General features: G+C 39.4%; 2 protein-coding genes across 2 annotated transcripts; both read right to left on the bottom strand.

Moving 5' to 3' along the window:
* Nucleotides 1-19,582: 19,582 nt before the first annotated feature.
* LOC148025108 (calcium-dependent protein kinase 2-like) lies at nucleotides 19,583-36,865 on the bottom strand. The gene is made up of 8 exons (XM_087694817.1): nucleotides 35,668-36,865; nucleotides 35,409-35,552; nucleotides 35,170-35,322; nucleotides 34,939-35,054; nucleotides 34,700-34,867; nucleotides 20,277-20,404; nucleotides 20,091-20,190; nucleotides 19,583-20,002 (listed from the first exon to the last, which is right to left on the bottom strand). The coding sequence occupies exons 1-8, from the start codon at nucleotides 36,365-36,367 to the stop codon at nucleotides 19,907-19,909; spliced, it is 1,605 nt and encodes a 534-aa protein (XP_087550943.1). The 5' UTR covers nucleotides 36,368-36,865; the 3' UTR covers nucleotides 19,583-19,906.
* On the bottom strand, nucleotides 36,454-71,082 carry LOC148025107 (uncharacterized). Its single transcript, XM_087693651.1, has 4 exons — nucleotides 70,803-71,082; nucleotides 70,619-70,710; nucleotides 36,639-36,726; nucleotides 36,454-36,480 (listed from the first exon to the last, which is right to left on the bottom strand). The coding sequence occupies exons 1-4, from the start codon at nucleotides 71,007-71,009 to the stop codon at nucleotides 36,454-36,456; spliced, it is 414 nt and encodes a 137-aa protein (XP_087549777.1). The 5' UTR covers nucleotides 71,010-71,082.
* Between the last annotated feature and the right edge of the window lie 1,007 nt (nucleotides 71,083-72,089).

The following is a 72,089-nucleotide window of genomic DNA, read 5'->3' as shown; positions in this document are numbered from 1 at the left end:
CGAGCTCCACTCGTGATACGCCAGGGTGACCGTTGTGTATTTATGTCACCGACTTGTCAGTTGCAGACGTGGTTGGTACACCGCCCATGAATAATAGCTACATGATAGCTATCCTTATCTACTCTAGTTCGTGGCTCAGTTAGTATGCCACCTTAGTTAGTTGAGTTTGGTTTGGGACCCATATATAGGGTTCTTCTATTTCTTTGTATGTGAGTTCTTTTTGGCTTACACAACTAAGAAGAGAAAAATTGTTTTCAGCCTCCACCCTTGTGTGTATTCCCCCATTATGCAAGCAAGAAAGCTACAAGTGAGACTCCTTCCTTCTCTCCCACAATCTTGACAATAGGCAATACATTTCTCCCTCTCAATTAATTCTTCCCTTTCTCTCTCTACTTTTCTCTCTCTCTCTCTATCCCCCTCCCCTCTCTACCTATCTCTCTCTCTCTATTTCTCTTTAGTTCTCTCTCTACATCTCCACCTCCCTCTCTCTCTCTCTCTCTCTCTCTCTCTCTCTCTCTCTCTCTCTCTCTCTCTCTCTCTCTCTCTCTCTCTCTCTCTCTCTCTCTCTCTCTCTCTCTCTCTCTCTCTCTCTCTCTCTCTCTCTCTATCTCTATCTCTATCCCTTTTTCTATTTTTATCTCAAATCTCTATCTCTCTATTTTTAATGCTTCCTCCCTCTCTCTATTTCTCTTTCCCTCCCTCTCTCTCTCTCTCTCTCTCTCTCTCTCTATTCCCCTCCTATCCTCTCTCTCTATCTCTATCCCTTTCCCTCTCCCTCTCTCTATTTCTCTTTCTTTATCTTTGTCTCTATCTCTATCTCTATCTCTATCTCTATCTCTATCTCTACCTCCCACTCTTTCTTTTCCCTCCCTCTCTCTATTTTATTTCTCTTTATTTTCCCTCGTTTTCTTTATTTTCCTCTCTCTCCCTCTCTATCTCTATCCCTTTCCCTCTCCCTCTCCCTCTCTCTATTTCTCTCTCCCTATCTCTCTATACCTCTCCCTTTCCCTCTTCCTCTATCTCTCTCCCTCTCTCTATTTCTATCTCCCTATCTCCATTTATCTCTCTCTCCCTCCCTCCTTCTCTATCTCTATTTCCTCTCTATCTCTTTTTTTATCTCCCTCTCCAATTATATTTATATTTATATATATATATATTTATATATATGTGTGTGTGTGTGTGTGTGTGTGTGTGTATTCCCCCTTTTCTTTATTTCTCTCTTTCTCTCTCCCTCTCTCTATATCTCTTTCTCTCTCTCTCTATTCTCCCCTCTTTTCTTTATATATCTCTCCCCCTTTCTCTCTCCCTATTTCTTCCTCTCTATCTCTTGTTCTCTCCCTCTCTCTACTTTTCTCTCCCTCTCTCTACTTTTCTCTCCCTCTTTCCATCTCTCTCTCTCTCTCTCTCTCTCTCTCTCTCTCTCTCTCTCTCTCTCTCTCTCTCTCTCTCTCTCTCTCTCTCTCTCTCTCTCTCTCTCTCTCTCCATTTGTATCTATCCCTTCCTAGCCTCTCTCTATTTCTCTCTACCTCCCTCTCTTTATTTCTCTCTCTCCCTTGCCCTCCCTCTCTAGATACTTGCATCCCAATGGTAGATTCCTCAAAGGTATCAATTGCAACCATTAGGGGAAAAATGGCACCCTTAGTCTCTTAAGCTTAGGGAATGAGGCATGAGCTGGTAACATTGATATGGTATCTTAAGGAAACTCCCATGATGTTGCCAGCATGAGAGTGCCTCATCCTCTTGTACACTAAATCTCCACCTCATGGAGGAAGATAAACTCTATTGGGTTGACAAAGGTCTCATCCAAGTTGGACATTTTTGCATCTACATCCTCACTCTCATCCACCTTGTCTTGAGCTATGGTGTAAACTTGGGCCATTCTTTGAAGGGAGGATCCCTCAAAGAATCCCTCCCATCACCACTATCAGTGGCCTCTACAAACGAACCCTCAGGGGGAGAAGGAGTATGGCAAGCCCTTTTACTATGTGAGAGGAATTAGTGACCAAATGTGTTAATCCCAAGTGCCTTGGCCTCTTAGATGGTAAGTTTCTTGTAGAAGGTAGGAGTTTCGTTCTTCATAAACCTAGAGAGATTCTTTTCAAAGGTTTCATATTATTTGATATACCTCTAGAGGTTAGTAGGAATACAATAATATTGGGATTCCTTGAAAGATACCATATACTCTTGAAAGTAGATGTTCATCTATTCAATAGGCCCTTTGAGACTAGCCCCATACTAAACTATTTTATCATAGAAAGAGATGCAAGGGTAAATTATTTGTAAGATGTCTTTATTTATGATCTTTGAACTTTTTCCTCTCTAAAAAATCCATGAAATGGCTCAGTTGTGGGAGTCCATACTTTCATGCTATGTAAGAGAAGGGGTTTAGGGCAAGGGGTCATGAGGTGAGAGAGAGGCAAAAAGCAAGCTATGAAAATTTAGAATGAGAGAATCATGGACTTATATGTATAGGATCTAAGATAAAAACATTAAAATTTTTAAAAATTAAACAATTGGCATGCGTCCATTAAAAAACTAAAATTTAAAAAAGAGGAATATTTACAAACAAAACAAAAAGTAGTATAATAGAGAAACATAATATATCATTCTTTAGTTTTAATTCCATCTTCAAATTGTACATGGATCTCAACTCCATGTAAAGTGTTAAATGCCACGAGGGTCTTCTCTATTCTTTTTCCACCTCGAAAAAATAAAAACTCTCATGCAAGCATTAAAACATAGTAGATCATAGAAAAACTCAAACAAATATACCTTTCTACTTCCAACTTGAAAGCTAAAACAATATGTATCCACACTTCCCATCAGTGTTGGAAGTTCACACACATTTAAAAAGTTTTGAAACTTTTTCATCGAGACTTTCTCCACCAACCCATTTGATATACAAATTTCAATGTCCAAAGTGGGTCCCCATCTTTATTTTACTCTAAGGGGATCCAATTCCTCACTTTTTTAATCCATAATTGATCAGGGAAGCACATATACAATGAAGTATGTCCAATCAAGTACCAAAATGTATTGCTATTGCTAGGCAACCTACATGAGTACACAACATCACCTCCATGCATACCATCCACCTTATTCCAACCTTCTCCAAAAATAGTTGTAAGGAATGTTTTACATATACCTTTGCAAATGAACATAGAAAGACAATGATGTGGATTAGTAGCTTGAAAATATCATGAAAACGTGATTTAGTAAAAACCAAGAAAGGCCTAGAGATCTTGAAGATTTGGAGAAATTCATAGAGCTATGAATATCTTTTAACAATCCTACATTGGCAAACCAAGTAAGGCCTAGAGATCTTGAAGATTTGGATAACTTCACAAAGCTATGAATATCTTTTAACAATCCTTCATTGACCCACAGACTAAGGATCGGCCACTCAATGGAGTCAAATAGCATGCAAGGAAGAAATTCAAGAATGCCATATGGATTTAGTGATATATGCACCAAATATTTATACTCATTAAGATAAAACCTTCAAAGTTGAGAAGGCTTTGTAAATACTTTCCAACCATCAAGTTTTTGCTTCCATCAACATGCAAAGATTCATACATTCTAGCTAGGCTCCTCAAGAATTATTCCTCTATTATATTTAATGGAAAAACATATATAATGAGAGAATATATATATACAAGTAGATGAAATGCATGACTTAAAGAAACTAAATCGAAAAAACAAAGAATACCATAGAGACTTACAATTAGAGGGAATATATGACACATATCATGGGGGCAAGCTTTAAATACTTTGTAGTCTAAACATGTTCTACTATGGCAACTAGACTTGCATCTCAAACCTCCTTAAGCCTAAGTAATCTACCTTTCCAATGATTCTTCAATAAATCATGATGTCTACTTGATGACACCCTTTTTTTCTTGGTTGCATGTACATCTATAAATATTTCTTGAACATTGCTTTTATCCATATACATGCTTGTCCTTTGTATTATGAATACAGGTAGCCTTGACAAAATCTTGAGGAGATCAATGGTGGCTTGTAGATGCCATTAGAATGATTTAGCAAGAAGAAACTTATAGTTCTTTTGGAAGAAGACAGGGAGCTAACCCCAAGAACGGGAGGAATGGTGCCTATTGAGTACCAATTAATAGTGATGCCTTTATGGCTATGGCTATGCTATGGAATGGAGGAGTCAATAGATTTGATGGATGGATTTGTGGAATGGAGAGGGGAAGTTCCAAATAAATAAGTGATTCTCATAGAAATAGGAAAATTTTCTTTTCTTTTTTACTATAGCCAACACTAAATGAGGTTTTTGAGGAAAAAGGGGCCTTTTAGAAGAGGAGATAAAGAAATCAATTATTTCCCCCTTTTGGACGTTGTGTGAGATCCACCTAGTATGAAAGCCATCTTATTAGAGGTAAAATTTGGTGGGAAGGGGGGGAGTTGATGTAGGGGGAGAAGCCTATATGCAGTGGACCCAAGAGGAAAAGGGTAGAGAATAAAATGTGTGCACCAACCTCTCTCCCATTGGTCCACCTCAATTCTCTTGTCATTAGGAGAGCCATTAGCTACTAAGCTAAAGGACCCCTTTTAGTCCATATTTTTCCTAATGCTTCAATCCATGGTACAAATTCTAGAGTATGGTGTGGTTGCATGGGCAATATTTTTTAGTAGACTTCATCTATAAATTATGGTTGACAACAGATTGTAGCATCATGGCAAAGTTTGAGCAAGAAACTCAACAGCAAGCCACAAATATGAACATTGTAGTACAAGACATAGAGTACTTTGGCACCTTGAAGAGTGTGATTTAAATGGACTATCATAGCTTTTCCATGATCACATTTAATATGTGCAATGATTTAAAGTTGAACTGGAAGGAGTGGGGGCCACTATTCAATGAGGACCATCTAGATCCTTAGAGACAATGATTTAATATGTGCAATGATTTAAAGTTGAATTGGAAGGAGTGGGGACCACTATTCAATGAGGACCATCTAGATCCTTAGAGACATATTCTGAGAAAAAGTGGAATGATTTGTCAGACACATCTATCTTGTTGAGACACTATGGGCATATGTGAGTCCCTTTTTTAAAAGTGATTTTGAAGGTTTAAAATGACTTTTTAGTGATGATCAATTCTTGACTATTCCATAAACATGATCTTCTACCCTAACTTATAGCAACTTTGTTGGTTGTATATTGTCCTTATAACACCTCTGATAGCTTGAGTGTATGATGAGAGCAATATCCCTAACATGGGGGAGAAGTGCATACATGGGGGAGAAGTGTATACAACAAGTAGAGGAGGAAGGGTTACAAAGTAGGGGGAGTAAGTGCATGTAACAAGTAAAGAAGAAAGGGTTACAAAGATTGGAGGACAAGAAGGGCTTACAATAAGTGATGGAGACAAGCTCACAAAGTTTGGCACAACAAGTGGAAGAGATGGTGTGCAAAAATTCTTTGAGAATGAAGTAGACTCCCCTTGTTGTGGAGACCTTTACATAGGTCTTCTAGTATACTCGAAGTTATGCTAGGATGAACTTATGGAGCCATGTATGATCTTGTATTTACAAGAGCTTATTGTTATAGTTGTTGATATCTCACTTATGTTAGTACTTCAAACATGTTTTTATATTTTGTGCAAGCCTATAAACTTGATTTTTATTTTATTTCTCTTTCACTGCACATTGGATTAATTGATAATTCTTTTTATTTTTGTAAGTCATCACACTTGACTTTGAGGGCATCATGAACCAGTGGTATACAGATGAGGATCTCAATGAGATTTTTACATATATGTCTCCCAACTAGATGGCCCATTTCAGAGATAGAGTAGATGTTGAGTTGTCCTATTCAAGTTCTTCATGTTCTATCTCAATAAACTTAGGAATGTTGATCTTCAGCAAGCATAGCTAATGCTCTAGGCTAGCTATAAACAATGCCTGAAGCACACCTCACTCTACTAGTACAGCTGGTGACTCTGGTGGGTACTATGGAGACACAGATACTGTGACTCCTCGTCCTACCAGTACTCCTCAATCTTCTATATGTGGCTCTTGAGGGGTGCTATGGAGATATGGATGCTATTATTCCATGGCCTCTTGGTACTCCTCACTCTCATCGGGGTGTCAAGTATGGTAGCTCTAATGGATGTTGTTGAGACACAAATGCTATGAACCACTATCATCTTCACAATCAAGTGGAGTAGCAACGCCCACATTGACCACACCCAAAGATACTACCTCTCTTAAAATGCTTGGATTTTGTCAACTATCTACAAGTGTCATTCTTGTGAATACAACTCCTACACATGGTTCCCTTAACGTACTTCACAAGGTACTCTTAGTGGGAGAGAACCCATGCTAGAGTTTGCCCGCTACACTACTTCTACTTGGTAGACATGGTTACCAATATTGTCTTGATAAACGATAAGTGGGAAAGGCTCATATCACATATATATGACTCTTGCCAACTAGCACCTCTACACAATTCCTTAGATAAATGGAATCATGTACTAGAGAATAGAAAGAATTATGTAATAAGAGCCTTGCAAAATGAGTTCTTATACCATCTTCTACTTATCTATTCTCCACTAGACTGATGATTGAGCAGATGTGATTATTTAGTCCCCTAAATGGTCTAATGGATACAAGGTAGTAAAGAATAATAAGGGGAAGCCTAAGTGGTTGGACAAGAAGGAGTAGAGGAGGATTAGGGAGCAGCTCACTTCCTCTCCACAGAGAAGGTCATAGTAGAGAGAAACAATGAGGGTACGATTGGAGGCAAGAGCCTTAAGTCACTTTGATAGCTGTAACTACATATCCTACTTGGAGAATTTGTAAGTTCTCTAGCTTTATTTTTAAATAATTACTCTTTTTTGTGTTCTGTATAGTACTAACATATGATTATAACAATTCTAGTTCATGTTATTTGGTACAACATTCCATCACAAGTCAAGATCCCACTAGGTGGGCTAGAAAAATATATGGAGAAAAGCATGGCCTAAATGCCCTCATTGATAAGCTCTATGAATGTGGTTGTCCAATATGACATCAATATAAGATCTCTCCTCATAGTAGGCATAAAACCAATTATAATGTGGGGTCACATGAAAGGAAGCCCTTGAATCAAGTAACCATGACACTGAGAGAATGAGGATTGACCACATCAGTCAATTGTGTGGCACCATGTGAAGAACTAGCCAACATGTAATTATCATAATAATAGTACTCCAATTCATTAATATCCTTAAACTTGATATAGTGGATTTAGTTATGCACTGATCATATAATGATTTAGCATTATCATTCTTTTTCCATTTGCCTTTATTATACCTATCCTAGCACATCTTATGGCACTGTGACTATATATATCCCTGCAACCCACAATAATGGCATGTAAGTGAGGGTTTAGGACTATGGTATTTACTACATGATAATTATAGTTGCCTCTAGCATCATTTCTTCCTCAAACTATGAGAACATAAGAGACATATGCTACATCAATGTTCTTATTGTTAACCTCTTGGGTGAGTAAAGCTCTCTCTAAATCTAAGCATTTAAATCCATCCTCAAGAGTATTACTATTGATGGCAGTACAAAATGGATCCCATGACTTAAAAAGAGTGACGAGCAATAATACAGACTTAATATTATCATCAAAGATAATCTTCTATGACAATGTAAGCTAGTTGCAATAGATTGAAACACATTCAAATGAGTAAACATAGGAGTGCCTTCATCAAAGGTCCACAAGCTTCTTAAGCCAATACAATTGTGAAGCCAAGCTTCAAATAAATATCACATATCTTTTTGCATAACTATAATGCACCACCAATAGTCTCAATGACATTAAGATAAACTTGATAAGACAAAGAGAAAATGATCGTGGACTTGCATACCTCATCAAGCTCCTCCCAAATATCAACATCAAAGCTTTCTCGCTTTATGTATTTTCATTTCAACGGCCTATTCTACTTATTTTGGACCCAAGACTAGCCAAATCTATGTCTTTGAGTAGTTAAGGTTTTTGCCATTCAACTTGTCAATGTTAAAGATAGCTCTATCCCCAAAATCATTAAAAGCACTGACCATAATGGCTGCAAAATAAACAGTGCATGGAACGATGTAATTTCAAATAGCCCCAAAATCGAGCCAAAAGTGTATGCAAAAGGAAAACTACAAGGCAGCGTACTATTGTCCACAAAATAGAAGCTCTAAACTACCCAAAACAAGTATCTACCCTCAAGAAAAGAGTTGAAAGACAAATTATAGCAATGATGTCCCCATCAAATTGCAATAAATGAGAAGTCAACTATAGGTAAATATCCAAGATAAAATGCTTCCACTGCCAAGGAAGTCCAGATAGTAGTAAGGCTTACAATGTAGGTAAAGTGACTAATAAAGAGCATACAACTCCAAGTACCAAATACTATCATAGAACCAAAAGGTTCAGATATATAGATGCATCAAAAACCAAGGGGTAACCAAGTACATAAGCTAAGTATGCATAAGAGATATCCAAGCAACAATGAGATCTACCAAGTTGCAATGAACTCACTGCTCCATGAAGAATGAAACTCAGTATATAACAAAGCATGTATATATGACTGGCAATCTATCTAATAGTAGCAAGTACCAAGTAACCAAAAATCAAATGAAGATTAGCCCATAGTGATTAATAACTACAAAGACAATGTCTACAATAAATGCAAAGACAAGATTAGTCCATAATAATCAATCATTGCAACTACAATGTTTACATAAACTAGTGAACATATATAAGAGATCCCATGGTCTCTAAAGGCCAAGATCTACAATGAAATCTAAAACTACTCCCACTGAAAGCAAATCGGAATATCCAAGAGTAAAGAAAGCTCAATACATATATTTCATAATATCTAAAATTTCAAAGATGCCATGTATTACATCCAGGAGCATATAAATTACATAAGCATCCAGGCCCATAAATAATAGATCAATGACCATGCAACATTTGCTACATATGAATTTAAAAGTCCTAAAAATGAAATCTCAAAGCTCAAAGAGGAGCATATCCAACATGACTAGCAGTGGCAAGCACTCTAAAACTATCAGCAAATTGACCCATGAAGCCAAAAGTCGTCAATTATTAATTTGACTATCAATTGTTGATTGGAAAACTATTGATTAATAACTCATTGATCATCAATCTCACCAACTCTTCAACCGATTAATAGTCAACTCATAAATTTGCCAATTGTCTACTCCTCAATCAGTAGCTTGTTTATTGACAACTTCTAAAGAACTCATTGATTATCAATTTGTTAAGCATCAACTCATTCATTTTCAATCAATCAATTGTCAACTCAATAATCTACAATCATCAACAACTTATCAACTCCTCAACATCTATCCTAAAAGCTTGAACTATCAATTCTAACTCATCAATTACAACTCATCAAACTAAACTTGTCAAATCAAAGCTATCAATCACAATATGTCAAACCAAACTTATCAGATGAAGCTCATCAATCCTAACTCTCCAAACCCAACTTTTCAATCACAATTCATCCAAGCCAACTAGTCAATCAACAACTCTTGATGTGAACCTATCAGTCCAAAACTTGTCACTTGGGGAAAACCTGTCAAACCATTAATCATGAACTCAGCAACTCGTTGCCCATGGGGAAAAATTGATCAATTGATGGATGCACATCAATTCATCAACCGAGAGATGCAAAATCATTGGCATGTCAAAACTTGTTTGTTTATTAACTTTTCAATGCATAGGTGGGGAAAATCCACTTGGGTTTGGAAATTGCAATGTTATGAGGTTTTGCAAAAGGTTATTGAAAGGTTTGGTGTGTGCAATTTGAAAAAGAACTTGAAATTGGCTATTGCCAATAAAATCATAAATTGTTTTCGAAAAAAGTATATAACCTATTTAAGCACAAGCACACTATTGAGAAAACTAGAATGGCATCATTTAGATTGCTTGGAAAAGTATAAAAAGCCTATTTGAGCACAAGACATGGTTAGGAACAAAATTTTTATTAAAGTAAATGCAAATCCTACAGCAACTGGGCTACAAACTAGGAATAAACCTCAACAAAACCAAAGCTTCAAAGCAAAACTTAGAAACTTCAATATCAGCATGGTGATCAGTTCAACCTAGGCTTAAGAACACACTACCCATAATGGTCTCTTAGGAAACAAAATGATGGAGAAGGAAGCATTTTTTAGAGATGTGCCCAAGGAATTGACAACAGTGCTAGAAAAATTTTGAGGTACTACTAATAAGGATGTTAGTAAAGTATCATCTATAGGTTTAGAAGACTAATATAGCACCTTTGCCAAATAAGACAGAGCAGAGACACATCGGATAGATTGTTAGATCTCTGACCTTGCCTACTCAATGTGAGAACAAGAGCATGCAGAGATGGACAATGTAAGAAGGCTATTGCAAAACATGAACTTTTTGGATCATCTACCGATCAACTTAGTACAATGGGGGTTGCTGGAGATAATTCGTATGCCCTCCACATTGAGACACAAATGGCCAACTTGTTGTTGGCAAGACGTGGTGCTATTCCAAGATTGAAGGACCAATAAAAAATCCCATTAGTCACCAATTAGATAGAAAAATATAGAGTAGAAAATGAACCTTGTAGATTTTGTCACACTCCTATATACTTATGTGAATCATTTCAATATTACTACGAGAATATCCATGTGAATACATAAAAGCTTCAAAATTGTGGTACCATTCTCTAGGTACTTGCTTAAGGCGCCATAAAGGCAGTTTCTCAATCTGCACACTAGGTGGTCCCTACCAAGTTCTACAAAGCCCTTAGGCTTCTCCATGTAGATCTCATCATGCAAGTCCCCATGAAGAAAAGTCATCTTGACATCCATTTGATAAAGATCCAAGTCAAGGTAAGCAACTAAAGCTAGTACCAATCATCTTTGCAACAAGAGAAAAGACTTCATTAAAGTCCACACCATGGTCTTTCTTGAAACCCTTAGTGACAAATCTAGCCTTGTATGCTACCTTGGGATGTCCATGGGTACTTTTCAACTTATACACCCACTTGCATGGCAAATCACCCTTTCCACTAGAGGCAAAGGAACCAAATCCTACCTATGATTTTTATGTTTTTGTTGTAGGGAGTCATACTCTGATTGCATGGCCCTCTCCAAAGAGAGACTATCACCTTTGTGCATGGCCTCATAGGCTCAACAGCATTTGTCACCACCATAACATAATCCATAGAGGAAAATACTCAAGCTTTTGTTTATCTCATACGTGATAGCCCACCTCACCCGATGCTATCTAGATTATTGAAATTGTATTGCATCAGGTGGGTTAGATCCCATACATGATAGCCCACCTCACCTGCATCATTCTCATAACCAAGAAAGATGCATTTCTTAGACTTAGAATCCAGATTATTGAAATTTTCCTTAGGAACATAGTAGAAATCCTCACAACCAAAGACATGCAAATGAGCATATGAGGGAGGTTTTCTAAACCATATCTCCTCCGCAACCTAATAGTCAAGAGTAGTACATGGGGACTAATTTATCAAGAGTACAATAGTAGTAACTACCTTAGCCCAAAAATATTGTGGTAAGCCTACCTGGTTAAGCATACTGCAAACTTGCTCCTAAATTGTCCTATTCATGCACTCAGCCATACCATTCTAGGGTGGGGTGTTTAGGGTGGTCAACTTATGCTTAATACCCCTCTCGTCACAAAACTGCTCAAAGGCTTTGGAGACATACTCACCTCCATTATCTAATCTTAGGCATTTCAGCCTACACATAGGCTGGTTCTCAACCAAAGCAAGTCAACGTTGAAATGTAGCCAAGACTTCTGATTTTTGCTTAATAAGATATGCCCAAACCTTATGCATATAATCATCAATGAATGTAACAAAATATTTCACACCACCTAATGACTTACAGGGCATGGAACCACATATATTTGAATGGACAAGAGCCAAAGGTGCACCCATACATGTCATACCAGACTTTTTATGCGTATTACATATTTTCCTACCATATAAGCAATCATCACAAGACTTAAAGCACTTATAGTCAAGGGATGGAAGATACTACAAATGGGTAAGCATTTTCATTCCTTTCAAGGACATGTGCCAAAGGCAAGGATTCCAAAGAGATACATGTGGAACTGCCTGCACTGCTAAAACATAGTCTACTAGCCTAGATACAAGCAAGGGGTAGAGAATATTCGGCTTAGCACCACATCTAATGACAATATTTTCATCAATAATCTTCCATAAAAAATCACCAAAGGAAACAACATAACTTGCATCATCCAAAGTGCCACCAGAGATAAGGCTCTTTGGAGACAATATTATAGAAAACCTGCTTAGGGAGGGACAATATGATGGTAGACTTACATAGCTCATCCAATTTAGCCCAATCCTCTAGGTCAATACGTTTGGGCTTGACATCCTCATGTTTCAAGGGCTTAACTCGCATTTCCTGCAAGTAAACTTGCCAAATTTGGGCCTTCCAATAGGTGTATTTTGTGCCATCCAACTTGTCAATAGTAAATATAGCATTATCATTGGAACCACCAGCCACATTGAGACCAAGAAAATGCACGAAAGGGAAAAAAACAAGCTGCTATAATAACCTGCAATTCAACCCCAAAACCTCTACCAAATCAAGCTAAAAACAAGGGATATTGACCAAGTAATGCGATATCCACAAACTCAATGCAAAGAACTGTCAAATGGAGGTGACTGCTTGCATAAATAGTGCAATAAATTGCAATGACAACATACTGAAAATGAAGTGCACCAATAAGAAATCAATGCCAAAGAGGGGCAATCATTATACAAGACAAACTGCAACTTCCAAGGAATAGCTGCAAACTGGCAATGAGCAAATATGTGAATGGCATCAAGAACTATCAAAGGATTAATATGTCAAACTGAGATACATCTTATAGGCATAATCATCATGCATAGAGTAGGTCTCATGGGTAACAGAAGAGACCAAACAAAGGCACAATAGTCTAAGCAATGTCAAGAAAGCTCAATGCATAGCCAACCAAGATGCATACATTAGTGACAACAGTGTGATACAGATAGGTACCGACCCAAAAGCAATGTCTGATCAGTCCACTAAGCATAAATTGCATACATAAAGCATGATGAGAGCATGTACATGTCACCAAGTCCCATGATCTCACTATAAGACCCTCAAGCTCAACTACATAACCAAATGCTCAATGAACATCCAATTGTCAAGTACCAACTCCGATTAGAACAAAAGTGGAATGTTGAATGAGAAAACAAAGCTTAAAACATCAAGTTGAAGGCACCCATACACCCAAGATCAAAGTAGCATATAGTTGACAGCATAAAACCCAATATGTACTCTTCAAGTATGCAGTAATAACAAGGACGGAAGCAATGGAAGCATGAAACTAAGGTGCCAAAGCATCCAATGTGGCTCAAAACGGAGCCTCAAATGTCACCATAGACATGTCCAAGCCCACACATCAGTGCCAAGTATGTACATGACCTGAGAAGCATATAAGTATTCAATGCATAAAGCTTTCAAGTGAAGTACTTACTATCCACTATATATACAGCAATGAACCTTGCTTTAAATTGAGCAAAGAAATCTCAAGCCTATCCAACAGGCATCTTAAGTAATGTACCAAGCATCCTAGCATCAATGCATAGATGTATGAGCATCAATGAAGCTCAAACAATGAAGTAATGGCTACTTCTATTTGTAGTATAGAAAACTGTCCTGAATATATAGATAATGAATGAGGTATACACTTGCAAAGGAGGCTCCAATGGATCTGAAACAATGCCAAGAGAGGTATTAAACTTTTTTTAGAAGCTATAGGAGCTACAAGAGGTGCCAAGGTCTGTTGGAGTGGCAAGGACAGGAGCTAGAAATCAAGTGCAATTCACGCTAATGATGCTATTGTCCTACTAATCATGATGATTGATATTGAGCACTTATTGAGGATCAGGCAGCAAGGGTCTGGGAGCTTTGGAACAAGCCTCAAGTGGAGGGAGCAACTGGGGAAGAAACAAGAGAGATTCATACCTCGGGAAGAAGAGGGTTGAACTGCCATGGAACCTTCAAACTCAAGCTTTTCTCAAGCTGAAGTAAACTGAAGGGGAAGAACTCCTCAATGCTGGTGCAATGGCTCTCATATTAGTTGAAGGAAGTGAGCCCTGAAGTTGAAGCACAAAGTGGAAGCAAGAGCTATGGTGGAAGGAGCAAGAGCAAGAGAGAGAGAGAGAGAGAGAGAGAGATAAGATGTGGAAACTCCAACGGTCACAATGTGTGACCAAACTTCCATTTATTCAAATGTTACTGAAAGAATAAAGAATGAAGTGACAGTGATGGGCGCCTACCACCTGCAATGTACAGTTTTGTGGGTAACAAATACACGGGCGGCTAGGCACATGCGCCTTTATCCCCAACATAAATAGTGGTGGTTCAATGGTGAATGTGAGAAAACGGAAGTGAGAGAAACTAGTAGATTCAAGAGGAAGTTAGAATCTACACCCCTACAAAATCATTTGCTAATGATTTCGAGCCAAAGGCATCCTCCATTTGCTATCAAGTTGTTGGTCTTTCTTACATACCCTAGCTTCATAAACTACTCTAATTACAGTTTCTATTCCAACTCCTTTAGATCTCATTTGCTTTGTGCATTGCTAAATAGTAATTGACTTTATATCGGATAGCTTTCTTTTAAATAATAAACCTTTCAAATAGTGTATGGAAAAGATAGATTCAATTTGCATGTGTTAACTTTGCTTGAGATACTTTAAACATTACAAAGATTAGTTTGTCAACTATGCTTTAGAACTTGTGCAATTGTAGTGAACTTCCTTCTAAGTTATTTGGCATTTTGTGTCGTGTTCCATTAAAATGCCAATGTGTGTAACTCAAAGGATTGAAGGAGAGGCCTCTTCACACAAAATAAAGACATATAGTGATTTGATATCCCTATAAGCTTTTTCATCCACAATCTTTGAGTCAAGTTACTATAATGCAAACAGGGACACCAAATGTGATCCAAACTCTTTTTGTGTTGCTTCTTTTTTTTTTACTTTGCCACTTTTGGTATCATTTTCTAGAATTTACCATTTTTACAACTCTAATTTGTAAAGATAATGGACATATGAGTGCAGTGGAGCATTGCTCTAATGTGGTTTTTCCTTTTCCAAGTTGTTTTAAGTTTTGTTCATCAAGACGTTTACCATCACCACCAGAAAAAAAGGAAGATAACACAAAATTCAAAAGAAAATCCAAAAGCTCAAAAAAATCATGAAAATTTTTAATGGCTATGTTTTTTCCAAGGCTTGGTTAACACAACATAATTTAACCGAGTCATTGGGGCTTTCAATCATTAGAATAGCGTGCACTTGTGGGCGAAAATAACAAATCTTTGAGCTCGATTTAGCACAATGCAAACAAGGAGATCAAATTTGATCCAATGTATCTCTTTGCATGTCATGATCGTTGAACATTCACATTTGCAATTCCTTTTCTTCAATTTTGTTTGACACATCCTATCATTTTCACTATTGTAGTATGTTAAATGAATCTTAGAGTATGAGTATACTACGACACATGCTAGGACACCAAATGCGATCCAATGTCTCTCTTCAAATAATGTTGGATTTGTGCACTTGCAATTCCTTGCTTAATTTATATGGTTCAAAACTTTCTCTAGACAAAAATAGAACCTTTAGATATGGGTTGGCACACCATCATGTACAATCAAAGTGAAGAATATTTTCTTCTTAAGCATTTGATTTATTGTCATAGTTAATGTGAAATGAAGAAGTCAATCAAAGCACAAGAGAGAGTTCTAATGTGAAATGAAAAAGTCAATCAAAGCACAAGAGAGAGTTCTAATGTGAAAGGAAGAGGGAAATTAAGACAATAGAGAAAGTTCTATTCTTAACACCTTGACTAGCAAGAGATAAAGAGCTAAGGAGCACATCACAAGAACGTGTGAGCAAAAATCCTACTGGAAAGTCCAAAAAAGGGACTAAGGTTCAAACATCAATGTATATTTTGGTTGTGTAAATCTTATCAAATTTTATAAGACCAAAATAAGAAACCTAGAAGGTGACAAAACCTTCTAGACATGGAAGGACTTACAAACTGCTACCAAAAGCAAATTAGATTGTTCACCCACCACAATGTGAAGTAGGGTAAAGGGACCAATCAAGTGACATCTAAAAATATCCCTTCCCCCCACCTACCCCCCAAGTGAGTTACAAAGTTTTGTAAATAGTCAAACTACATAAATTGTATGGCACTCAAATAAAAATGTTTGGAAATTTTGGTATTTTTATCACGTAAACCTAGTTCTAAATGAAGGGCTCACAAAAGAATGATAACAAGGGGCTAATAGAATGACACTAAAAATATACATTGTTTTAAAGTTTTACAAAATCTAAAACATAAAAAGATTACATGGCTCAATTGTTTGAGTCGCGTTAATCTTATAAGGATCTGTGCCATAATTATAAATGGATGAAAAAGCTACATCTTTTGAGAAAAATTGTCACTAAATGAGATGGGGTGGTGTGCTTGTTGCTTTTGGGGCCATCATCTTATTGTCCCCTTTACTTTATATTGAACAACATTCAATGTTCCACTTGTATTATAGACAGGCTCACCATTTAATCTTTTCTATATAATATTTAGAGCTTTGCCTTGGGGATTGTGAACCAACTAGAAGGCTCCCAAACCTATGTGGCATAATGAGAAGTTTGGTATTCAAGAAATAAAGATGCCTTTTCCTTGAAGGGTGTGGGGATTATAATTATTTCATATCCTCTCTCTCTCTCTCTCTCTCTCTCTCTCTCTCTCTCTCTCTCTCTCTCTCTCTCTCTCTCTCTCTCTCTCTCTCTCTCTCTCTCTCTCTCTTAGAGAGAGGAATAAATTTCATTTTTAGTAAGACATTAAATTATATGATATTATAATGTTTAAATATATGCATACAAAATGTATATACTCTAAAAACATCCGCAAATACACATACACTATAAGAACACATGACCAATGCATGCACATATATACATGTATGTGTGCATAGATGTGCAAACAAGCACACATGTATGCATATATACATACATAAACATATATAGTGAGAAAATTTGAGAGAGAGAGAGAAAGAGAACAAAGGAAGAGAATGGATACACGCTTAAAAAACACACATTTACAAACACATACATGCGCACACAAATATATACGTGTGTGCGCGCGCGCACGTGCAAAACATACATATTACATATACATGCAATACATACACACAAATGCACCCACATATAAACATACCTACACATACACGCACGCACATATGCACACAAACATATGCATGTATATATACATGCAATGCACACACACATAAATGTGTACACATATATACATACATAATATACACACACATATAAACGTGTGTGCACATGCACACATATGAGGTGAAGAAAGATGAGAGGAAAAAGAAACGAGAGAAAATAAAAATAATGAGGACACGTTTATGAGACCATTTAAATAGACACACATGTATTTGACACATAGATATATGTGTGCACACATGCACACACATGCACACACAAATACATTGAGCATAGAAAAAACAAAAAAGGAAAGGAAAAAATGTAATATATATGTGTGTATCGCTCACACACATGTATGTGTGAGGAGAAGAGATATAGGAGAGAGGAGAGAGAAAAAAAGATGAGAAAAATAATTAGAGAAGAGTATACATACTTATGAGAGACCACCTAAATGGACACATGTATATAAAACACATACAAACTCACAAATACCTAAACATATATATAAATGAGAGAAATGTGGAGAGAGAAAAATAGTAGAGAGAATGGATACATACTTTTTTAAAAAGGCTTGAAATTTAAAAGATATCTCTAAAGTATCATACCCAAGGTTTAAACTCACACATCCATGTACACACCCACACACTTAGACCACTTGAGCTACAACCCAATGATACGCTTATAAAATGTACACCTACAAACATAAATAAACCCACATATGTAAACACACATCCATATACAAATATACACATTCTAATATGTAGTATAATAATTAATAATGATGATATATATGATAAAATTGCATGTTAATTTAATATATATATCAATTATAGTTATTTATACATTAATGTAATTGATTATGCATTAATAATAAAATGGTACTCTAATTAATTATTAATAAAAATATAACATAAGTAGATTTATATATATACACATTATGTTATACATACATATGCTAATAAATATAGCTATAATCAATAAGTTCATAATATTAATTAATATATTATCATCTTACATTATTATTATTATTATATTTAATTATTCATATATTATTTATTTTAACAATAATTATATTATTATATTATAATTATTAGTGTCTTAATATACTTGATTACATGTATTTTATATATACACACACACACACAACAATATAGCTAATTATGTATTAATCATTAATTATTAACACATCAATAATTATTAATAGATATACAATTGTATTTTAATTAACATATTATTGATACATAATTATGCATATATGTTATTGTTTATTCATTATGAGAGAGAGAGAGAGAGAGAGAAGTGATTCTCAATAGTCTTCGTGTTGTCAAATTTATGTAACATTGCAAACTTAGTATATGAGGATAATAGCATGCCATGATGAGCTTAAGGTAAATAAAAATGACCATTCAATGTGATTGTCTTTGAGAAATGGTCATAACAATGTGAAGCACCGAAGAGAACACAAACGCAAAGCATTGAGAGAATTTAGGTCCGCAGGACCTAGTTTTCTAGATTCCATAGATAGCCAAGTTCATAGTGTGACACATACATACATGAAGTTGCAAATGAGTTTTCTAGCAAATCCAATGTGTTTAAAGACAATCTTATGATGTCCCAACTGGTATCACTTTCTATAATTAAGTCCATCCAACACATGATTTGAAGGTGCTAAATTTATGCTCGATATTAACAAAGGGAATGTTATAATTCAAATCTATATCGAATGGATCTTACAAATACAAATGGATCTAATGGATGTACATGCCTTGACAGTCGATGAACATGAGAAAGGCAACTTTCTACCTTGGATTACAAGAGTCTCCATACCAATAAATAACAAGATCCTGGAAACTAACTCCAAAAGCCAAACACCTCTAGCACCAACAAATGAAAGACTTGATTAACTAGATTGCCCTTAAATATTGCAAAAGCTTAGTAACCCTAAGTAGTATGCCTTAAGCAATTATATGAATGTATGCTTTTAGCTTAAATCATTTAATATTGCATTTGATGTGGTTTAGAGTGTTCCGACTTTCATCTTACTTTGATACTGAGATCTCATAGTGGAGAATGAAGATTCTTACCAAGAAAGTTCAAGGTGTGGACTTTCTCATCTTTACTTTCATATTGAGTTCTCATGGTGGAGAATTAAACTTCTTACCAACAAATAAAAAGACCCCCCCTGCATGCATATCACATTTCTGACACTGCAATGGAAGACACTCCATAAGACTTTGGATACAGAACGCTACACATGCTTTCCACAACAAAAGTTTTCAGTTTAATATCACAACTTTCTTGGAGTACAGTTATCCAAGGGCCAAAGTATGGCAGTGGTTGCTGATAAGCAAGCACATTCATGAACTAAAGCAGGTTGTTAGCATGCTCACACTTTGACAGCAACAAATGGGTTCCCGAAAGCAGTAAATAGCCCATAACATCAAGAGGGCTGACAACTGACAGCGGCTATTAGGCTCCTTGCTGCACGTCCTCAGAAGCCACCACCTTCCATGCAACACATTTTAACTCAATAAGAAACCCATATCAACTTGCAGAAGTATCTTGAGTCAAACTGCAGCATGTTTCCGTCTCCTTGCAGGATTGACTGCAGGGGCGCTACGCCTCATCATAGCTACAAATTCCTCATAGTTTATGCGGCCATCCTGCAGGACACATCATCAGAAGTCAAAACAGCTGGACAAAATAGACAAATTAAGGTGGAAAGTAACATATGGATCCACTGAGACTCACATTATCTGTATCTACTTCTGATATAATGTCCTTGATTGTTGCTGCATCCCCCATGTTATGTTTCTCCAAGGCTTGTTCTAGTTCATCAACAGTGATGTAACTGAAAACAAGACAAAAAAAAAGAGTTCACACTGCATTGCTCAGATGTTGAACTTATTAACAGCATGAGAACATGTGAAAAAATACCCGCTCCCATCTTTATCGAAGTACTGAAAAGCAGAAAACAAGAGTTCTTCTTTATCCATCTTGTTCATATGCACTGTAGCAGTGATGAACTCCATGTAATCTATGGTACCATTCCCATCAACATCCGCCTGCCACAAACACAACAATGCAATCAAGATTTGGTGACAGGTTCAATCTCTAACATCAAGTATACATACTTCTTTGTCATGATCTTGCAGTGATTGGAACATGAAGTGGAGTAGTGACCTCTAGAAGGACACCACTTATAGATGCCATAGATCCCACTTGGCAAAATAACCATCCTCATACTCAACCAATGTGACCATGGACGCTTGTAGCTAGATCGAAACTAAAAGCATTTCTTGTCAATGTATCATCCAGATATGGCACAGACCAATTCATTTCAAGAAAGTGAAAATGAATAGGGTGTTACATCTTCTTTTTCTGTGTGTGTGTGTGAGAGGATCGAAATATTGAAATGTTCAAAAAGCCCTCTGGGCAACCAACTGAAGCCAAAGAGGCAGCTAGGAAACAGGTTACAAACTAAAAAGCCACAAGGCTACTATCAAAAATAAGCCTCTATGAAGGATGCACAATAAGAGAGAAATGGATCATCTCCATCCATGGAGCAGCTACCGCACAAAGGACAATAGCAACAAAAGGCATGAAACCCATGTCATGCTACTAAAGATTTAGCCTAAATTTATCCAATGATTACTAGCTAATGTCTTCAGCTCTCATACAACCTTTGCAAAATCAATCCAAAAAGACAGAAGCCTAGAGCTTTGGTGGGACAGACAGCTCAAAAAGTCCTATAAATAGGACACCTAGGGCATGGCCATTCTATCCCTAAAGGCTGATCCTCATCACTGAAGTGCTGCCTTTATTCATCGTTCCTAGGACTTCGGCCAATTCATATTGCTGTGATAGACTGCACCATCTCTCCACAACCTCATCGGCAGATAGACACTGCGGTCTGCTGCCCCATGATCAACCCTGTTGTGCAGACCTGCACTGCCATCCATGACAACTCCACGACACCTCAAACTGCTATCATCCCTAGACAAACTCATCAGCAGATGGACACCACTGTCTGCTACCCCAATGATCATCATCCACAACAGTTTTTACTGCTCCATGACACCTTTACAAAAATGATGCATTCTGGCTGTCTATGCTGCTATTGGAGTCAAACGCATGACAACAGCCTTTTGAGTCGAAATTCTCCTCTCCGGATAGCAGTGAATTTTGCCCACCCAGAGGCTTCTCATCTTGCCCATTCTCTAAGCATTCTTTTGGTAGTCATTGTGACTTGTATACTCTATTAGCCCTGGGTTTCTCATCTCACAGTGCTATGAGTTCATATCTTGGAGTTCATCTCCTCACAACCCACTTGCCACAACAACAATCCCCACACATTGACCAATATGACTATGAATACTAGTAGCTGAATCAGATAAAAATGCATGTCACGTCCTCCAATCATGCCAAAGGCCACCACAATGGAGAAAGTGAAAGAGACAAGTATGTTCTTGGTAGAAGAGCAATACAATGCAGCAGAATAATTGACAAGGCAATGCAAAAACTATAAACATGAAGGACAAAGTATTTAGGAAAATATTTCTAAGGTGTAATGATTGTTTGAAAATTTTGCCAACTAAGCGACTCAATTAAGTTGTAAAACAAGCCCAATGCTTAAGTTTGACCAGTGAGTAACGTTTAATCAATCGTTGACTCATACCCCTTAATTAAATTTCGATTTCAATTAATGAGCAGCTCATGACCCATTTAAAAGTTGATGTGGCTATTTGGGATGTCTCTCTCTCTCATTTGAACAGCCCAAGTTTAAAGACAACCATTCTTCTCTTATTTGCTGGAAAAAAATAGCTATTTTCAACCATGGAACATGAGTTGACAGCACGTATGGAGTGAGGATAATAGCCAATCTTCTCTTCTCCACATTGAGAATCCATTGCACACTCTGTAACTCATTTCTAGCAAGATATGCTGTTGTTTTTAATCTAGTTCTCATCAAAATAAACTATTACAGCATAGTTTCATCACAAGAAAGAGAAACAATGTCGGATTGCATGGGGACTATGCAAAACAATTGTTAAACCAAATGCTCCACAAAATCTCGTCCAAACGTTGGCCATCATTTTCACTATTTAGCAGGCTAAACCATTCATGTGTTGGATATCAACATCTAAGTTAACAAGGTCATTGAGCACCTATGGATCAGTAGAGCCACAAGAAATCACATGCAAAAAAGTTCCCAACTATCCCATCGCTTATCCAATGTCCACAACCAAGTGATAAAGGTTAGGAACACCAACATGTAAGTGACAATCCCAATCTAAAAAGGCCTTTTCCATTACTTCCACCGTGGACTCTTCTAGCATCACAAGCACCCAATTTCACACCTAAAAATGAAGTTGAGAAAAAACTTATAGGAACCAAAGAAAGAGCACAAGCTACCAACATCAATGTGTAACAAAATAGAACCAAGACTACTCGCTACCAATGTGGTAAGCCTAGATATATTTGAGCTAATTGTTGTGTCAAGTTACCACCCAATAACACTACCACGGCTAAACTTGACACATCCAAGAGCTACCAAACTACTCACTCAATTGGACCACCAACTCCCTTCAATAAAAGATAGCTAGTGAAGGAAAACAATCATCATGTATGCCTATTTCCCTACATGGTTTACTTCATATGAAAGGTTTTGTTAAAGATTCAGAAGTCGGCATACTATATGAAGATGGTAATTCACATGCATTTATCTCAAAGAAACTAATTAGGATGTTTGTTGCCAGTAGAAACTACCCCTTCACTATAGAAAGTTAGATCTACATCCCAAGGCATTACAAACAATCGTACAAGGGAAATTAAAGGACCAAAAAATCACTATGGGTCCAAATTGAGAAAAATAAAACTTTTTAGTTACACCTTCGCAATCTTCATTCATCGTATTATGTATGCCTTTTAGACATTAGTATAATCCAGCTATAAATTACCACACATGTACCATCACTTTTGATTTTCAAGATCAATCTATCTTCGTAAGTACTAATTCAAAAACCAAATTGTTTCCTTTAATCTCTCTCTCTCTCTCTCTCTCTCTCTCTCTCTCTCTGTGGAATTTGAGTACATATCTGTTCAATGTTGAGCTGAGCGGACCTCTCTCTCTCTCTTTTTTTTCGTAATCCTCTCTCTCTCTCTCTCTCTCTCTCTCTCTCTCTCTCTCTCTCTCTCTCTCTCACACACACGTATATATATTCAAATGGACAACTAAAGCAAGACTGATCAAATCAAGTTGCAAAACCTGCCTCCTAGTCCGTTTGATGATGTTGCACAACTTCAATGGGAAATGCAGCACAACCCCCAATCTACGTACAATTCATTACACCACACATGCATCCCTTGGAGTAAGCTCATCAATTTCTTAAATGGAGAACATAGAAGACCAAATGCCCCAACAAATTTTCAAAAGTAATGGACCAAGCATCATGCGGCTGGAAGTCCCTTGCAAGCTAACACTAATAGCTACCTTGCCCAGATCGCGTAACTTTCTTTACACCAATATGTTAATCAAGAAGGCACATATATAACATGTATCTTATAAATAAATGAAAATCAACATGTGTTGGTGTGCCTTGGCCCCAAGGACACACATGAATGTCCTCCATCTACCATACATAGAAAAAGAATAACCTCTTTAGAGAGGCATTTAGTAGGCTGCCAGTGCCACTTCGTTGTCTCACAATTGTACTTATGGCCTACAATTTGTTGAATCAATTATGTGCACTTCCACAATGCGGACCAAAAAATGCAATTTGTGCCATGGCCCACATTACACTAGTCAAACATCTACAAAGATGTCATTAGAAATTCAGCCATTTATAGTAATTTGGAACATACAAAAGTGAAATTGTAGCTCTTTTGTTGTGAAAAGTGCATCGAAAATTTAGGAAAATGTGAGGCAACACCTGTTGGATTGCATATAGTAGGAATCAAAGCCATTGCCCTTTGGTTTTGGGCATGAATTGAATTTAATTTGCTATGGCAGCAATGCATGTTTGATTTTACTCCGTTTGACAATGAATCCGGTATGCAAAGGTTAGGGTAAGTGTTGGGACTAATGCATGAATAGGACTAAGGCTTTATACAGCATATTGGATCAGTTTGAAATTGTGATTCGCATATATTAACATCGTTTGCATTATACAACAATAGGGAATCAAGTTTGCACCTCTAATGTCACTGTTCTAGGTCAAACTGGAATAAGGACAGCATGCATTCATATGCATTACACTTGTTCAAGAGGAAATGGATAGATCTACCACACATTTTGTCAAGGTTGGTGAGAGCCACTAAGGACATTATGTTGGAGACCAGTCTTGGCCTATTCAAGAGCAAATCGCTAGTATTGAGGGAGTGCCGGTTTGTGACAATAGGTCACTTGTGATTTGTGCAAGCTTTGGATAATGATAAAGAAATACCATAAAGGGTGCCAAACTTTGAGGCATATCATGTGTCATCTACCATGCAAGAGCTCTCCTATTTCGCAATTCTTTTATTTATTATGATTTATTACATGTGTGCAGGTTAGTTTATGTTCACCGTCCTTTAGATTATTTCCTAATGTTAGATTCATTTTATCCAAAAGAATAATGCTTAGATAAATATCTAGAATTTATAATCATGTTGTTCTAGAGCTAGTGAAGTTGTTTCTAGAGCTAGCAAAACTGTCCCAAGAGTTCACGACGTGATTCAAGACTGGTGATAGCAATCTTGGACCTAGCAATGGCTGATCTCAGTATTTCTTAAGGCCAGTTTCATTTCATCTTGTAGAATAATGCCTGATCATGCTAATCGTGCATTTCTAGAGCTAGCAAAGTGGTCCCAGGAGCTCCTAATCTATCATAACAGCTCTTGTCAAAGAGGTTCATCTGCATTAATCATGGAGAACTTGGGCAAGATTTTGATCTTCAATGCAAAGGCCAAAGTGTTGGATATATGGTAAAGTGAAGATCTTATTTAGTTTCAGCTTTCCTAGATCGCTTGTGGATCAGGTGAAGCTCTGGACACCCCTTGCCTATCTAGAATGGAGTTGGAGATCCCCGTGAGCCCAATGTCTGGGACGTTGAAAGATCCAATTCTAGATAAAGGATGGAAATTTTGGTGCCACGTGATTTGGACCAAGTACTTTTGTTGGGCAGGAGACAAAGATTAACTTGAAGATAAGTTAAAGAACTTGTTTTTCAAAAGAACTGCTTGTTTTGTTTTTGTGTCTGTGCTGTAAATTACGCGAACGAACCATGTTTCCTAAAAGGCTTAATTAATGAAACTGATTTTAAATGTCGCACATAAATGTGGTAGGACCTAATTAGAAAACTAAAGCTTCAAGGGAAGCGGGTGGATCGAATCCCGTCCGTCATACGACTGGGTGGTCCCTGAGAATTGGGAGTGGATTTATCACCGTTCGACTTTAGGTATTGTTAAGTTAAAACCCGATTCATGCTATTTTAGGGGACCGGAATGGGACTATGCCCTACGGGCAAAGAGGTTGAGCGGCGCATCCTTCTCGTTTCCTATTCTCTTTGAACCAAGTGCGGCACGGGTCTGCTTCGGACTGGGTATCTCTGCGTAAAGTAGAATATCCAAAACCCGACGCTAGAATACTATCAGGAGGCCTTGACAACTAGGAAGCCGGATTTCAGGTTAATCGGGCAACAACGCTTAGATTTGTTTCTCGATGGACCGCTAAAACGTGCTTCGACAACCAATAGGCGGGCACGTTACACTATAAATCTACTTGAGCAATTCCCTTGGGTCTCACTAGCTTGAGTTTGATTTTGATTTGAGTTTTGGTTTTGTTCACTGTTACCTTGCTACCCTTGCTAAGAAGAAATAACGAGAGCCCCCTTTGTAGAGGTCATACTATGAAACTAATTGAATAGTCGAGCGTAACGCAATGGCTGACACTCAATTTTATAGAACATGGACATCATGATTAAAATAGCCAACATTTTGACAATGCTGACAATACCTATTCTTTTTCCATACATTTTGCCACTTGCGTTTAAGAGAAGACTGGTGTCGATCAAAGGCAAGAGATACAATACCAAAACCTAAGACTCAAACCCCTCCCCCTCCCCTCGGGGGTCAGGCAATCCCCAACAAGGAAGGTAGGGTAGTGGCAACCCATAGTAGAGGTGCTGGCAAGGCCAGATCCACGCTACCACCGATCAACCATCACAATCTACATCGTTCTAAATGCTAGAGGGCATATCTGACTAGTCTACAAAGGACCACCTCGTCTCCATACAAACATTTGAGGATGTAAGTCTCATCCATATCTGCAAGTTGTCTCCCAACGAGATGGTTGCAAAGGCTCACTTGTCACGATCGAGCACTTCAATTACTCCTTGGATTGTGGATAGTGGAGCTACTCATCATATGACCCCCGTCTCATACATTTCCATCTCCATAGCCCCTGCAGTCGGAATAGTTCATGTCCACCTCGATTAATATTCACACTCACGATCACGTTGATTTTGCTATTGACCACGGCTCGGATTTGGCTACATTTAATTATGTATACTATGTCTCCCAATTTGGGGTAAACTTGTTATCTATTTAGCAGGTTTGCTAGTTACCACCACAATCAAGGTCCTTGACACTTAGACTAGCTTAGTGATTGCTCGCTGTGAGGCACAACCTAGTGGCCTATACCACATGACCCAGTTTCTTTATGAACCGACAGCCAAGGGCTCTAAGTCCCACCACTTCCAGGCTTTAGCCACTGCAAAGAGCCTACTAACACTGAGCATCTCTAGCATTTTCACTTAGGATATCTCAAATACATGAGACAGTGCAGAACCAATCTGAGTCACTAGTTGTGAAGGCATTGAAATCGGCTCCTCTCTCCACAAGAACCTGTCAGATGATGAATGAATGAGGAGGAAGAGAGACTGACAATAAACAGGCCAAATATCAGCCATAAATATGGGCTGGTCGGCAAGCATTAAATGCTAACCAACTGGCATAAAATGCCATAAAACACATGAAGAAAAGGCTAAGTCAAATGCCTAATTACAGACTCAACCATAAATTGACATATCTGCTACACCCTATCTCAGATCATGGGTAATCTGATACAATACAATGTGGCAAACGATGAGAACACAAGAAACACTAGAAAGAAACCACGGATAACCAAGTAGTGAGTAGCCAGCCCACTACCAAGATGCCTCAAAGAGAATCTAATGTCGATGTCGATCGTAGCAACTCCTGAAAATAGAGAAGAATTATAGCAACTCTCAATATCTGTCATCGATGTCTCGCAATAGCATACAAGACCATCCTATAAAAAATGCCTTTGAACATATGTGACCATGGATTCCCCGCCTTTGGCCTAACTGCCAAAGTATCCACTCATGTGAACTCGAACTAAAAGCCAAGCCCGCCGCTCTCTGTCAAACACCAACTAACTCATCATGAACCTGGATGTCAATCCCAGCTCCAAGATTTGAACCTGCCAAACTTTGATCAATGCATCGCGGATGTCCCTCTCTGGAACCTGTGTGCCTCTATAGATGAGGCTCACCTACCCCGTCTCACCACCCTCTCACACTCCCTCTCAAGCACACTGGAGAGTAATGAGGGATAACCATATCACCAAAACTAAAAAACAACAGAGAAATGAGCTACCAATCCCTTACCTCGATCTGAAGAAGCAGATCCCTTCCACTCCTTGGACTTCTTGGCCAGAGGATCGGAGTCAGAGTCTAAGGAAGCGGATGACTCGTCAAAGGAGTTTGCATCCCACTTCTTCTTCTCCTTCTATGAGGTTACTAACTCCTTGTAGTCCTTTTAGCAAGTGGCCCTTCTCCACAATGGTAACACGTCAAAGGAGTTTGCATCCCACTTCTTCTTCTTCTTCTATGAGGCTACTAACTCCTTGTAGTCCTTTTAGCAAGTGGCCCTTCTCCACAATGGTAACGCTAGGCCTTCAACTTCTTCCTCTCTAAAGCTACAAAAGCTCCACCTGATCTTTCATAATGAGATAGAAGCTTTCCTTGTAGGCACAAAGATGTCTCATGCTCAAGTAGCATTGAGGACATATGTGTAAAGCTCACATATGTAGATGATGTCTACTTCATTAAACTCCGAGGGGGCTTATAAAGCTCCATTCCCGTGAGATATGCCTCGAGAAGGGCAGACAACATGTGTCGAAGCTAGTCCTATACCTATGTAACAGGAAGCAACTCGAACTGATCTCCTAATTTTTGTAGATTACTCCTCTAAAGCGAAGGCCTATTGTTTGTTCAATCCTTGGACAAATAAGGTGATCGTTAGAAGAGATGTAGTTTTTAATGAGAGGCATATTGTGCAATCTTCTATACTTAACTCTACACAGTTTTCTCAATTTATTCTGTTGGAGATAGTACCTTCTGAGCCGAGTCTACTAGCCGCTCCTAACCTTCCCGCAAATTCTTCAACTCCCAAGCCTCCTCCACAAGACCCATTACCTCGCTAGTACCAACAAACCATGTAAGATTCAAGGATCCTTCCACCAGATTCCACTCTGAAGGGCCCTAGAAGATCTACCAGCTTGCACTTCAAGCTTCATTTGTGTTGTCATTTATAATTGATAACATAGCACATTTTGAGTCAAATAGTTGGCAAGAGGCTCTTAAGCATCCCCAATGGCGAGAGGCCGTGGAGAAGAAGCTAGAGAGTATTGATCAAAATGAGACTTAGACTTAGGTGAATCATTCGAGTCACAAAAATGTCATCGGAACAATGTGGATTTTTAGGACCATGCTAAAGGCTAATGGAACTTTAGACAAGTACAATGAGCGTTTGGCAATTTCAGCCATTGCCAACATACTCATGCACCTCCACTACTATCACTAGGCATCCTACTGCTTCTGGTGATCTATGTTTTGGTCTTCTACACTCTCCAACACACTCCGATGGGTGGTTACAGTACTTGGGATCCATCTTTGATGGACACACACTTCGATACTCACCGCTCTGCTCTTCCGCATTCTGTACACTCTTACATTCATTTATTGCATTGATTCATTCACTTCAAAGTTCTCCTTCTCTCTTTGTTTGCATTTGTATTTTTGCATTTTTGAGTTTTGTGTTTTGTATTTTGTGTTTAGGGTTTGAGTTTTGCATGCCACTGCCTATGTCTTTCTATTTCTACCATGGTCATACACTCTCTATTTCCTTAGTACAAACCCTAGCAATTTCTTCACATGGTATCAAAGTCAATACTCTTATGAAGAGTATCCTACAGAAATTCTGGAGTGCTAGGTTTTGTGCTAGGCACACGAACGACTCCTAACCGAATCACAATGTCTCAATCACCTTCTCCTCAGGACCCCATGATGTCTTATCAAGCTTCTCCATCATTGGAGGCCTTGAGGAGGCATTGTGGACTCAGCAAGAAAGACAACACCTCACCTGCACCTTCACCTTCACCTTCTTTGTTTTCTCCTATTCCAAATTTCAATCTCATGACAAAGAAGTTTGAAGAATACTAGTGCATCACATTGTGGGAGGGGTTTTAGTCGAAAGGTCGTATCCATCAACAATCAGAGAGAGAAGAAAGTAGAGAATATGAGATAGAAGAGGAGAAAAATAATAGGTAAGGGATTCAAATCTGCCAAATCCTTTACACAATATGAAGACAAAGCTCAATGATTCAAAGCACTATGTATTCATAGGATCTGAGAATATAAACAAATCCTTATCTGAAACTACTTGGAAGCAATCTCCCAAGCATTAAGTCTCCTGAAGCTCTCTAGTAGACCAAAAATACGTATCAAACGCTAGCTTCTTCTCTATTGCTCAAACGGCAAATCTAATGGTTCCGTTGGCTCCGAGAGGGAAATAAAACCCCAAGACACTTCCTCAAAATTTTCCCAAATCGAACCTTTCTTCTACTTTCCCTCCGGAGTGTTGTTTGATACCTGAAAACTGCGATCGCACATTGGTTGAATTCAAGAGCCTTTCTTTTTCTATGAGATCTTCCAAAACTAGCTGAAAAGCAACTTGTTTTTTGTATGTCACTCTATTCTACAAGTTTTCTACATCTTTTTAGGATATTTACAAAAAATAATATCAAAAATATGCTAAAATTGTCCAAAAATCCCGTATTTTTGAACCATCCATACTATGGACACTAACACTAATGACTAATATGGCATTGACTCTCTAGATCAATAAGAAACCTAGATGATGAGCTCTCCATGGTTTTTCACATTGTGTCCGCATAACGACATGACAATGTATAGTTGATCTTATATCCCTTCCACCCGTGTTGCTGCATCATCCGGACCGGTTGGTAAGACTGGCCACCTCTCCAATCATGGAGAATATACGACATATAGGACAACTGGCAACCCATCTTTTTCATTTCAACCAAGCCCAGTATCAAATTCGTGCAACCCCTTTGAGTCGTATGAATCAAAAATCTCTCATATTTCTCCTTTTGTTGTGTAAGATCCTAATGGTTTTATGTATAAAATGTTTAAACGTCAACGGAACGGGCTCTCAAAGCAGACATCTCTCATCAAGTATATCTACATCTTCTATTTCATTTGAGCATGTAAGACACTCTTCTCAAATCCTTCCCATCCTACCCACCTCTTCTAGCTCGGAACTCAATTTCCTCGTGAAACCAGCCTTCATTCTCGGATAGGGTGGTAAATAGCCTAATTTAACACTAATTAGAGCAAACATAAAATTCACATAAACTGAAAATGCACACTTAACTACTTTAATCTTGGACATGGAACACTCTATTGGCCCTAAAATTGGGGCCCCTTGAAATATTTATTTATATTATATTGCAAATGGAAGAATTACAACTGAGATCCTTTGATCTCCTCCGCTAATCCAAGTGCCTCTTGCTATCAAAATTAATTGGCAAGCCTCCAAACTAATTTACCCCTTGGTTTGCTTGGAGATTGGTCTTCACCTTGCTTTTTAAAAGACAAATTCAGCCCCAAATTCGATATTAGCTAGCTGGCCTCTTATCTCTCTGAAATTTCTCAATTTCAGCTACTGAATTCAAGTCCTAGGCCCTCAAATCTGAGCATGCATTCTAAGGCGGCTATCAAAACCCTATTTTTTGCTGTAAATTAGGGTTTACAACAAAGATTGACTGAAATCTCTTCCTCTGATGGCTCAAACTCTTGAAAATTGCTGAAATAACTTAAGAGATAGCTAGGAGATGAGAGAGAATGCTATAGAAAGAAATTTCAAAGTTTCATCGCAAGAAATGCTGGAAAGCTACTGGCCCCCTACTCAAATAGCCATGGAAGCTGTCACCTACAGCTCAGGACCACCAAAAAAACAGTTGTCCCTCTTGATATTATCATCTGCACCAGAAGAACTTTAGACTGTTGTCACCTACTCCTAGAGAGCTCCAAAGACATGTCACATGCTATACGACTGATCCCCAATGGCTGCAAATCGCATAAGCAACCTCTCCTTGCTTTCTAGCAACCTCCTCCTCTCTCACAATGGCTAGAATAGACTTCCATCAACCCCTAAAAACGTTTTTTTCACTTGCATGAGTAAGTTTTGCCAAGTGGTAGCTTTCTAATCTCATTTTTCAGTATTATCCAGCTTATTAAATTAATTTTCAGAATAATTCTGAAAATTAATTTAATAATTATTGTAGTGCTCAAAAATTAATTCCACCAATCAATAATCACACAAGATAGACTAACAGATTATAACAATGGTAGAGCTTTCAATATCCTTGTTATGCTTAGATTGAGGCTCACAAGTATAAGATGTAGACAATATACAACAATGAATAGCATGTCTCCTTACACTTACCTCCTTGGAAGAGTCTCCCTACTACTCAAACTTGCTAGACTCTATCCTTGTTTGGGCCCTTGGCTTTTACAAGGATAGATTAGTCTTTTCTCATGTCTCTCGCCTCTCGAATGCGACTAATTCCATGGCCTACTCCAACAAACTTGGACAATGTGCCACCACACATACACGTGCACAAAGAGAATACATAAGTAGAAATTAGGTGATGTATTTACATCCTCTTCTTGCTTTTCCACTTATATTTATTTTTTATAGTGGAAATTTTCTCTAGAGATATACGGGTGTATTCTTAAAGCATGAATCAAACACATTCATCTACTTTTTTGCATAGGTGTTGTTGGTACATAAACGAACTAATCGTTATGTAGGTTGCATGAGGAGTGATAGTGCTAGTAAGTTTATCTTCCATGAGTTTACCGAGTTTCTATAGGAGCATAGCATCTCTTGTCAACTCACCTCTACCAACTTTGACTAAGCCAATTTGTCTTCCAAGTATCCTTGAGCAGTTATTAGCCCTTAGACAAGCATTAATTAATTAATTAATGCCTAGTCTCTAATGTCACCACCAACATTAGTAGCCAATAAATTGGTCTAGACCAAAATCCGACACCCGATACCACCTAGTACCTCTCAGCCATAACTTATTACAACTTTTGCCTTTGACACCCCACAATTGCATCCTCAGGGTCCTTGGCCCCTTACCATGAAATAATTGCCATGTGCATCACAAGTGCTAAACAACCTTGCACATGTGATCAATATCTTAATCAAATGTTAACAACAAATTAGAGCATCTCAAACTTTCGCATCTCCGTGACACCTCACATTTTCATTCCAAATCCTTGGATTACACTCCACATCTGCATCCTCCACATTGAGAGTTGGAACCTTTGTTTCTCCTCCTAGCACATTCTCATTCTTCATTCCATACCCACACTTTTCTACCCCTTCGCATCACAATACATTGCTAGAGGGAATGTCACCCTTTAACACTATACCCTTTACTTAACCTAAAGCCACTTTGCACCATAGGGCCTTGTTACGAGGCATTCCACCCTTTAATACAATTCTCTCCACCTTTCCGTGAGTAAGCACATCATTTCCCACTCAGATGGCTATGATGGACATCCCCCTCACTACCCCCATTCACCCACCTCCTTTGACCTCTCAAACGCACAAATTTTCATATTCTATTTATTGTGTGTCATCTCACATTCCTTGGGTCACTCCTACATAAGGATTCCTATCCTTTGCTCTACATGTCCCTATCCCTCCATCATGGACTCCTCATGCGGTTACCATGGGGGGTTGTTGGGGATAAAGACGCCTGTGCCTAGCCACCCATGTATTAGTTACACTGACAATACCCGAACACCTGCACGCCTGTACATTGCAGGTGGCCGGCGCTCGTCATTGTTACTTCATTCTTTATTCTTTCAGTGACATTTAAATAATGGGAAGGCCAGTCACACATTGTTATTGTTGGAGTTCCCACATCTTCTCTCTCTCTCTCTCTCTCTCTCTCTCTCTCTCTCTCTCTCTCCTTCCACCATAGCTCTTACTTCCACTCCGTGCTTCCACTTCAAGACTCACTGTGCCCTTCAGCTACACCTTGCTTCACTAGATTACTCATGAACAAAACTTGGAACAGCCTACCAAACTAGAGTGGACAGGAGCAAGCTCTCGTCTGAAACTGGGCTGCACACTAATTGATATTAGAGAGATGTATTTATATCCAGCAGACTGCATTTCTGATCAATTATTTGTTACCCAAACTGGATGCATGTAGGCAGTCTCATGCTTCCCCTGGCACTATCATGTATGTGTGTGCATTTCTGATTAATTTTCCTTCCCCAAACTGGATGTATGTAGGCAGTCTAGTGCTCCCCCTGACACTTTCATGTATTTACACGTGTCTTGTCAAATTTAGCGGATAGTGCTTTCAGTCGCCAGCCTTTAAATTTTTATTTGCAATCACTGGTCTTGCATTTGTGAGGGTCCATCATGCACCCCCTCAAAGCCCTCAGCAAGTTTATGACCCCTGCTGCTAGTGCAGTGATGTTAGTTTGAGTGGTTCCAGCCACACCAGACCTGCCCTCCTCAGATACAAAACTGCAAGCCATGGAACTGTAGAGGTGCAGCACAGCACCCAATTTTCCACTTTAGAGGTCCAAGCATGTTATTCTTTTGCAGCCAAAAGAGTGCAGTTAATGCTCACCTTGGGACAATTTTTAACACGTCACTGGAGTTCCTATTCAGTGGGACTACTTCACACTTTGAGTTCTATACATCCATGCAACATAATTACAGAAAACATCAACCTCCTCCCTAATACAAAAGTTCAAGTGCATAGATCGCAGCCTTCACAGAGGAGTTAGACAGATGGGCATATTGCATGATAGAGAGTGTCCTCATACAGGTAATAACTTGACTTCTAGCCATTGATAAATCAACTGACGTGAAGTTGCAGACCATATGAATCATAATTCAGGCTACCACAAACACAGGCAACTGAAAGCCCACAAGCTGAAAAGGCAGAGTCTCACCGCTTCCATCAACTGACGGACTTCATGTTCTGCAAGAACAGACCCCTGCTTTGCTAGACCATTCTTGAGTTCTTCCAAAGTCAAGGTACCACTATTGTCCAAGTCAATACTCTTAAACATCTCTTTCAGTCCTGTAATCTCCTCTTCTGATAGACTTTGTGCTATCACCTGCAGAGATGGAAGTAACATTAAAGCCAAAAGGCAAGACCTCTGGAACTTGTGGAATACACACCACATACCTTCAGTGCAAGTTTCTTCAACTTGTTCATTGCTCTAAACTGTTTCATTCTTGTCAAAACAGCACTGTCCAGGGGTTTATCTGGTGCTTCTCCATCAACACCGATCCAAGGATGGTCTGTTCCAAAAGACAGACAAAAAATGTAAAGCTTTGTGATGCTACATTGCTTCGCAGCAATATCTTGAAAGTCAAACATATTTTTATAAGTAATCCCTCACATGAGAACACATACTCAGGATCTCATGGGTTGTGAGCCGTTTTTTAGGATCTTGAACCAACATCTTTTTAACAAGGTCCTTTGCTGAAGAAGATATGAGTGGCCAAGGGTCACTCGTAAAATCAACAGAACCCTCTAAAATGGCATCAAATATACCCTTCTCTGACTCTGCAAAATGTGCAGCAAAAAAACACAACTTGCCTCAGTCAACAGTCTTCTCAAAACCCAAGCAGTCTTATGAGAATGACTAATACCTGCCCAGAATGGTGGGACACCACTTAACAGAATATACAGAATCACGCCAGCACTCCATATATCTGCCTCTGGTCCATAGTTTCGACGAAGAACTTCAGGAGCAACATAATAGGCACTTCCCACAATGTCTTTAAAGACCTCCCCTGCATAAATGTGACATTTTAGGCTGGCTTTGACAAATACTGAACATATAATTGTTCAAACTGCCAATCACTCGATTATAAAGAGGATCGAGACTTTGGACCCCCAGAAAATCACCTGGCTTGTAAAAAACCGACAAGCCAAAATCTGTAGTCTTAAGTGGTGAATCCTCTTCTTTGTTGAGGAGTAAGAAGTTTTCAGGCTTCAGATCTCTGTGGATAACACCTAAATAGTGGCATGTTTGAATCACTTCGATGATGGTCCTACAAACACTGGCTGCAGCACGTTCAGTGTATTTCCCCTTCGCAATTATTCGATCGAAAAGCTCACCACCAGCACAGAGCTCCATTACCAAGTGCACTGCATTCTTGTCTTCATAAGCACCCTTGAGCTCCACGATGTTTGGATGGCCTGTAAGATGATGCATGATTTGTACCTCCCTTCGAACATCCTCAATATCTTCTTTGTTTGTCAATTTGCGCTTCGAAATGGTCTTGCAAGCGAACAGCTCGCCGGTGGCCTTGTTTGTGCAGAGGCGTGTCACACCAAATTGACCTCGACCAAGCTCTCTGCCTAGAGAGTAGGTATCGCGCACATCTTCCATAGGGCGGTTGAGGACATTGCCAACAGCCTGCTGCTTTATTGCAGAAGAATGTGAAGAGTGATGATATTGAGGATGTGAGGATGTGCCGGCAGGTTTAGGAAGTGTGGTAGTACTCGTCTTCGTGCCGGAGTCTGCACCCGGCTCATTGCTATGGTCGTTGGAGTAAAGATTCCGGCGATGCCTGTTTGCCTTGGTACCTATACGGTTTCCCATTCTTCACAGATACGTCAGGAGAACAGCCAAGCGAGAAGGAAAATAGAGAAGATCTTCGATCCGGCGGAAGGAGCTCCGAATGTGCGTTAAGCAATGGAGAGGGGCGGGCTGATCTGCAGGGGGAGGAAAAGAAAAAACCAGAGTAGGAAGACGGGGGTTTCTAAAAGGAAGCAGCGATGAAATCCTAATGAGAAGTAAGTATTTGAGAACAAGGGAACCTTATCTCAGAAAAAACCAGCACAAAGGAGCAGTATGAGGTTAATGAGCTTACCTGGAGGAAACTGCTAGATTGAAACAGCGAATGAGATGAAATGCGAGGCCCGCTATGGCTGACAATAAGACGGCCTGCAACAGACCGACTGATTGACACAGAAGTGCGGGCAGGCAGACAGACACAGACAGACACAGAGAGAGAGAGAGAGAGAGAGAGAGAGAGATGGGGATTCGGGAAGAGGGGTGTGGAATGGGGAAGACCGCGCCAGAGCGCCGGTAGACCAGACTCGCAAGAGCGTAATGGTATGGCTGTTGCTTGCGGCTGGCTGCGAATCCGATCCCGCCACGTCCCCACTTGATGTCGCGCTCGCATGACTCTTTGCTGACGTGGACACACGCGCCTACGCGTCGCAGCCGGCCAACTTGGCATGATCGCCGTTTTTTTTTCCCAGGGGCGGGGGTTTTTTTTTTTTAAATCGCAAATGTCCCAAGGAGATATCGATAGAGTCAACCAATTCTTTTCTATCCTTTAGGGTAAAGGCCCAAGGGGCAACCAACTATACACACCATTGGGGTCCCAAAGTCAAAAAATTTGAACAGATAATCTGATGGGCAGGTCTGCCACATCATTGTCGTAAAGAGGAAAAACTAGACACGTGCTTTTTCTATTTAATTTTATTTTAAAAATAGACTTTTAAAAACTATATGTGTTTGTTCAAGGGCCACAACACAACTCGCTTCTCCCCCCCAACCATGTGTCATGTTTTCCCCAATTCTTGCATGGGAACATCCAGTAATGGCACAATCCTGCCATGCAAGACCAAAGGGGAAACACACCCTGTGCATCTCCTCGACAATGATCTCTCTCTCTCTCTCTCTCTCTCTCTCTCTCTCTCTCTCTCTCTCTCTCTCTCTCTCTCTCTCTCTCTCTCTCTCTCTCTCTCTCTCTCTCTCTCTCTCTCTCTCTCTATCTCTCTCTCACACACACACATAGTGATCACTTCTTGGAGACAAACATGGCGTTAGGCTTTTGGGTGTGCAACAGGAGTGCTTGGCTCCTTTGATACCACTAGTTTTTGTGTCATTCGAATTGTTGTCGCTCGTTTCCTGGCCTCAACTTGATGCTCACCAGGTCAAAAGGGATCGATCAGCTGCACAAGTGGAGTATGTTGAGGAATTTTGGCACACCAGTCTTATTGGATAGACTGTCCTCTCAAAATAACCCCAGAGTGAATCAAAGCCCTGGATGCACCTCCCTTGTTACTAGAGTCGTTATCGGAAAATTTCGAATTATGACTAACCCCAATTGAAGCAAATCAATACGTTAATTATATATGATTTTCATTGTGTGAACAAAGTGAATAGAGAAGACACTTGTGATTGTTTAGGCATTCCAATGTGCATGGTGAGAGCCATGTTTCATGAAGCCGAGGGGCACACACAGTTATGCACAATCATTCTCTTTTCTACAAGCATTGTGGACATGCATATGCCATTCTCTGGTCAACAAGCATTATGCACAATCATTCTATGTTCTATGTGCTTGAATGTATCATTCAACTTGGAGTTGAAGGGGTTTCATTAAGCCTCACATGCGACAATTTCAAATGTACATACATTCAAATCCTTGAATAACTTTCAAGTGGTAGTTGCCATGTTGTTCATGGGCTCTGTTTTTGCATTAGGAAATGTATAGAACAATATGTTTGAGCTTCTTGAACTATCATCTCTTGAGCTTCTTGAACTATGATTTGGATTTTTGTGCATGTAATCGAAAGTATCACTTCTTTTTTTGTCTCTCTTGATTGCTGAGTGGATTCTTGTAAAAGGCATTATAGTTCAACTTGGTACAGAGGACTCGCCTGGCTACATTGGCTATGCTATTTGATATATTGATCACACCAGCTATGATGCATGGTGCATCGATTTGGACCCCTCGCTTGGCTACATATCTATGGACATAGGTTGAGAAACCATAGGTCATCATTCTCTCTCGGATGATTTGTAGTAAGCCATTAGTACCAGATGAGATCATTACAGCAAAGTTTGCTGCACCCCCTATGATACTAGAGGCTCTTTTTCAAACAAGTGTGGGTGTGGTGAATACAATGTGTATGGGAGTGAGCCCATTGTTGTGCCGCTACGTGCACATCGTGTAAAAAAATCTAGAGTGTGGCTTCCTTTTAGATTTAGAGAGCCAATGTCACTTTAGACATTAGTATTACTGTCCATGGTTCAAAATATTAGATTTTTTTGCACAAGTTTTTAGTCAATTTTTGATATTCTAGATATTATCTCTTGTAAAAATCCATAAAACTATAGATAACTTCTAGATTAGGAGGACATGTAAAAGAAAGCATGTAGCTTTCAGCCAATTTGAGAGGATTTTATGTTAAAAAAGAGATTAGCGAAATCAGGCGACATGCGATCACTGATTTCAAGAAGTGAACAGCACTCCGAAAGTGGGAGATGAAGGAGTGATCTGGCAAGATTTTGGCCAGGTGTCCTGGTATTTAACCCCCCTTTCGGAGCCATTGGAAGCATCAGATTGGCGATCTGAGCAGCACAGAGGAAGGTATTATTTTGTACATGTTTTTGTCTATTAGAGTTATATTTTCTCATAATGCTGAAAGAAACTGACAGGCTTCATCTCTGTTAGTATTCTTCTATATTTTCTAATTCTTTTTTAGAGTATTCTTCTACATCTTCAATCTCTTCAAACCCCTTCTCTTCCGTCTACTCCTCTCCTTGAATCTACCTACACCCTGATGTCTCTTATCTTCAAGAACTTGGCTTGAAACCTTCAACCCTTCTCTTATCTCTACCATCTCCGAAGTCTAAGCTCTTGAACCCCCATACATTCTTCTCTTGCCAAACCCCTGTGGTGACCTTCAACCCTACGCACTGCAACACCGTGGCTCTCACAAAGTAATACATCCATGATAATGTGGTGATGTCCATAAAGTACAAATATAATCCAAGTGCCCAAAAATAAGGCACTGAAGCTCCACAAAAATAATATCCACCAAAAAATAGTAGCTGGCACTTCTGCTTTTGCAATCTTTTTAGACCAACAGACGCCAACTGGCTAGGTTATTTTGAAAGCTCCAAAGGTTAGTAGTGCAGATTCACTTCTCAAAACATTGATTGCCTTCGAATTGACATCAATATGGTGTGACCACTTGATTCTAATGTAAGAACCCAATTTGAGATTTTGGGTTTATATAAAACCAATGGAACTATCGAAGCTTTTGCCATCTTGCCAAGAGCCAACAGGATATCTTGAGATGATACATTTGCCTATGAAGGTGAGCATTTTGTACTTTTCAAGGCAATTCAAAGTTACAAGCTTATGGCTATTGGGCTATTTGTGCAGAACGATGTTTGCTATCATATTATGTATCATCCTTGATTGTATTTTTGGGGGCCTTAGGAGATACATTGAATGTAAGTGAAAATTTGATGTCATGTCAGATTCAGGTATATCTATACATATCAGCAATTTAGTTTCAAATTCAGGCTTCATTTTAAAATGTATGCATGCCTACTTAATAGTATAGTTTGATGTTCGCCTTTTCATCTCTGCAAATTAAGCCAATTGAATTGAAGATATGTTTGATTAAGCAACGTAGAGAGGCTGCTGCAGGTGAGTTTCTTCACACCAATACTCTCTACCTTGTTCTCTTACTAGTTATTGTGCACACCTTCCATTAAAGCAAATAGTGACAGTGGATGTAAATACAAATGGTTGGTAGCTATACATGCAAGGACAAATATTAGTGGCAACAAAATTGCACCTTGTATTTGATAGAGAATTCAGAGAGTACTACCAAGAAAGGGTGATGTACAAGCACTGATATCTTCAAACCGGTTGGCTACTAGCCTAGTGTAGGATAGCATAATGGATACAAAAAGGGGATAGTAGGGTTGCATTGAACTTATGTGTGTTGCTATGGTTGCTATCAAGGAAGCCACATATATTGTGTGTTACAACCCAAAAGGAAGCCCAAGACAGAAAGGCCCCAAAAAGTTGAAAATGGAAGACATGCCCAAGGCGAGAAAAGTGGAAAAGAAAGGCAAGCTTAGAAAAATGTAGTAAAAGCCTTAATGCAAAAGGAAGCACACAATAATGAGTGTATCAAATATTCTACCAAAGAAAGTGCTTGGCGCATTGTAATCCATTTTGTAAAAGAGCACTAGGCTCCCTCCTATGCAATTTGTAAATGTAGATGGGCACAGGCAAAGGAACTGTGAAAAGAGAAAAGAAATAAGAAAATAAGACCTTGACTAAAATGGCCAGTTACGTAAAAAGGGATGGATGTGTTCAAAGATGAGAGAGAGAGAGAGAGATTTAGGGAAAACTCCATATCCATGAGCCTTCGGGCTCTCATTGTCTTTTCTTCATTATGCTGAATAACACTACACCACACAATACAATGTAAAGTAAACTAGACTGACTAGACTGGCTAACTCTAGTCAAGTCACTGACTAACTACTAACCCAACTTATTTAATGTAGTCACATGGAGACAGTTGTACACAGTAGTTGTCACAGATGTCGGTTACACACCAAGACAAACTAACGGGTGGAGCTTGATTTCTAACACTCCCCCTCAAGCTCAAAACATCTGCATCACTCCAAGTAGCTGTCTAAAGTGAATGAACTTATCTCTACCAAGTGATTTGGTAAAGATATCTGCTACCTGGTCTTCAGTCTTCACATGCTCCAAGTCAATCTGATATGCTAAAACCATTTCCCTGATGAAATGGTAGTGAACCTCAATGTGTTTCGATCTTGCATGATAAACAGGATTACTTGCTAACATGACACTGCTTAAATTATCACAGTACAGTCTTACTTTCCTGTCCAAGTGTATTCCCAAGTCATTTAGCAACTTCTGTAACCACATAGCTTCACAGGCCGCTAAGGTCGCACCACAGTACTCTGCTTCTGTACTGGACAGTGCAACTGTATGCTGTTTCTTACTCTGCCAACTGATCATGCTACTACCCAATCCAAATGCATAGCCGCTGGTTGACCTCCTGTCATAAGTGCAACCAGCCCAGTCAGCATCAGTATACCCCATCAAGTCAAGGGGTTTTCCATATGCATAAAACAGCCCATGATCTGTGGTACTCTTTACATATCTCAAAATTCTCCTAACTGCATCCAAGTGTGGTTTGCGAGGCTTCTACATGAACTGACTGATCAGCCCCACAGCATAACTCAAGTCAGGTCTAGTAAAATCGTGAGATAGATCAAGCTGCCTACCATCTGTCTGTACATGGTAACATTCTCAATCTCTGTCCCAACATCAATTTGCAGCTTGACATTCTGCTCTAAAGGCGTATCCATAGGCTTGCAATCAGCCATACCATATTTCTGTAACATGTCTTGAGCATACTGCTTCTGTAGCAGCCATATGCCTTGAGGTGTAGAGACAACCTTAATCCCCAGAAAATATTTCAGCTCTCCTAGGTCCTTGACCTTAAACTCATCATGAAAACAATTCTTTACTTCAACAATCCCGCTTTCATCATCTCCTGTAATGATCAAGTCATCAACATAGACAACTAGGAATACATAGCCACGATCTGTCTTCTTCACAAACAAACTATGATCAGCATCACCCAGTCGGAAACCATGTTGCTGCAAATAACTGTTGATGCAAGCATTCCATGCTCTGGATGCCTGTTTCAGCCCATATAATGCCTTTTTCAGCCGGCATACATGTGCTGGAAATTCTGGATGCACATAGCCTTCAGGCTGTTCCATGTAAACTTCTTCCTATAACTCTCCATTCAGAAAGGCATTCTTTACGTCCATCTGCCATAGTTTCCAGCCTCTAGCTGGTGCCAAAGCAATCACAGTTCTAACTGTAGCCATCTTTGCTACAGGGCTGAAAGTCTCCTCATAATCAAGACCATACTGCTACGCATACCCTTTTGCAACCAGCATGGCCTTGTATCTTTCCAATAATCCATCTGATTTAAATTTTACCTTATACAGCCACTTGCAGCCAATAGGTGTTTTGCCCTCAGACAACTGTACCAAATCCCATGTGCCATTTTCAGCCAAAGCTGAATATTCCTCATCCATAGCAGCACGCCAATCCTCATCTGCAACAACTGCCTCATCAAACTTACTTGGTTCTCTAAAACCTGTTACTTTCGTCATATAAGCATAATGACGGGCTGAATATCCAGTGTAAGTGTATCTATCAACAAGTCGTCTGACCCTCTTTGATCTCCTAAGCTGTGGCTCACTGTGAGCTTGCCTCTCATGAGGCGGCACATAACGACTCTGCCTAGCACCTGGCGTCATAACAGATGGAATCCCCAATTCAATGTCTAAGCTGTCACTGCTAGATGACTCATAACCTGCAGTGAGTGGACCTGTTACATCTTCAAAAACCTTTTCTTTTCCCTTATCTGTTCTCCCCCTCACTGACATATCCGTGTTAGTGGATGCAGTAGTGTGACTACGCAATCGTCCTGTCCAAGGACTCACTGTAGTTGATACATCACCTGTTTGACCACTCATGGAAGTACTCTCTGCAGAAGTATTTTCAGCATGACTCATACTAGGTGAGCCATCAGTAGGCCCTGCAACAGGATTCCCATACCAGGATGCTAACTCATCAAATACCACATCTCTACTTATGAGTGTCTTATGCGTAGAAGGTACATAACACTTATAAGCTTTCCATTCCTGTGCATATCCCACAAACACACTCTTCACTACCTTAGGATCCAATTTCTTCCTCTTTTCATTTGGTATATGCACATATGCAATGCTGCCAAATACCTTCAAGTGCGAAATATCAGGTTTATGACCATACAGCCTCTCATATGGAGTGACATCATGAATCCCTGCTGTAGGGGTTTGATTCAGCACATAGACAGCAATCATCACTGCTTCAGCCCAATAACCATTTGGCAGACATTTCTCATTCAGCATAGCTCTAGCTGATTCCATCAGGACCCTGTTTTTCTTCTCTGCAACACCGTTTTGCTGCGGTGTATAGCTACATGTGAGCTGTCTTCTGATCCCATATTTATCGAGATACCTGTCAAAGTAATTAGAGACATATTCACCTCCTCCATCTGATCTCAAACATGATATGTAGCAGCCCAACTCATTTTATGCATGCTTCTTGAAATCTTTGAATGCATCAAACACATCATCTTTATGCTTCAAAACATAAAGCCAAGTATACCTGCTACTGAAGTCATCAATAAATGAGACATAATACCGTGCACCTCCAAATGAAGCATTATGTGAAGGACCCCAGACATCAGAGTGCACCAACTGTAAAGGCCTAGTGCTGTTTTTTACATGTCTCATGAACATAAATCGTGCCTGCTTCCCAAACTGACATGCAAGGCATACATGACCAAAGTCATTATACTTGAATTTAGGTAATCCAAGTGCTACTTTCTTTTGCTGCATAGATTTCAGCTTTTGTACATTGACATGCCCAATCCGATTGTGCCAAATCTCTACATCCCGAATGGCACTCTCATTAGGAGCAAACATGGCTGCCTTAAGTCCCAGAATGGTCGCATCCAAAGTAAACATCCTGCCATCCCTTCTGCCCTTGGCAATTAACTTGCAGCCATTTCCATACTCCTCAATGAAACATCCATCTTTGTTAAATCTCACTTGCAGATTCTGTTTTGTCATTTGACCCACAGACAAAAGATTCTTTGTTATGGTCGGTACATGTAATACATCATGCAGGCCTTTCTTCTTGCCATCAGGCATCATGAGAGGAACAATCCCTTTATGCTTTATGTCATGTTGGGTGTCATCCCCAGTACATACATGACCATGTGTACCTGCAACCATCTCATCAAACCACTCTCCATGCGGTGTCATGTGGTTTGACGCTCCAGAGTCAATGTACCATCTATCATCTCTATTATGTCTCGACGCATTTTTGGATACATGCTACATGGCAAATAGTCTATCAACTTGCTCATCATGAGCACCACTGGAAGATGCATAGTGCCCATGTTGTCTGCCCTTTGCCTTCATATCTCCCTGCTTCTTGTAGCAATCCTTTGCAATGTGCCCATACCTGCCACAATAATGGCAATCCTTGTCCCTGTTAGACTGATCAGATGACTGCCATGAACCAGATCCACCACCTCTACCTCGGGATGATCTCCCCCTACCTCTAAACCCGCCAGATCCACGCTGGCCTTGTGTATTTGCACCATGCCAATTACCCTGTTGCTGCTGCTGTCCATAGGCATTACGAGTGTCACCATGACCTCTAAATCCTCTGCCACGCTGGCTAGAGTATAACACAGTGTCTCTACTCTGAGATACACTAGAACCTGTATTCAAACCAAGTTTGACCTCCTCATGCAGCAACAAAGCAACTAGCTCTTCCCAGGTAGGGAGCTCTTCTCTAACAGAAATGGACGTGTCAAAAGCTTTGTACTCTTTCCCTAATCCATTTAAGGCAATAGCAATCATATCATCTTCTGATACACTTGAGCCAATGGTAGCAAGTTGATCAGCTATGGTCTTAATCTTTGTGGTATACACCTGGATGCTCCTGCCATTCCTAGACATGTTGTTGAACTGCTGTTTCAACTGGATCTTTCGTGCATGTGTCATGGTTCCATAATTTTTCATCAATATGTCCCAAGCATCCTTTAGAGTCTCACATCCAGTGATTTGAATTACCATAGCATCATATATACATAGAGAAAACCAATGCAGCACCTTGCATGCTCTCTCATTCCATAGCCTATGAGCTCTTTTCTGTTCATTAGTTGGATTCGTTGCAGGCAACTCAGGAGCAGCCTCATCTCCTGTACATAGATCCCAATAACCCCTGTCAACTAAAAAGTTCTTCATTCTGAATTTCCATAATGCAAAGTTCTTGTTGTCTAACCTCTCCAACTATCTGAGTGATCTTATCAGTCCCATGTGCATTAGCCATGATGCAATAGACTGTCTGTCACATGTTTAACTACCTTCAAACCAATAAGTATGACTGACCAAGTTCAGTCCACAACAGTTTATGACAGTTTTCTGCAACTAATTGTAGTAAAAAAAAATAGGGTATTTCAGCCCACTGATAACCCAAAAAAGTCCCAAAACAAATGGTTTAACCCATAGGTAAAACAGTCAATGCATATGCTATGTATTTGCTTCAGTTTAAACTCCTGCAACCTCACTGCCAGGGACCAAAGATGCAGTCTGAAAACTGTAGACTGTGTATAACCAGCAACAATTTCAAGTCCAAAAACAACATGCATACATGTCATACATGTCCCAGAACTTCCCAGATAGCTGCTAGTACATGTGTCAAGCCATACATAGGCATAGAAGCACAAAACAGTGCATAACCAGCAAGTACAAGTGTCAACTAATGTGGTTGCAGGTTGCAGTCAACCAAAAATCAGCATAACAAGCTTTAAGCAGCTCCAAAAAGTCTTCAAATCATGTCATACATTTGCTCCAATGTGACAGAGTCAATACATGACTATGCGGGTAACTCTAGGCTTCCTGCCTTCAATGAGCCAAGTCATACATTGCATTTACAGTCTATATTCAGCCAAGAAGATGAACTTGCATTTGCTTCAGCTCCAAAACTTCAGCATTCAGTAATATCCAAAGCTCTCTTTGATCCTCTAAGAACTTTGCATACATATGTCACCTCATGTAGATGACGGGTGCCCAAGATAGCATGCAATGCTTTAGTGGAAAGTGATGCTTGTTGTCCACTATTTAATGACAGTTTCCAGCCTATCAATTGCTTTCAGATCTGAGTGTTCTGAGCAAGAAATCTCAGCTCCAAGACATTAGATCCAATGTATACATGCTTTGACACATTCTTGTGCTCTAATGATGCCTTCTGAGTGTAACACAAAGCTCCTGTATGTCAATAATGGCTGAATGCATGCTGTCCATTCATTTTCACAGCAGTTCAGAACTGATTACAGGTCTGTGTTTGATTACTCCAGCTCATAATAGAGCTCCCACACAAGCATTTGCTTCTTATACTCTTCAAGTACCTTCAAGAGTGAGCATTCATGCTTTATGGGTCTTGTTCATGTGCCCCATTTGATGTTTCACAGGTTGCAGTCCATTTTGGCCTACAGGCGCAATTCACGCAGAGTGAGCAAGGGTTGCTGCTGTACACAATGACTGATATGAGCCTATACAAGGCTTGCATAGGCTCAATAAGGCCTTTCAAATGCTCCAGCAGGGTCACCAACAACCTCTTGATCAATGGCTAGTCTCCTTCAACAATGCATACCTCTGTGTGACCAAATGGTAAGAATGACAGTCAGTCCTCTTCTTTTTCTAGCCCTTCAGGTCAGTCTTGAAGTCATCTTTTGCAATGCTCTACTCCACAGAGCCCAGTCTTATGAGTGCTCTGATACCATGTTCAAAGATGAGAGAGAGAGACACAGGGAAAACTCCATATCCATGAGCCTTCAGGCTCTCATTGTCTTTTCTTCATTATGCAGAATAACACTAAACCACACAATACAATGTAAAGTAAACTAGACTGACTAGACTGGCTAACTCTAGTTAAGTCACTGACTAACTACTAACCTGACTTATTTAATGTAGTCACATGGAGACAGCTGTACACAGTAGCTGTCTCACAGATGTCGGTTACACACTAAGACAAACTGACGGGTGGAGCTTGATTTCTAACAAGATGCCCAAAGAGGAGAAGGGCATGTATAAAAAGGCAAAAAGGGAATGAATAAGACCATTCTTGTGTGTGTCCAAAACTAGCTCTCTTCTTCTTGTTCTTTTTCTTCTTGCTTACTTGAGCTTGTGCTTGAGAGAGGGAGTGTGAAGTAGTGAGTATGTGAGTGTGTGAGGGTGAGGGACCATGGTGAAGAAGCTTTCCATATTCTCCTCTCTTTTTCTCTTCTTCTCTTCTCTTCTCTTGTCTCACGCACAACAATGGAGCATGGAGCTTCAAGACCGAGCTTGCTTGCACTTGGATCATGGAGCTACCGAAGTGCTTGAGGGAGAAGACAACTCGATAAAGAATTGAGGTAAGCTCACTACACTCATAGGTGTGAGAGTGCGTATGGCTATGTGAGAGGTAGCCATTGCACTTGGATTGAAATGCTTGAAACAATAAGCGATCCATGGGTCTTGGTAGTTGATCGAGAAGCTCCCATATTTTGGTTCCATTGCCGCGACCAACGAATTCAAGCTTTGAGTGCTTGCATGCTTCAAATCAAGCGATGAAGTAGGAGTTCAACTCCGAAACAGCACATGGTTTTAGATAGGAAGCAAGGGAGTCAAAGGCTATTCGATCTCTTTTGCAGATTAATTTAGGTGTAGGAAGCTTTCTATGCATTGGATAGAGTAGGAGTTGTGTGTTTTGTGTCCGATTGGAGACACTGATGTTTGGAAAATAAGGAAAAATAATAAAAAGATAACTCTCTGGATAACTAGGAAATAAGGAAAGAAAGGAATTAGATTTTGCAAGTCTAGGAAAAAAAAAAGAGAAGTAAGGGGAGAAAGAGAAAACAAAAAAGGTGAAACAAGGAGGAGAGAGAGCTCATTTGCATTCAGGGAGATTGAGAGAGAGACAAGGAGTGACAGGTCTGTAGGCTATAGCACCTACGATCCTTGACTCTGACGCATTCAGCCCTTCCAGGTATGCTCGGAATCCCCGTTGTGATCTATTGTATTGTTTTGAAATTTTGAGAACATTCAATAGCATGCATTCAATATAAAAAAATCATATTTGTGCCATTTGGCAAGTTTCGAGCGCACTGCTCGGACGGTGACTATAGGCCTCAAATAGTCGAGCCATGACGGGAGTCATGACCTAGCTCAGGCGTCGGAGCCACTTGAGTGTACCACTTGGATCGCTAGGCCTCAGATGGCCAGACTCACATGGGAATCACTCAATCTCGAACAGCTGAATCTGGGCCTTGGACAGCCAATCTCGCGCAGCTGAGTTTGGGCCTTGAACGGGGCCTTGGACAGCCAACCTTAGACACTCGAACAAGCACCCCTTGTTCTAGTTCGAGCTAGATTGCTCAAATGTTTGAGTTTGGGACTTAGACCAGACATCCAAAACCATGTCTAGCTGGGTTTTTAACCCTTCATGGGCTTGCTAGGGCATGCCCTCACTAACCAGTGACCAGGCTAGAGTCCAAACCCATATAATTGTTTGTACCTAGAGAAAGAAGGAATCTCAACCCAGCAGTCCGTGGGAGACTAAAAGATCCGACCTTGGCCTCTAATTGATTAGAGACCCAAGCTAACTCACTAGGATGGATGTCCAATAGACCACTTGTCATGACTTGTAGAGAACTTAGTCTCAACTGGTCTCGGGAGTAATCAAAACCCCTTCTAACTGCATCAAGAGCATGAAACAAATTAAAGCAGTTGACTCCATCAAAGGTCACACTTGACACTTTAGGCATTTAAGCATGCATGGAAATTGGAGAGCCTAATTTTGCACATTGCACATTAAGATGCACTGCTAGTGTATGAGTGTTGCACATTTGTAAACTGGTGGATTAACAAGGAACATACTAAGGGGAGTTAGCCTAAAAATGAACCCACCAATAGGAGTACAACACCATGAATTGGACAAGGGACCCAGAAACCAAGGACAAAGATATAGAGGGGACCAAATCATCACAACACCAAGAAAAGAAAAGGCTCGCCAAGATTAGGGATATGTCTTTAGCTGACTTAGTTGACCTCATAGATGCACTAGTGGGTCAGGAGGCAACTACTATGGTAGACACTAGCTCAAATGAGAATAGTCTAGGCCTTGACCTCAACCTTAACATGGTTGAGCACCCTGATGATATCTGGCTGAAGGGAGGCGAGCCCTGAAGTGGAAGTATGAACAAGAGCAAGAGCTATGGTGGAAGGAGCAAGAGCAAGAGAGAGAGAGAGACACACACACACACAATGTGGGAACTCCAATAGTCACAATGTGTGACCGGCCGGCCTTCTCTTTTTCGAAATATAACTCAAAGAATAAAGAATGAAGTGACAGTGATGGGCACCTGATGCCTGCAGTGTGCAGGCGTACTATCTGTGTAATAATACACGGGCGACTAGGAAGAGGCGCCTTTACTCCCAATAACCTCCCAGTTGAAGGAAAATCTACCTCAGTGAGGAGTAAAAAGAAAAAAGAAAAGACAATACAAGATATACATAGATACAATAGGATGAGGAAAGATGTCATCTCATCCAACGCCCATCAACCTCCTAAGGAAGGCAAAGCGCTCTGTAGAGAGGCTTTTTGTGAGCAAGTATGCAGGATTCTAGTCAGTTGAGATCTTGACAAGGTCAACAGACTTGTTCTCAATGACCTCACAAATGAAGTGATATCTCACCTCAATGTGTTTTGTCTTCGCATGGAAGACCACATTCTTGGCTAACTGGATAACACTCATAGAATTCGAATGCAGTGTAGGGATAACATCTGCAATACCAAGGTTAGCAAAACCAAACAACCCAACCAAATGCCCTCCTTGCAAGCCTTAGTGGCCGCAACATACTCGGCCTCTATAATAGAAAGGGTCGTGCATTTCTGCACCTTGGACATCCATAAAACAACACCTCCAGCAAAAGTGAACACATAGCTAGAAGTAGACTTCCTACTATCTACATATCTTGCATAGTCAAAGTTAGTGTATCCTACGACTCCTATTCTCCTCCTATTATATCCTGGCTACCATAACATATGCACATATCAACAATGCCCTTCAAGTACCTCATGATACCCTTCATGGCATCCCATTGCCTCTTGCCAAGTGTAGCAATATAATGTGCCACAACACCAACTGCAAATGCAATATTTAGACATGTAGCTATCATGGCATACATAAGACTGTCCACTGCAGATGCATAGGGAATCTCGGCCATCTCAGCCCTCTGCTCATATGTCTACGGACAATCATCTTGTGATACCTTCACATGAACAGGAAATGGACAGCCAATAGGCTTCTCATCCTACATACGGAAGTGCTCAAGGACTTTATGGATATACTCCTTCTGTGAGATAGATAGAGTAGTCCCTAAGACTTGTCATGCATAATGTGCATACCAAGTATATGAGAGGATTGTCCTAGATCTTTCATCTCAAAGATCTTCTTGAGCTGAGCCTTAAGAGCATCTAGCTCATCATGAGCTTTCTTTGCTAAAAGTATGTTATCCACATAGAGTACCAAAATCAATAATGAACCATCACGGGCTTTCTTCATGTACAAGCACGGATCCATAGCAGTACGGTTGTAGCCATGTGACTACATGAATTCATCAAATTTGTGGTACTATTCCCTAGGTGTATGCTTCAAGCCATAAATACTCTTCCTCAATCTGCATACTAGGTGTTCCTTGCTAGGCTGTGTAAAGCCCTTAGGCTACTCCATGTATATCTTATCATGCAAGTCCCCATGTAAGAAAGCCATCTTGACATCCAAGTGATACAAGTCCAAGTCAAGCTATGTATCCAAAGCCAAGACTAAGCGTAGGATGGTCATCTTAACCACAGGAGAGAAGACCTCATCAAAGCCAACACCATACTCATACTTAAAACCCTTTGCTACCAATTTGGCCTTGTATGCCAACCTGGGGTGTCCAGGGGTACTTTTCAACTTGTACACCTACTTGCAAGGCAAAGCCCTCTTGCCACTAGGCAAGGAAACCAAATCCCATGTATGATTCTTATGCAATGAGTCAATCTCAAACTGCATAGCCCTCTCCTAGGAGTGACTGTCACCCATGCGGATAGCCTCACCATAGGTGAGAGGCTCTCTTGCATCTATAACCAATACATAATTTATGGAGGGCTCATAACGGTCAGGAGGTCATCTATCTCTAGTAGAATGCCTCAATGTAGGCCGTGTTGCATGCCCAATATCATGTCTAACATCCTAGCTATGAAGATCGGTTTGCTGATACAGGCTGTCTAACTAGCTCTGCGGGAGCAAGGGGCTCCTTCTGAAAGATAACCTTGTGTATCTCAACAACTTTCTCATGTTGCAAATGCATTTTGTCCTCATGAAATACAACATCATGGTGGTTGCATATCACTTTCCATGCTTACGGATCCCAAAGATGATATCCCATCTAACCTGCATCTCCATAGCCAAAGAAAATGCATTTCGTACTTTTAGGATCCAGCTTATTGCGTTTGTCCTTGGACACATGGTACAAGGCCTCACATCCAAATACATGCAGATGAGTATATGAGGAAGGCATTTCTATCCATACCTCCTCTGCAACCTGGAAGTCAATACCATTGCAAGGTGACATGTTAATGAGATGCATGGCAATAGAGACTACCTCAACCCAAAAATACTATGGTAAGCCTGCTTGGCTAAGCATACTGCAATCTCTCTCTTAGATAATCCTATTCATATGCTCAGCCATACCATTTTGGGGAGGGGTGTAAGTAGCGGTCAACTGATGCTTAATACCTCGCTCGTCACAAAACTACTCAAAGGAACGTGAGACGTACTCACTCCCATTATTGGTCCTTAAGCACTTCAACCTATGCCCAGAGACTAATTCTCGTGCGAGAGCAAGCCAATGTTGAAAGACATCCAAGACATCAGATTTTCACTTTCTGGGATAAGCCCAAACCTTACATGAATAATCGTCAATAAATATAACAAAGTACTTTGCACCCCCTAATGACTGATAGGACGTGGGTCCACATACATCTAAATGCATAAGAGCCAGAGGCTCACCCATGCATGGAATACCAGACTTTTTATGCAAATTCCTAGTTTGCCTACCATATAAACAATGATCACACGACTCAAAATGCGAGTAGTCAAAAAGTGGAAGATACTGCAAAGCACTAATCATTTTCATTCCCTTAAGTGACATATACCCAAGACGAGCATGCTAGAGAGATACTCGTGGGATAGAACCCACTGACAAAACATGGTTAATAATACCATATATAACCAAGGAGTAGAGACTGCTAGACTTGGCACCTCTTGCAAGAATAAGCCTACCACGAGTTATCTTCCATGTAGAATCACCAAAGTATATATGATAGCCTACATCATCAAGCTACCCAGCAGACATAAGGCTTTTAGTCAAGGCATGTACATAACATATATTATACAGAACAAAAGTGCTACCAGAGAAAAACTGTAGAGTAACATCACTAATGCCAACAATAGTAAGAGGGCGATCATCATCTAAGTGCACAGTACCAAATACAGTGTGATAGGTATGAAACCACTCATGATAGGGGGTCACATGAAAAGATGCACCCGAATCAAGGAGCCAACAATGTGCATGCATAGATTGAGCCTTGGTGGAGATGAAAAATGCGAGCTACTACAAAAAAGGGCATGTTCCACACAATGTGATGCTACACCAAAAAGGTGAGGGCTATGGGGGCTGCTCCAACTTACTCGAGAAGGCTCAAAGAGTGCCCAAGAAGAATGCAACCGATAGGAAGCTCGAACGGAGTGGCTATGGCTACCAACAAAGATATGATTGTTGTAGGTATTAGAATGGAAGTTGAGAACCAAGCTCGATCTCCTGAAGAAGAAGGCTCTGATACTAGTTGAAGGGAGGTGAGCCCTAATGTGGAAGCACAATGGGAGCAAGAGCTATGGCGGAAGGAGCAAGAGCAAGAGAGAGAGAGAGACACACACACAATGTGGAAACTCAATAGTCACAATATGTGACCGGCCTTCCCTTTATTCAAATGTTACCAAAAAAATAAAGAATGAAGTGACAGTGATGGGTGTCTGCTGCTTGCAACATGCAGGTGTGGATATTGTAAGTGTAGTAATACATGGGCAGCTAGGCAGAGGTGCCTTTACCCCCAACACTAGCAACTTGTCACACAATACGACCAATAGATAAGGATAGCGCACCATGGAAGATCAGTGTGGTAGATGTCATAACTGACCTTGAGGAAGAGAGGAGACTAGCAAGAATGGCATTGCAGTGCATGGCAAGTTATAGTCAAGAGCAAAGGGCTTAGAGGCTACATCATGAGAGAGAGCTCAATGAGGTTCACAAGATCCTGGCCATATTGGGTAGGAATAGAACGCGAAGCAATGCTAATAGGGAGAGAGTTCTAGAAGTTGATCTCACACTAAGCAAGCTACTTACCAAAAGATTGCTAGATACTACTAGCACTAAGCAGAGTGGGGTGACCTTGGTGGCATCATTGCTAGCCGAGCTGGGAGTTACCCCAAATGCCAGGAGCCAAATGAAAATACCCATAGTTGCAAAGCAACTTGAGAAATACCAGGTAGAGTGAATGACCCCTATAGCTTTGTTGAGCAGTTTGAGTAGTTATGTGAGGTTGATAACCTCACGGATCCTACTCAATGAGCACAGGCATTCGGTCTTTGCTTAGGAGACAAGGGATAGACTTGGTTCACCAGTCTAGACAATATTGAACGTAATAACTTCACCCAATTGAAGGATCTCTTTATTAAGTGATTTTCATAGGCATGATACTCCAATAACCTCATTGTTAAGCTGATGAATGTCAACCAAAAAGACAAAGAGGACATACGAGACTATGTTACCCATGTAAGAATTTTGTATAAGAAGATACCTATACTATTGAGCGACCCAATGAGAGAGTGGCCTCTATATTGTGTTCATTAATAGGATCCGCAATGAAGAAATCTATAAGGCCCTTGCAAGCAGCTTGAACAAGCAAAGGGACGTGCTTGTGAGAGTCTTTGAGGAAGCCATACGGGTAGACGACTTGCTTAGGGAGAGAAGCTCTCAAATGGTGTGTATAGCAAGGTAGCAATGCAATTGGGAACACTGAGATAGTGGAAGCAACTAGTGAACAAGTAGACTTCAGTGTGAACAGGAGAAAGGAAAGAGTGTTAACTAGACCCAAGCTATAGTCGACTTAAAAGCGAAGTTGTCTAGACTGCAAGAGTCAATACAAAGACCTATGTGACCCCATGTGTAGTGTGTACACTGTGGAGGGAATCACTTGCTATTTGAATGCCCCGATCAAAAATCAAGGCTTTGTGCCAATTGTGAAAGATTCAAGAATGACACCATGCAAGCACTATTGGTTGCCAAGATGATTGCTTTACTAATAGCCTTACACGCATCCATACTATCCAAGGGTTACACAACCATATTTTGGAAGAGGAGCCCCTTTGGCCCTCCCTGCACCTATTGTTACCCATCCATCGAGCAAAGATTTAGTGCACTTTATGGAGAAATCCCTAGAGGAAGATTCTTATTTTAACCCATATGTCTCTTACGACGAAGAAGGCAATCGCATGTTGATGGACTATAGAGTTGTGCCAATCATGGCCTTAGGCAGAGGAAGAGGTAGAGGCCTAGGAGGAGCTTAAAACTAGGAACTCATAGCATATTGCACATGTGGTCATCTAGGGCATATCTCATGTCGCTGCCCTGAAAAGGAGCAATCAAATAGAGAGAAGGTTGACTTGAGGTGCCCGGAATGCACAGTCACACATTTGTTTGCTAATTACCCTAGGCGAAAGCCCTCCACTAGCTCGGCAATTGTACCATCTATGTTGCTTGCGCTCTTTTGTGTCAAGTTGTATGATAATGATGCTATACCTATTCCCCTAAAAGTCATGGCACGAGCTCAAATGAAGCATGACGATATCTCAATACCCGAGCATGGTAACTTGGATGCGTCCTCCATAGGGAAGAAGAGTTGATGATGGAAGAAAAAGAGAATCGAGTCAAAAATAATGCTTACGACTGAGAGTGAGACCACATTAACTAAAGGAAAGCAAGTTACAAATGCTGAAGCAGAAACGTCCACTCCTAAGATGAGAGAGAAGGGAAGCACTAAGGTTGGAGGGTACCCTTTGAAAGTTGAGAAGCCTTCCAGTTCTTTGGGATCACCCCTACCATAGGATGAACCCGTCGGGAGTTCTATCCAATCGCTTCCCTTGATAACTTTAGTTTTCTACTTACCTAAGGGTACATTAGTGGTAAAACATACAAGCAACTTCCTTAATTAACCTATTAGCCACATGTTCCTTTATGTAATTTTATGCATTGACACGAAAACAGTTCAGACAAATTCCTTGAAAGTAAACTTAATATTAAAATTTTAACTGAGATACAATCCCGTCCATAGGACAATTCCCTCAATCCATAAGGATTTGTCTTATTATCCTCCAAGTTTCCACCCTTGCACTAGTAACAGGCCCTCAAGAATCCATCTCACGTCATGTAGACCATTTGAGTAGGACCCGGAGGCAAGAAATTTACAACCAAATCCCCCCTGGCATTCCAAGTGTCCTCCTATGATCAAACTAATCCACAGAGAGACCTCTCATGGCAGGTTTGGTCCGCATTCCCATCACAATTATTTAGAACCCCCTTGGACATTGGCGGCCAGCTGGGGGTGGCTCAGCACACCCCTTTAAGAATTTAACCTGATTCTTTATACAAGATTCTTATGAGATTTGGTCAAACATTCCTTCCACAAACAATGCCCTAGCTGAAAGCTCAAGTGCAAGGGTGGCTCCATGGGTTGTGAGGTTGTCATTAGAGATGAGATTGTGGTTGGAATTGGTAGCAAGGTTGTGGTTGGGATTGGTGGTGAGATTATGGTTGTGGTTGATAGGATTGATGTACCACCTACTCCATATCATGTCACAAATCTTCCAATCTTGGCTCTCCTCTCTCCACCTCCTATAGTATTCTATCCCCCACTGCTTATGATGGGCTCTCCAAAGCTACCCTTGATTGAACCCATTCTTTCACATTTGCTGTATTGATGTCAAATTGTTGTATGACCTCTTCATGCACATGTAGATACATTATCAAAACCTAAGATTCTTCCTCCTTTATGCTCTCTCTCTCCTCTCTCTCTCTCTCCTCTCTCTCTCTCTCTCTCTCTCTCTCTCTCTCTCTCTCTCTCTCTCTCTCTCTCTCTCTCTCTCTCTCTCTCTCTCTCTCTCTCTCTCTCTCTCATTCATTTCTTCCCTACACCTCCTCCTCGAGGCATTTTTAGCAATTGAAGCTACAATAATCCAAGGGTGATCATTTTTAATTTTTTAACTTCAAAATCAAAGTACCTTCATATATCAATATAATGCTCCAAAAACAAAGTTACAAAATGAGAGCTTTGATTGGCAAAATAATCTTACATTGTAAAAATTACTCACATTGGGAATATCATATATAACATTCAAGAGAAGAAACATGGTAAGGTAGGTTCTCGAACCAAAACTAATGTCTTGATCAAGCTATTATGGGACTCGCACAATCTATGTAGTCATGGTACTTGCAAGGTCATCCTAATAATGATATACAAGGCTCTCCATGCAGCTTACAAGATTCCAACTCTAGAGACATAAACCAAGTGTATTCTCTCAATGACACCTTCAAAGAGCACAAACTAACCTCAAAGTAGAGTCCCAAATGCTTACTATCATGCTCTTCCATGATAGCCCTTGCCAATGGTATTTGTATAATAAGCTATGTTTGTAAGAATATTGTACATTATTAAACTCCATAATCACTATTTAATCATCAAACAAGATAAAATTCTAAAGCACTAGCACCAAAACACATAGCTATAAAAAACAAGGGGGATTTAAAAAGATAATTAAAGCAACATACCTAATAAGATCAAGGATTAAGATGCCCAAACAAAAAACAATAAGGACTTACTATTGAAGGTAAACTATAATGGAGTTAATCAATCAACATCTCTTTGTTATGTTGAGAAAGCACTTGAATGTCAACATTATTGAGCTCAACCACCTATTGCTACCCTCTCAAGGCTACAATGGCCCAAGTGGGGGCCACTATATGCGGTCTAGGTCAACCTACACTCACTAAGAATGGTGTTAAGCTCTCTATCAAGAGCACACTCCTCCTCTACCAAAAGTGGTGGTAGTTGGTGATGTTTGCTAGGACAAGCTGAAGTAGAGGGGAAGAGGAGAAAGAAAGTGAGAAATAGGCAATAGTTGGTGGCTAGCAAGGCTCAATTTGTGGCTGGTGGGCTTGGTTTATAACTGGTGTAGCTCTAGTCTTGAGCTAGAGGGACTCAAATTCAATCTAGTGGGGCTCGATCTAGGACTATGTCTCATGGTGCTTGATTGTTGGGGGCACTCAAGCTTGTGGGGCAAGGGTACTTGGGATTGGGGCTTTGGCTTGACAGGCTCAAACTCGAGCTCATGGGGCTCATTTTCAAGGCAATGGGATTTGATAGGCTCTGTTGAGGGCTCAAGAAAGGGTGTTTCTCGTGCTCTTTGTAAGCATGTGTCCTTTTATAGATGGAAAATCTTAGCCTAACTCATAATTGATGAAGATGTGGGACAATAAGGACTTCTCACATGTGATACTCTGAGATCTCCATAGGATTAAGAAGCTTGTCATACTATAGTCACAAGTGGCACAAGTTGTGGAAATCTCTCACCATGATCATCTCCCTACAAAGGCATGCGCTCTAAGAAAAGATGTGTCTTCAAAAAATTCAATGGGAAAGTCTTCGGCAATCTCTTGAAGTGTGAGAACTATTGAGAAGGTCCATCGTATGTCTGTGGCCTAATGATCATAGCTTTCTCAGACCAATCTTTGGAAGGGTAGGTGTGATATTACAGGCTACATTTGAGTCTCTATCCTACATAGCTTGTTAAGAACTATATAGTGAACTTGATATCTTCTACGCCTTCCAAAAAAGGGACCCCTTATCATGAACCGTAAAACCTAGACCATAAAGAGTAGCGACAAAGTAATAAAGGTTGTTTTGTTACATTTATAAACTATGAAGCACTTGGTGGAGACCCTCAAAGACAAGAATACTGAATTAGGGTCACCACCAAGCAATAGAGGATGCCTCATGGCAATGGATTGCCACGAATCGCTTAATGGTAATTGCTAAAGACAAAAGCACTCACGATAATGGCCGCCACCAAGCGATAAAAATTGCTCCATGGCAATGGGTAGCCTATTTTGCTTAGTGATAACCCTCAAAGACAATAACACTAGATAAGGGCCAATACCAAGCGATAGAGGCTACCCTTGGGCAATGGGTTTCCATGAGTCACTTGATAGTGACCCTCAAAGACAAGAATACTTAATAAGGATCAAAATCAAGTAATAGAGGCTACCCCTAGGCAACGGGTTGCCACAAACCACTTGGTGGTGACCCTCAAAGATAAGAACACTAGGCGAGGGTCACCATTAAGCGATACAAGCTTCCCTTGGTCAATGGGTTGCTATGTAAAGCTTGATGGTGACTCTCAAAGACAATAAGACTAAAAAAGGGTCACCAACAAGTAGTTTCTAGCAATGGGTTGCTAGAGACTACTTGTTGGTGACCCTTGAAGGCAAAAACATTAGACGAGGGTTACCTCCAAGTGATAGAGGCTAGCTTGTGCAAATGGGTAGCCTATATCACTTGGTGGTGACCCTCAAAGATAAGAATACTAGACGATGGTCAATGTCAATGGATAGGGACTACCCCTACAATGGGTTACCATGACTACTTGGTGCTGACCCTCGAAGACAAACAATAGAACCAAGGGTCATCAACAAGTGATAGAAGTTACCCCATGGCATTGGGTTGCGACGAATCGCTCTTTAGTGACCCTGAAAAACAAGAACACTTGACATCAATGATCAAGGATCTTTTGGAAACAAAACAAGGTGCATATAGTGGTTAGGGATTTTTTGGAACAACATGGAAAAAGCCACCACCTTCAGATCAAAGCTTTTCCTCTTTGCATGAGTTGTGACTCTATCTCCACGTTTGTATTTTCAACTAAAACTTAGTCTCAATAGTAACATCCTACGCTTGTTCCTTGCATGCTCACTTCCCAAATATGCAAGCTTGAGATCATGCAGGTGCCTAATCATCTCACATGATGGACAAACACTTCTTGCGAAGAACTCATCATTCCACCTAGATGGAGCTCAAGCTTCCCTCTATTTAGCCCCTAATAGAAAATGTTAGGCAGGATAGTTTATTAAACCTAAAGAGTACATGAGCTAATGAAAAATGTTAAGCACAATAGTTTATTACACCTAGACATGTTAGGCCTTTATTTGTTGTAAACTAATTAACACAAGTTTGCTACTTTCATAAGTCTAATGGAAAATGGTAAGCATAATAACTTATTGCATAGCTAGAAACATTATGTTTATTTTCTTTGTAAACTAATTACCACTTCAATGGAAGTCTTATGTTAGGCGTTTATATTTGGGAATTAATTTATTCTTAATAAATTTGAAACAATTTCTAATAGTTAATGATAGATGTTAAAGCAAAATAATTTATTAGACTAGGCTTCTATCCTTGTGAACTAATTTCTACTTAAAAACTTTCAAAGAGCTAATGATAAATATTAAAGCAAAATAACTTATAAGGTAACTTTCATATGTTAGGCTTCTATCCTTGTGAACTAATTTATGCTTAACAACTTCAAAGAGCTAATGAAGCACAATAATTTATTAAGTGACCTTCAAAGAGATCTCAAAGCATAGCTTTACTTGGACTATCAACATTTTGGCATTCAACCAACGGCAATGTCAAACCACAATAATGTGTTAGGTTGCCTTCAAATATCTTTCAAAGCAAATACCTATCTTTACTTACCAACATTTTGACTATAAGTCTAATTTTTGTACACCAATAAAATTGCCTCTCACTATCTTAACATTTTGACAATAAAGTATAATGTTGTGTACCAATAAATGAGTTTTTATAAGTAGTCCAATTCCCACAAGTCTTTGAACACCTAAGTCCAAATAGTCTAATTCTCACAAAGTGTATTTTTTTAACATTTTGATAATGAAATTTAGCGTTGTGTGTGCCAATAAAATCAATTATTATAGATAGCCTAGTTGTTACAAATATCCAACACATTTAGATAGTCTAACACACCAAGTCTACATAGCCTAATACTCAAAACTTAAGTCTAAATTTTGTTAAGATCTCAATCTAAATTCTCCTAAAGACTAAATCTAAGAGCCAATGACACATTTTATCATGATAAAGCACTATAATTTTATCATGCCACTTTCAACATACCTAAATATTTTAACTAAATCTAAGAGTTAATGACACATTAAGTTTTCAAGTAGCTCCCATTTCAAAGCTTTCTAAGAAAATATTTTATATTGGGATAGCAATACTTGGGCTAACTAATGACAAAGTTTAAAGCACACTATTTTACTAGGTCACTCTCAAAGAGCTCTCTAGTGGAATTTTAGATTGAATTAAGGAGTTGTCAAAGCATAAATTTTCCTTGCTATTATCATAGATTATTTTGCAATACCAACATTTTGACAATCAGGTCTAATGTTGTTATATTGGGATATACTAACATTTTGACAATCAACTCTAATTCTTGTACTAATAGAGTGATCTAGTAAAGTAAGAATATCTATTAAAATCCCAGCATTTTGACAATCAAATCTAATGTTGTGTACTAATAAAATGATTTAGTATAATAAGAATCTTTATTCTCAATATCCAAACGATTCAAGAATTTCATTAAGATACCAACATTTTGCCAATCAATTCTAATGTTGTGTACCAAATAAAATGATGGATGAATATTCTTACAACTAAATCTCTATAGATGATACAATTCTCACAACCAATTCAAGTCCATCTATATTCTCTTAACAACTAAACTTAAGGAATAGTGACAACTATTAAATTACAATAATTTATTGTGTCACTTTCAAAGAGCTCTCAAATCTTAGGTATTATATCAGGATACCAACACTTTGATGGGGTAATGCCAAATATTAAAGCACAATAATTCACGAAGGTTGTTTTCAAAAACCCCTCAAAGCACAATTTTATGTTGCAAAATAAAAAATTTGATGATCAAGTCTCATGTTATGTATCAATAAAATGTCTTAGCACATTAAGTTCAATTCTCATAAATATATCTAGATAGTCTAGTACTCACGACTAAATCTAAATTTTATTAACATCCCAATCTACATTCTTGTAACATTCAAGTCCAGGTTCTCTTAGCAAATCAATTTAAATTCCCTCAACAATCCAAACTTAAAACTTTGATGTCATGTAGAGTTTCAATGCTCTTAGCATTGTGTGAGCTTTAATATGTAGTACAATGTCATGTATAGTGGAAATGCTACTTTCATTTTACATTATGAAAGAAGCTAGGGAGTACAAGTACAAGCAAGAGGACCTCAAGAGTATAATGTCATGTATAGTGGAAATGCTGCTTTCATTTTACATTATGAAAGAAGCTAGGGGGTAAAAGTACAAGCAAGAGGACCTCAAGAGTGAGAAAATTTGAATTTGAAAATATCTATCAAAATAAAAGATCATTGACTGCATAGCAACTAAAAATACCTAACAAAAGACATTGAGAGAAGCCTTATGAATGAATACAATAGGTACATAAAAGTTGAGGGCATTTAATTTTGACCCAAAGCTTCTTTGAAACTAGAGAACATTGAGTAGATAATAGCTAAAGATTCCTAATGTTTAAAGAAGACATTGAAAGAAAGGCATTGAAACAAGAGGCCATTAAGTTGATAGTAACTAACATTGCAAGACACATAACAAGCATTGAGAACATATGGAGACATGCTAATAGTGTTGATTTGAGGGGGGGTTTATCATTAATGTTTGAAAGAACTTGAAACACAAGGTACCTAACTTCAATTTGTTTATTTAATAATAAAATTACCCATGAAATTTATATTCATGCTTTTGGTGAGCTTTGGGGGGAAATGGTGAGCTTTTGTGTAACTACTATAAGATAAAGTTCACAAGGCTCTAGATCCATTATACTCATAGACAACCACCATGGTTTAAGGTTAACTATCTAGCTTGGGACATGTGCTTGCATAGAAGAGAATGCAAGCCAAAATTGCATTATATCATCTTTCTAAATGTGAACCTATGAATGGGATCAATCCAAAAAGCATAGCATTCATGCATTTTCTAATATATTGGATTTCTTTGTTCTTCTCAATTAAGGATACAATCATGGCCTATATTCATACTAGCAATGCCCACTCACACCCTTCTAGCATATCAAATATCATATCCTTACATTTATTGAAGAGTAACCACATTGCTCTTATCAATTGTAATGAAATAGGCTAAATTTTTATAGGGACCTACAAGATCTACTGCTTATTTGTAGAGAATCAACAATCAACACGTCAAGAACTTATAATGTAGCTGAAAGTATTTCACATTGTAGGAGTTAGGGATGCAATAGCAAATAGACCATTAGTGTACCCAAGGAGGCATAGTAGGATCCAGGGCACACAATAGGTAAGCAAGATAAAATATACCAAGGGAGGTGTCTACATCAATGACTTACTAGAGAAGGAACATCACACCTAGAGAGATGGACAATATGCATAGAATATTAGCCATTGAATTCGAACACTCGAAAATGATATTACAAAATTTATTTGGTTCTCTTTCTTAATTCTTATTTTTTCTAGAGTGCCTCATGCTTTTATGTTATTTTTGTCCTTTTGTTTTAGCTTGATGAGCACTCTCCTCCAGGCTTTGAATTTTTGATTATTGGATGGAGTCATTATTCCTTCAAACCATCACTCTTGAATGAAGTGCATGGATTGAAGAGAGAATGGAGCTTCAATGGTGGATGCTATGCAGGTGATAGAGAGAGAGAGACAATGACACAGTGTGTACATACAATAGAGTACCTCTTTTGGTTTTCTGGATAGGTATATAGTACATAGAGTACAATGCCGAGAGAGCAAGCCTAGTGGAAAGGGACCAAGGTATGTCAAAGACCCATTTGAAGAAGAAACATTGACATATCTCCTTTCCCTATGCAGGAATTGGGTCCTAAAGTATGGGACACCACCTAGGCTTGCCTATGGTTCGCGCGACCCAACTCCCAGTTCTACTAGCACAAGCACAATGCACCACACGGTAAGGTAGTCACACCCCTAGGTACTGCACCTTCTTTTCTTTTCAAGGAAATAAAAATGTTGTGACCCACCAACTTTGGAGGCCCCATCATCTATGCAATGCACTCTTGGCCTCCACCACATTACCCAGTTGTTCAGTTTCTTCCTAAATCCCAAGGGTGTTGCCACCATTTCTTAGAACAAGACTTGTTATGACAAGGAATAACTTCCTTTTCTTCCATAACAGTTTGATATTTTTTCTCTTTTTTTACTTTACTTTTTCTTTTTCTTATTCTCAAGAGTGTTTCCACCTTTTCTCAAAGCACATGATGCTATGGCAAGGATTGAAGTCCTTTTCTCTCATAACATTCTTGTTTTGTTTTGTTTCTTTTTTAGGTTTATAACACTATTAGTCAGAGCCATCCATGCCACATCTGTAGGACTAAAGGAGCAAACAAGGAAACTATGTAGATGCTAGAGAAGATACAAGAAGGTCATACCACACTATTAGAATGAGCATGATGATATCATCAACAATGTTGAAAGAATTAGTGATTAGCACCAAGAGAGAAAAGGTACATGTCACTTTGACTCTAAAGACCATAGGGAAGAAAATATTAGTTCTATTGATAACCATTAATCAAGGAGGAATCTTCAATAGCATCTATAGCTTGGACTTGAACATAGCCATTGGATTTCACTACTAATACCTTATAGAGATCCAATCAATGCTACTAGAGCTTGCCAAGAAACTTTCCTTAAGTATGAGTTATATACCAAAACTCAATCACCATCCTCAAACTTCTTATGTTTGATGAATCTATCATGGTAGGCTTTACACCAAGCTTGCATGGCTTCCATGCATTGTAACACCATCTATCTTATCTCATCCAAACATTTCAAGTGTAAGATGGATTCCATGGATGATATACCATCCATCTTATCTCATCCAGACATTGCAAGTGTAAGAGGAAGCGTTGAAGGGATTCTGCATCCCTTAATTGCTTGCTGATAGCTACTTGCAAAGAGGGTAGGTCAAATTCAACAAGGAAGGAAACTTCTATTTCATACACCAACTAGAATATATTTGACTTTTTGTGGTTTTGTAGAAGGTTTTCTATGCCCAAAGGGATTCTGTGAGTCAATCATCCCAGTCGCATTTATGAGTTATAATGGTTCTCATCAAGATTAAACAGAGGATTTGATTAATGATTTTGACTTAGATGTTGGCTCTAGGGTAATATAGGGTTGACTTCTAATGGTGCATCTTATATGCTTCAACTAGCTCTTTCATAATGTTATTGAGAAAGGGGATGCATCGATCACTAACTCACTCTAGTGGACTATCAAAATGGATGATAATATTCTCGTATAAGAACAAGATAATGATGTTTCCATCATCTCACTTGAGAGCTTTGGCTTTGCACCACTTTCTCATATAATCAATGCATATCAAGATGTAACTATTTTGCTTTCTTCTAGTTAAAGGGTCGATGGAACATTGTTGGGCCAAAGACACAACAATCAAGACATTGGATGGGATTCTATTCTTTCAAAAGTTACAAATTTATTTGGGAATAATCTCTCACCTTGTCTCTCAACACTCTATTCTAACTAGCTATGCATCTTCCTCTCCAAATTAAGAAAGAAAGGACACAAGACTAGCTTCAAGGTGTAGCAAACTCACCTTTCTTACCTTCTTGCATTGTAGTCTGAAAGATTAAAGGCTCGAAGGTGATTCCATCATCTTGCTTGAGAGCTTTGATTTTACACCACTTTGTCCCACAATAAATGTCTATCAAGATGTATCTATTCTACTTTCTTCTACTTAGAGGATCAATGGTGAGCTAAACACACAATAATCAGAACATTGGACGGACATCTATTCTTTCAGAAGTGGCATCTCATTTTGGCAATAATCTCATCTTTTCTCTCAACACTCCATTCTAACTAACCTTGAATCCTCCTCTCCAAACCAAGAAACTAAGAATATAAAACTAGCTTTGAGGTTTAGTGAATGCACCTATCTCACATTCTCATGTTATAGTCCAAAACCTTACTGACTCAAAGATGGTTCTACAGCCCCAAACAACACAATCTGATGTAATTGCTCCTTTGCATCTATCACCAAGCATGCCAACGAGTTGAGAAGCTTATAGAGAAGAAGAAGAAGAAGAAAAGGAAGTTGACAAAGAGCTTCTTCGATCTTCATTCCCTTGCTTAACAAACCTCTCTCTCTCTCTCTCTCTCTCTCTCTCTCTCTCTCTCTCTCTCTCTCTCTCTCTCTCTCTCTCTCTCTCTCTCTCTCTCTCTCTCTCTCTCTCTCTCAATAATAGAAGCAAGATGATAGAATAGAATAAGACAATAGAAAGCTTCAATAGCTGCACTAGTAGAGCTTCCATTTATCATGGATGCAGCAAAAGGGTAAATACAACTAAGATTTCCTATGCTTATATAGACTAAGAGTAGGTTTAGGGTTAGGTCACTTCTCTAGGGTGGCACCCCGTTTATGTTTTAGGTTTTGCATCCCTTTCACATTTTATGGTTTCCACCACTGTAAATTAGGGTTTCCATCCTCTTTTAGATGTCCAATCAAATTTGTGGGCTCTAAATTAGTCAATTCTTGAAGCATGCTTACAAATTAGCCTAATTAGACCCAGTCTACACTATTCTATTTACAATTTCATGTGTGTAATCCACATAACAATTGGGCATGCAACAACTATAACTACGAGTAATGATACAATGTGCATAAGAGTGAGCTCAACCATCACTTTATGATACATCCATAAATATAATGTGTCCATGAAGTACAAAAATTAATACAAGTGTCCAAAAATAATAATTGACTTATAAAATGAATTTGAAACTTGTGCTTCAACCTTCCTTAACTTTAGCCTTCATAAAATATTATTAATGTCATTTCCCTCTAAGATGAGTGCTAGTCCCATGGTGCATGCTATAGCTTGCACCAAATACATGCAATATTGAAAATAGTCCAAAGAAGTAGTTCTAATAGAGAGAAGTAAATACTGATGTGACGAAGAACCATAGATTATAAGTGATATGTCTAATGATGAAGAACTAGTACAAAATAAGATGATGCTCTTATTGATGCAATATGTGATACCCAAAAAGATGTGGCTTGTTGATGTAAGATGATAGCTGCATAAAGTATCATTAATGGTACTGCTACTGAAGAATAGAAATAAATCATGGAATGATGAGGATGAAAAGGCCACTAACATTCATGGTGCTTTAGATGGTCTTTCACAAAAATTGTACAAGTCAACTTGTGCTTTTCTTAAGGGGTATATCTAATTTACATGTGCAATTATTTGTTCCATACAAGTGCAACTCGAAGATGGTCCAAACTCTAACAAACTTGAAGTATTGGCCCACACTTGAGGACCGAGTTGGTAAGTAAAGATCAAGGTGACAAATTATTTTACTATGTGGGGAGATACGGGCTAGGGGTTTAAAGATGGAGCTAGCCAACCAAAGCCATTGGATGCACCTAGCTTGAGGGACCCCAGGTGTAGTGAAATGTGAGTGCATCTAGCCAAGCATGGAGGTTTTGCTCACTTGTCTTTTCTTTTCTCTTTCCTTTTTTATTCCTTTTTTTCTACTTTTTTCTTTGGGTTTTTCTTCCTTTCTTTTGCATGAATGATATAAAGGATTACTCCTTAGGGAGTGGCCATAAGGTGAGTGAAAGACACCCCTTTACTCGAGAGATATGGCTTAAGAAATGTTAAAATTGAATGGGTGACTCTAAGTAGAAGGGGTGTGTACACTAAGAAAACCTATTGTCCACCATATCCTCTAGCAAGGCTATACAGTAGGATGGAAAGAGTATAACTCAAGTGTGAAGTCTTGCCAATGGCAATGTGGTCAATCTCTATGTTGATATCAAAGAATAAAGGTGACAATCCCTCCTCATATGGAGTTGGTGATTATTGTAAGAGCTTCACAATGAGGTAAAGATTATTACAAGTCATTTTGAATGCTAGAATTGGACAATTTGTGAACAACTTAAGAATTTTTTTGAAAGAGGGATGTAGATTACACAGCTAGTAGTAAATTTTACTCTCATACAAGGCATTCACATTGGAAAACTTGGGAAAGTTATATCTACCATGTTGCTCAACATCACAGTCACTTCTATAACTTCTTGTTGGTTGGGGGGCAATAGAGCACATTTGCCCTCATATTGGAGTAGCAAAAGGTAGAATAGGCCAGCTCATGTACTTTGAATATGTTGAGATATTTACAATCACACCCATTGTGGCCTCTTTGTATGAGGCAGTTCTGGGCTACACAATGAGATGCAAAGTATGCTACATGCTGAGAATGCTCATGCAGCAGGTGCCACTTGGACAATATCCCTCATGGGAAAATTGTTCACTTGCCCAAGCGCCCTAGTACAAAGATGATGAAATCATGCAATGCAAAGGGTAAGGTACAACATGGGGGGGCGAAGCCAATGTTGAAGACAAAGCAAGTAGATTGAATCCCATATGTACAAAAAGGGAAACTACTACCCATCCAAGAACTATAAAGCATTGTACTTGACTACCACTTTTACACACATATGGAATGAATACAATGTCATGATGCTTTGTACTTTCAGTTAAGTGTCTTTGTCTTTGTCAATCCTACACAAGATTGTTTTTATGAGTCCAAGCTTCTATCTTGGAACCTAATTCACTTGTGTAACATGTCAAGTCTTATTTATGTCATCATGAGCTCACTCCATACCTTCGATCCACCATAGCCATTGCCATGCTCTAGACTGCATCTTTTCACATGGTATCAGAGTGCAGTTGAGCATGGCTTAGCATGTCTCAACTCTCCTCTATGCTCCTCCAGCTCCTCATAGTCTCAGATCAACTCAGGATAAGTGCATGACTTCATTTTTAACTTCATTTTCATCTTGCACCTTGTGGTAGCCATAGCCAATTTGCACCGGGGATTTTATTTTTGCGGGCTTTCATTTTCGTTCTTTTCTAATCAATCTCTTTTTTTCAAGCTTTTTCGTGCAACATATCCATTCTGCATATAAATAGTCTTACTTAAGGAGTATGACATGTTGCATTTACATGAACACACATCAAGAAAACAAAACCAATGGAAAACTAGTAAAATATATTCGTGTCAAATAGTCGCAAGGTACACTCTTCCTAAAAACAAATCAAAGATCCCAATGCATGTAATCTCTTAGACAAAATCGGGCATAGTCACATGACGAAGTGTATAATAAACATATAAAAGTAGTAACAAAATGAAATGTCTAGAGTCTCTAGAAAAAAAAAAACACACAGTCTCTCAGCATGGTACCGGTCCACACACTATGGTGGACAAACACTCCCCATAGAGCACATAATCTATTTCTAGACACATGCAATGTCTCATCTCCTCTGCACTGGCCCACGCCAAACCACCACACCCCGGAAACACATCCAAAACATAGTCGTAGTGTTTCGTAAATGTAACTAGTAACCACCTAACCATATCACCAATCACATATCACCAATCAAGATACAGAATCTTTGCGGCCATGCAAGTAGAAACAATGAAAATACCATACAAGGTAACCTGAGAGCAAAAACATGCAAGACTACTTACCGAAAGAAAAGATGAGACCTCTCTGCTCCGCCTCTGACAATGACACCATCAACGTCCATGGGAAAGACACAATCATCCATCATGTAGCTATGATACGCTGGAAACAATCTCTCTGAAATCTTCTCCCCAGCCTCTCTGTCGTAGCAAGGCACAACATGACCAGCACGATGCCAAAGACACATAGTAAGATCAAGTACCTATTCACGAGTGGAAAATAGAATAAGTGATCCATGTTTTTTTTTAAAGCATGTAACACAAACTTTATTTAGAACATACAACCATACGTTCAACGTATCCAACTTTGTTATCTTATTGCCTCTCTAGTAACGGGATGTCGATAAGCCTTGGAGTCACATCGGCCAAATACTCGCGAGCAAGGTCCATACAACCCATAACTAGACCCTTTGAGAACGTGTTCCACTTGGGAATAGTCATGCCCTCTACAAACAACATTGGCATTATGATATATGAGAAGTGAGTTTGATGTAAACCTTGTGTGATAGAAAGCATAACTTACCCAATGGGATGGGACCTAGAGCATCCACAAGCAAGCTCGTAGGAAAATCCGCAAATATCAATCGAGCCACCTCTTGACATGGAACTCCATCTTTGCTATAAAGATGCATCTTTTGTGTTGCAAAAAACTTGTTGATGCTATACACAAAACAACATAGTCATTAATGCAAAGCAAACGATGATGCAATGCTATATGCAACATGTAAATTGATGTTATTGCAATATGTAGTTGTCATGTCCACCTATCAAGGGCAAATCTATCAATTTGGGTCACATCCACTAATAGAGCATCGACATATGTTTGATACTGGAACCCTGCAACAATTATTTCAAAGTAATTTATTTTTAATAATCATACATGACTATCTTCATGGGCGACCAATAAAGCACATGAATTTCAAGTTAATATAAGACTTTTCACCTACTAAACGGGTCATAGGTCGCCTCTCCCAATTCTCTCGACCAAGAGATGAATTTGCAACAAAGGAGGTGGTGGGCGCCATAGAGGACTCTGGCACATTTTTTCTCCCTGGATTACCTTGAGTACCTTGGGTGGCACCTTTGGTAGCCTTGGTTGCTTGCTTCTCTATAGTGGTGGGTGCGGTAAGCGATTCATGAGTATCAACTCCCTCCTTGAATCCTACATAGTATCATTCACCCTTAGATTCCCATGCATGAGCACAAAAACTATTGCTACAAAAGCAACGAGATGTTTACATAGATTGAAGTACTTACTCTCATGCAGATCTTTCTCTTGCTTAGGGATAACCCCCACAGGGTAATCCAGCCACCAAGGGCAAACACTTGCCTCCCATGCCGTCAATTTTCTCTCACATAATGATGGAGAATACATAGTGTTCTCGTCAGAACATCAATCCACTCTCTTGTGAATTGCGGAGCTGCATCCAGCCTCTTCTCTTCTACACATTGTAGTATCCACCTGCAACATTCTTGCCAATTACGCAAGCAAATGCATGCAATCTAATATGAAAATCAGACACATAATCTAATATGAAAATGCATGCTAACCTATAAATCACACGTTTGGCTGAAAACGTAAGCTCTGGCATCTTCTCTGCAACATCTGAAGATTTCACTCCATCCAAGAGGTGTACAAAAGCCTACACAAGTTTCACAAGCGCTTAACATTAGCACATATACATTTTAAGAAAGAACTTAAGAAAGCAATATGAATGCACTGCATTGAGTCAACCTGCATGACATGATTCTTCATGTTAAGCTTAAAGAACTCCTCAAATGAATCTGGTAGCTGTGGACCTTCTACTTGTATCCTATCAATCTGAAGTAGTGCCTCCGAATGCAAGTGAGCCCAATATGTCTCTTTCTTCATGTAAACCCGAAAGAGCTTATAATCACCAAAATGCGGGTATTGGGGGTCTTTGGCCTTTGTGAGACTCATAAGATGCAACAATATTTTTTTCCTGTGATGCACAACAATATACGCAAATAGAAAGCATTGAAGAAAAAAGCATCACATACACACACCTTGCGTTATATATACAAATTACCTTTCCACAGGGATTTTTGAGCTTGTGAGACAATACAGCTTGTCTCTTGTGATCTTGAGCATGCTTGCATCATCCCACTTTAGCCCAAATAACAACTTAAAGAACTCATCACCATTTTGGGGATTAGCAATGGATAAGCATTTGTAACCCCTATCCTTAAGGCGCTCCTCTTCCACCCTTGTAGCCTTCTCCAAACGTTTCTTCCTCTCTACCTCATCTAGACCAAGAGCCTCAAGCTTCGCAGTTTCTTTTGAGATGAAGACATGAAATTCATCCTATCATTCCAAAAAAAAAAACTAAATTAGAGATAGAAAAGCACATCTCATACAAGTGAGCCATAGAAAGAAAATCACCTTCCATACAAGCTGAGATATTAAACCACAAGGAGAGTTATACCATGGAGCAACACCAAGATAATACCTTGCCTCTATACTCATCTTAACCTTAGCCCACTTCCTCATGGCCGGACTCAATCTATCTAGAATGGAGTCTTTGTTTGCAATACCAAACTTTTGAAACATATACACCTCATGCGCAATATTTGGAGTAACATGAGCTCTGGAAATACTATTGAAAACAAACAAAAGCATAATATGAGAATGTAAGTGTAACATATTACAAAGAGGAGCATAGTTAAAGGAAGAAGACTTACGCGTTGGTGGTGTCTAGTGCGAGTAGTAGCTCCGCTTCCTTCGCCTTTGGCACCTCAATGAATTGGCACCGTACACTAACATGGTAGTGAGCACAGTCGGAGTACTCTGTAATTGAAAACCAACAAACATAAGAATGGGATACAAACATTCAATACCTGCATGTATAGTGGACAACTTACTTTCTTTGATGCATTTCCACCACGTTTTAAGCCTGTGGTTTCCATCCCAAACCAAGAACTTTTTACCCTTAAGGTCTTGCCACTCTCTTTTAAGAGCCCTCTCAAAATCCTCATTTCTTTGACGCCATATTGGACCCCA

The sequence above is a fragment of the Lygodium microphyllum genome, chromosome 15 (genome assembly GCF_053477565.2).
Source record: "Lygodium microphyllum isolate KBCC chromosome 15, Lygodium_microphyllum_v1.1.10, whole genome shotgun sequence".
Classification (NCBI taxonomy): domain Eukaryota; kingdom Viridiplantae; phylum Streptophyta; class Polypodiopsida; order Schizaeales; family Lygodiaceae; genus Lygodium; species Lygodium microphyllum.
The sequence above is the reverse complement of the archived record's forward strand: the minus strand, read 5'-3'. Positions and strand labels throughout refer to the sequence as shown.

Bases quoted from the DNA above. Each gene is read 5' to 3' on its own strand.
- LOC148025108 (XM_087694817.1), bottom strand. From the start codon at position 36,367: ATGGGAAACCGTATAGGTACCAAGGCAAACAGGCATCGCCGGAATCTT. The intron at 35,323-35,408 runs GTATTAGTCATT...CACATTTTGCAG, and splicing joins TGTCCCACCATTCTGGGCAG to AGTCAGAGAAGGGTATATTT. The intron at 20,405-34,699 runs GTGAGACTCTGC...TGTTTGTGGCAG, and splicing joins TCCGTCAGTTGATGGAAGCG to GCGGATGTTGATGGGAATGG.
- LOC148025107 (XM_087693651.1), bottom strand. From the start codon at position 71,009: ATGAGTCTCACAAAGGCCAAAGACCCCCAATACCCGCATTTTGGTGAT. The intron at 36,727-70,618 runs GTTAGCATGCAT...TGTGTCAATCAG, and splicing joins GCCAAACGTGTGATTTATAG to TCGGTCTGTTGCAGGCCGTC. The intron at 36,481-36,638 runs GTAAGCTCATTA...CTCCCCCTGCAG, and splicing joins AATCTAGCAGTTTCCTCCAG to ATCAGCCCGCCCCTCTCCAT.